Source organism: Mytilus trossulus, chromosome 3, assembly GCF_036588685.1.
Source record: "Mytilus trossulus isolate FHL-02 chromosome 3, PNRI_Mtr1.1.1.hap1, whole genome shotgun sequence".
NCBI classification, from domain to species: domain Eukaryota; kingdom Metazoa; phylum Mollusca; class Bivalvia; order Mytilida; family Mytilidae; genus Mytilus; species Mytilus trossulus.
The window spans coordinates 20157131-20229219 of NC_086375.1; the positions used below are offsets into that span (position 1 = coordinate 20157131).

At 33.3% G+C, this 72089-nt stretch overlaps 1 protein-coding gene across 1 annotated transcript; it reads right to left on the reverse strand.

The window, feature by feature from the left end:
* Window positions 1-8603: 8603 nt before the first annotated feature.
* LOC134710337 (microtubule-associated proteins 1A/1B light chain 3C-like) lies at window positions 8604-54501 on the reverse strand. The gene is made up of 4 exons (XM_063570666.1): window positions 54333-54501; window positions 32715-32770; window positions 15476-15582; window positions 8604-10870 (listed from the first exon to the last, which is right to left on the reverse strand). Exons 1-4 carry the CDS (start codon window positions 54394-54396, stop codon window positions 10705-10707), a joined length of 393 nt encoding a protein of 130 aa, XP_063426736.1. The 5' UTR covers window positions 54397-54501; the 3' UTR covers window positions 8604-10704.
* Window positions 54502-72089: the final 17588 nt, after the last annotated feature.

The following is a 72089-nucleotide window of genomic DNA, read 5'->3' on the forward strand; positions in this document are numbered from 1 at the left end:
TTTAGTATCATACCATCATAACATATTTACTTTACTATAACAACTGAACCATGAACATGAGGTCAAGGTCAGATGACACCTGCCAGTTGGACATGTACACCTTACAGTCCTTCCATACACCAAATATACTAGACCTATTGCTTATAGTATCTGAGATATGGACTTGACCACCAAAACTTAACCTTGTTCACTGATCCATGAAATGAGGTCGAGGTCAAGTGAAAACAGTCTGACGGGCATGAGGACCTTGCAAGGTATGCACATACTAAATATAGTTATCCTATTACTTACAATAAGAGAGAATTTAACATTTCAAAAAATCTTAACTTATTTTTAAAGTAGTCACTGAACCATGAAAATAAGGTCAAGGACATTGGACATGTGACTGACGGAAACTTCGTAACATGAGGCATCTATATACAAAGTATGAAGCATCCAGGTCTTCTACATTCTAAAATATATAGCTTTTAAGTAGTTAGCTAACACCGCCGCCGGATCACTATCCCTATGCCGAGCTTTCTGCAACTAAAGTCGCAGGCTCGACAAAAATGAACATATGACATGGAAACTTTGTAAAATCAAAAATTTGAAACACTAAAATTAACATAATTCTTTTAAAAACAAGAATGTGTTCATAGAACACGGATGTCCCACTTGCACTATCATTTTCATATGTTAATCTCTTTTAACCTGAAGAGGGACAGACTGGCGTACGGACGAAACAACCGAGAAACATAATGCCCCTGAGTGGGACATAAAAACGTAGAGCTGAAATCTCAATTAGCTTTATAACTTTCATTTTACCTATCTTAACATATACACTTTACAGATCATCACATACACAAATTAATATCATTTTCAGTAAAAACATGTATTTAATTTTCAGCATTGGCTAGAGGTATATGGGGAGGGTTGAGATCTCACAAACATGTTTAACCCCGCCGCATTTTTGCGCCTGTCCCAAGTCAGGAGCCTCTGGCCTTTGTTAGTCTTGTATTATTTTAATTTTGGTTTCTTGTGTACAATTTGGAAATTAGTATGGCGTTCATTATCACTGAACTAGTATATATTTGTTAAGGGGCCAGCTGAAGGACGCCTCCGGGTGCGGGAATTTCTCGCTACATTGAAGACCTGTTGGTGACCTTCTGCTGTTGTTTTTTTATTTGGTCGGGTTGTTGTCTCTTTGACACATTCCCCATTTCCATTCTCAATTTTATTTAAAATTATCTAGACTCTTATGAATGGAAATGATGTTCCTTGTATTCCCGTACGTACATATAAAATTCGAATTCTTTACATCACAAAAAGGAAAACATATGGCAAGGGATGACCGATGAGGATAAAATAAGGCATAGATCCATACTACCAGTTAACAGATATACCTTTGATATAATAATAAAACTAGAGGCTCTAAAGAGCCTCTGTCGCTCACCTTGGTCTATGTGAATATTAAACAAAGGAAGCAGATGGATTCATGACAAAATTGTGTTTTGGTGATGGTGATGAGATGTAAACAGTCTTTCTGCTTACAATTATCTCTATCTATAATGAACTTGGCCCAGTAGTTTTAGTGGAAAATGTTAATAAAAATTTACAAATTTTATGAAAATTGTTAAAAATTGACTATAAAGGACAATTACTCATAAAGGGGTCAACTAACCATTTCGGTCACATTGACTTATTTGTAAATCTTACTTTGCTGAACATTATTGCGGTTTATAGTTTATCTCTATCTATAATAATATTCAAGATTATAACCAAAAACAGCAAAATTTCCTTAAAATTACCAATTCAGGGGCAGCAACCCAACAACGGGTTGTCCGATTCAACTGAAAATTTCAGGTCGATAGATCTTAACCTGATAAACAATTTTATCCATGTCAGATTTGCTCTAAATGCCTTGGTTTTTGAGTTATAAGCCAAAAACTGCATTTTACCCCTATGTTCTATTTTTAGTTTTTACGGCCATCAAATCAAGAGTCACCGGACACATTTTTTAAATAAGATACCCCAAAGATGATTGTTGCTAAGTTTTGAATAATTTCGCCCAGTAGTTTCAGAGAAGATTTTTGTAAAAGATAACTAAGATTTACGAAAAATGGTTTAAAACTGACTATAAAGGGCAATAACTCATAAAGGGGTCAACTGACTATTTCGTTCACGTTGACTTATTTGTAAATCTTACTTTGCTGAACATTATTGCTGTTTACATTTTATCTCTACCTATAATAATATTCAAGATAATCACCAAAAACAGCAAAATTTCCTTAAAGTTACCGATTCAGGGGCAGCAACCCAACAACGGGTTGTGTGACTCATCTGAAAATTTCAGGGCAGATAGATCTTGACCTGATAAACAATTCTGATCCCGTCAGATTTGCTCACGTGGATTTGCTCTAAATGCTTTGGTTTTTGAGTTATAAGCCAAAAACTGCATTTTACCCCTATGTTCTATTTTTAGCCATGGCGGCCATCTTGGTTGGTTGGCCGGGTCACATCACACATTTTTTAAACTAGATACCCCAATGCTGATTGTGGCCAAGTTTAGTTTAATTTGACCCAGTTGTTTCAGAGGAGAAGATTTTTGTAAAAGTTAACAACGACGACGGACGCAATGTGATGGGAAAAGCTCACTTGGCCCTTCTGGCCAGGTGAGCTAAAATACGCACACTATTTATATTACAAGCATGAGTGCGTCTCTTAAAAAGTACAAAAATAAAATAGAATTCCATAACAATATTTTGTATCATACATTAAGTAAACCAATGCTAGATACATAACTATTATACATTGATTCCCTGTGTGCAGCTTTATACGACCACAGAGATCCAACCCTGAACAGTTGTGGGCAAAAATGGACACAATAACAGCACTTGATACAGGTCAGCATTTGGATTGTAAATAAATATTTGACACACAATATGTTTCTGACACAGCCATAATAACTGTGTCAAAGAACTTAAATTGGTTATGTGGTTTAAATTTATATTCACTTTTATGCTTTTGTGCCATACACTATGCTGTTGAAAATCGACCTCCCCCAGTCATTGTTTTTGCAAAAGAAAAATACAACTTTTCTTTTTAATTTTTGAAATCCTACAATTTCTAATTTACCCCCCCCCCCCCCCCCCCCCCTTTTTCCCGATTATTATTTTCACCTCCGCCTTTCCCTTTTCAAAAAAAAATTCTTTTCCTCACGATACGGTCATGATATCAATTAATGGGGTTAGCAATCATAATTACCCATTTAAAATACATTATTCTTTTAAAGGGGTTGGATTACCTCTCTCAACATTGTCTTAATCGTCCATTTACCAGGAAATGTTTTCCTCCTTTTTTGGCCCCATCTCATAAAGCCTTGATCTCCCAAAGACAGTTCTAACCATCCCTTTGTGGTATAATTTCAGAAAGATTCATACACTTAATCAAACACAAGTAATTGTCAGGAAACTACTAAAATGCTTATTTTTGTCCCTTTTTTAGCCCTTAATTCCTAAACTGCTGGGACCATAACCCCAAAAAAATCAATCCTAAACTTCCTGATATGGTTATAAAACTTGTGTGTAAATTTCATGGATTTCTATTCACTTATACTCAAGTTATTGTCCGGAAACCGACTGTCTTCAGACTAGATAGACGAGGACAACGTCATACCAATATACGATCGCAAAATTCGTTTAAAATGTGTTCATAGAAAATGGAATTCATAAATAGCATATACTGGATTTGTCCTGGACTAGATTGATTTTAAAATTTCATTTAATTTTATGTTTTATTTCTGCAGTTCCTTGTCATCTGTTTTTAACCTAAATCAATTTGCTGTTATAGGAACCTCCGGGGTTACCCCTTGCTTCCCTCTACATAGTAGCCAGCTATAGGTCATAAAGCTTTGAAATAAGCAGGTAACGCTACCGCCAGAGCTTTCTGTGACAGAAGTTGCAGACTAACAAACTAGAGGCTCTCAAGAGCCTGTATCGCTCACCTTGGTCTATGTGCAGATTAAACAATGGACACAGATACATTCATGACAAAATTGTGTTTTGGTGATTGTGATGTGTTTGAAGATCTTACTTTACTGAACATTCTTGTTGTTACAATGATCTCTTTATATAATGAACTTGGCCCAGTTATTACAGTGGAAAATATTTTCTAAAAATTACGAAAATTGTTAAATAATTACTATAAAGGGCACTAACTCTTTAAGGCCTAAACTAACAATTTTGGTCATGTTGACTCATTTGTAGATCCTACTTTGCTGATCACTATTGCTGTTTACAGTTTATCTCTATCTATAATAATATTCAAAATAATAACCAAAAACTGCAGTTTCCTTAAAATTACTTATTCTAGGGCAGCAACCCAACAACAGGTTGTCTGTTTTGTCTGAAAATTTCAGGGCAGATAGATCTTGACCTAATAATCAATTTCACCCCTGTCAGATTTGCTCTAAAAAGCTTTGGTTTCAGAGATATGACCCAAAATCTACATTTAGCCCTCATGTATTATTTTTAGCCATGGCGGCCGTCTTGGTTGGTTGGCGTTGGCAGGGTCACCGCACACTTTTTTTTAACAAAATACCTCAATGATGATTATGGCCAAGTATGGTTAAATTTGGACCAGTAGTTTTAGAGAAGATTTTGTAAAAGATTAGAAAAAAATACAAATCAAAGAGCAGAATTCTCTGAGGGATACGATTGCCATAGTTTTCATTGACACATGTATAGCAGTTCTGCCAAATTTTCATTAAACAAATGCATGAGATTTGGCCAAAATTCAAAAGATCAAAGAGGAAAGAAATAGATCCAAGAATACTGTTGCAAAAAAAGCATGAACATGCGCGAGTCTCAAGCATTTTTGGCCGGTAACCCTGGTACAGCTGGATAGTATTATTCTCTAAACTAATTCAACTGCAAATGCAAAATGTAACAATCTGAATAGTCACTCAACTTAAAGAATAGCCAATCCCCGTTACAAGTGTATGAGCCATGTACTTATTGTGTTTTATCGAATTATAGTTATCCTGTACCATTGTAAACTCGTACCATTAAAAAAAACCTTGTACCAATGCAAACTCGTACCATTGCTAACTCGTAACAACTTATTTAAATGCATTCAAATGGTGTTAAATGATGAATATACATGATATACGTTACTTTCACCCAATACCTCTTAAGTCTGTAAAATGTATATAATTTGAAAGTACAATGACCAATTTGTAGCTTATGTTCCTTGTATATTGGATAGAAAATAATGTGGCAAATGTAGATAATTAAGGTATATACAGTTTCACCCGAAGAAAATTTTTCATGAATAATTAAATCTTAGCAGTTAGTCAAAATGATTGCCAAAATTATTTTTACTGTCTATAAATAAATGTAACAATGAAATTTAACTGATTCCTGTTAAGGGGGTCCGCATTTTCCCCGCAAAAAAAGCACATGGCTTTCAACAATTGTAAACATAGCATTCAATTTGAGATCATGGATTACAGCTTTAATTAACTTAAATTGGATATATACATATTCAACATGTTCAATTTTAATAAGGTACAGTTAAAGCAATGTTTTAACTTTCCTCTGGATTAAGTTCTACAGTGGCGAATCCAGAACTTTTCCTAAGGGGGAGCCCGCTGACTGACCTAAGAGGGGGCCAGCTCCAGTCATGCTTCAATGATTCCCTTTATTATCAACCAAATTTTTTCCACAAAAAAAGGGGGGGGGGGGCTGGATCCGCCTATGTTCTATTAATGCTTTAAAACATTCTTTATTTTTGTCTAAGTTTTCATTTAACTCCTGTGTAAAATTCAAGTAATTCAACTTTATTTCTATTAAGTTTACAAACAGAAACCCATAAAACATCATATTTTTTATATATTTTTCTGAATGTTACGACTTCCCAGTAGTACAAGTTAACTTTTTTGGTTCCAATGCCGTGGTACGAGTTAACTTGCTTCCGTATCTTATCACCGTAATTCTAGGAGGAACCCTAAACTGGACCCCTATTGTGTTCACTTATCGCTACACTGACCTTCGGTGCGAAGCTATATATAGAACGGCGGACCAGTTTAGGAGGAACCCCATTTCTTACTCTTTAATTATTGAAGTTCCTTTGGGTCAGAGGGCATGACTCCTTTCCGTACACACTCCTCTGTTTACATTGAGATAGTTCTTAATATAATACGACGTTTACCGGCATTAACGAGTTAATTCTTCTTGACGAATACTTCGAAAAGGGAGACAACTCGAAACGATAACATGGAAGATTCCATTTCTGCTGAAGGGGTTTTATAGGTAATTTTTACGATGAAACATTTATTTTAATTTAAATTATGCATGTGATTTAAAATTATGCAACAACAATAGCCCTCCATATGCAGACAGACATAGAAAGAATCCCATGAGTTTCAAATTAATCAATGAAGCGGGGAATCACTCAATCTGATACCCCTTGAAATCAGGAAAACTACACGCATGTGGGGTCTCACTAATTAGCGACAAAAAGCGTCAAGAAGCGACAAAAAGAAAAACAATAAGTGACAAAAAGCAACAAGAAGCTATTTAGCGACAAGAATACATTTTGTTATCACATACATTAAAATATTTTTTAGGATTATATTGAAAGATGAAGAAATAAAAAAGATTCGATGAAGAGATTGTGTACTTTTTATTATCATATTGATAGATGTAGAAATTAAACATGTGTAAGAGCAAAGGAAATGTAAACGCTATAAAATGAAAATAAAAACAAAGATTTGTCACCTTCCTTTTGAAGGATTTAATAAAACAAAAACATGAAATATTATTTCCTTCCTAACTGTACAATTAATTTTTCCTGATAGGATCAACATAAGCTGTGGCTTCACTCTAAGGTAATACACAATTAGGAGCAACACATGAGATTAACTAGGTGCGTGTCCTTTGTTTTATTGCAACAATAACATCCATTAACACCTTCATCAATTACACGCACCAGAATATAAAATTATTGTACCGAATAGTGAACACCTGTTGAAAACTCAAGATTGTCATCAGTTTCCTTTAATCTTCAATCTATATGCATAAACATGATAAATATCGTTAAATGAGACAATACACTAAATAAAATGATGAAAAATATTCACATTTTAATTATGTTTTCCTCTTGTTTGATTTCAGTTCTTAATTTGTATTTCACAATTTGTGTATGTATTTTCTGGACAATTATGCACAAATAATGCATTTTGCAAGTTAATTATATATTGTACAAAAATGGTTTTAAAAACAAATAATAAAAAGACAAAATATACTTCCTGTGATACCTTATAAAATATCATGTAAATAAATGTAGCAATTGAATTAGATTTATAAGTTTCATTTTTCCCCCTATCAAAATTAACTTTCCTGTCGTTGAAATTGTTTTCTTTTGCATATTTTTTTAATATTTATTTCGAATAAGTAATATAAATAAAAAAAATGTTTTCTTGTCGCTAAATAGTTTCTTGTTGCTAATATTATTCTTCTTGTCGCTTCTTGACGCTTTTTGTCTCTACTGTTCTTTTTGTCTCTAATTAGTGAGACCACGCATGGACATTAATACATAAACAAACCGCGACTTGCGATTTGGAACAAGAACGTTTATTAAATGATATGATGAATGGTTCTCCATTTCTTTATGAGAGTACAGTATCAAATATCAGTTTCATAACGGTAAAATATAGAAATACTCCACTTCAGTTCTTGTGACAGAAATAGAATTATCGATCGGCTTTCAGAGAACTCTTGCAAGTTGTCAAAATTTGGGAATTCCCTCTGACGTGTTTCTAAATTTATAAAAACACTCAATATAAATACTGTTTAATTCTGATTTTCCGTATTGTTAAAAACACGCATATAAGTCAAGGAAAATATCACACATGAAGATTACGAGTAAAACATTACAGGAAAGTTGTTTATGTTCAATTGTTTTGCTTGTTTTTACCTATTAAAGCAAGACAATCATAAGAATCTGAGATGTTGCCGAATGTTTAGAATAAAACGAATGACGTGAGGGAGTGTGTCATAGGGTCAATGGTAAAAGTCTACAGATTGCTTGACAGCAATCGTATCCCAAAAATTGGTAAAACATTACTATAAAGGGCAATTACTCCTAAAGGGGTCAACTTACCATTTTAGTCATAGAAACTTATTTGTAGATCTTACTTTGCTGAACATTATTGCTGTTGACAGTTTATATATATCTATAATAATATTCAAGATAATAGCCAAAAAACGGTATAATTTCCTTAAAATTGCGAATTGCAACACAACAACCGGTTGTCAGATTCGTCTGAAAATTTCATGGCGGTCATCTTGGTTGGTTGGCCGGGTCACGCTTCACATATTTTCAACTAGATACCCTAATGATGATTGTGGCCAAGTTTGGTTCAATTTGGCCCAGTAATTTTAGAGGAGAAGGTTTTTGTAAAAGCTAATGATGCCGGACACAAAGTGATGAGAAAAGCTCACATGGCCCTTCAGGCCAGGTGAGCTAAAAATGTATAGCCCAAACCACTTTGTGCTAGGGCCATACAAAGGTTTTGTTAGTGTCTATCCTGCAAAATCAATCCATAGGAACTAAAAACAATGCAATTTTAAAAAATATTTTAATTATATATGTAAAGATGAATTATATACAACTCCACTAATAATTGCACTTTAACCATTCCCTGAATGAATGAAAGACAGAACATGTACAGTTGCTAACAGTTACAAATATATTTCTGAATAAAATCAGTCAATGATTCAAGTCTTAAATGGAGGCCCATAGAAGAGTATCACTCTCCAAATTTCGTATCTTGACAACATGGGAAGATAATTCCAATATATAAAAATTTGTAAGGGTTCCACGGAACCCAGTGTCTCGCCTACTTTTGCTGTAAATCGCAGGCTCAACAAAAATGAGGAAAAAAATCAATAAAAATATTCCTCTTGATACTATATGACTATCTTATGATTGTAAGAAGCCTCTGTCCAAGTTTGGTAAAAATCTAGGATTGTTGATGAATCTAATAAATGTTTTGAAAACTTTAACTGTAGACTGTATGTAATTATTATGTTAACTGGAAGAAAATCTAAGTCCATTTAAAAGTAAAATACAGAAAAAATGGAGTTATCTTTTAACAAAATTTATTTCTGGATACTATCTTATGATCATAAATAAGCTTCTGTCCAAGTTTGGTGCAAACCAAGGATAGTTTAAGAAAGTTATTAAAATTTTAAAAAATTTAACCACAGAGTGAATGTAATGTTTCCCCGCAGAAAAAACTAAGTCCATTTATAAGTAAAATACGGAAAAAATGGATTTATTTTTTTACCAAATTTACTTTTGGATACTATCTTATGATCATAAATAAGCTTCTGTCCAAGTTTGGTGCAAACCCAGGATAGTTTAAGAAAGTTATTCAAATTCTAAAAACTTTAACCACAGAGTGAATGTTATGTTTACCCGCAGAAAAAACTAAGTCCATTTATAAGTAAAATACGGAAAAAATGGAATTTTATTTTTACAAAATTAACTTCTGGATATTATCTTATGATCATAAACAAGCTTCTGTCCAAGTTTGGTAGAAATCCAGTATAGTTTAAGAAAGTTATTAAAATTTCAAAAACTTTAACCACAGAGTGAATATTTGTGGATGCCGCCGCCGCCGACGGAATGTAGGATCGCTTAGTCTCGCTTTTTCGACTAAAGTCGAAGGCTCGACAAAAATATTGCTAAAACATGACAGTACTCAGTTAGGTTCAGTCAACTCCTATTTTTCATTTGTCATGGAAAAGGTCATGTCAAATAGCTGTAGTTATCAAACCATTATTTAAAATGGGAGGTTGAAATTTATTCTATCCTTATAACCAGTGACTTTTTATATATTTTTTTGATATGGATAAAATGTTCTATTTTCAGCAAAGTTGATAGCTAAGTTTGATGGAGGTCAAGGATATAGATCTAAAGGGATGATACAAAATATCATTGACTAACATTCTAGTTGCACAAATGTTTTTTCTTTGTTAGTTTTAGAAGCAGTAGTAACACTGGCTGGTTGTCAAGAGGATTGGTAGAATCAATGATCTTAACCTAGTTAGGCTCCAACTTGGGAAGTGGTTTCATAGGAGAAAATGTTCATATGTACAACAGATGACTGAACTGTTGTGATGAAAAAATGTGTCACACAACCTCTTACAGCAATGTTTGTTTTCTTGTCTTCAAAATATTTATTTTAAGTATTTGAGTTGTAGATTTTCAATTCTGGTGTCTTAATTATCTGTTGATTATGATAAATATCGAAACAAGACCCTAAATATATCTATAATCAAACCTAATTGTTAGATATGCATTGTTTATGCCTTACCAAAATCAGAAAAAAAATGCCCCAGCTAATTAAACATGTACTGGTATATTATGCATTGTACTTGTAAGTTGTATTACCCTTATGTTTTATGTACTTTTTTGTTATTATTTTGTTCATTTCATGTATGCCATCTTTCCCATAAGGGAATACTATGCATTCAAATATAGATATACATAATGATAAACAGTAATACAATAAATCCATGACAATTAACATGAATTATTATTATTTCATGATGAGAAATATTCACAATATATTAAATTTCAGATCAAAATAGAATAGAACCAGGTGCATGCCACCTTTTTATCATTTAATTGAAAAAATACATTAATGTCATCATTTCAACAATTTCCAAACATTTCTTGTGATGCATAAGTCATATATAAAAATCCATCTTCATCTCTATCATCTCTGTATACTTCTGCCAAAGTCATTGACATGCTGGAAATACTCTTGTTGTTGATAATAAGATAAAATGCTTGATTGGCATTCAGTGACATTCTATTTCTGTAAAATAAAATTTCAAATATTTCAAAATGTGCTGTTAAATTATGATATATAGTGGTTATTTCCATGCACTTTAATAATAACTTCCAATTCACAACATAATATACACAAATATAATTACAATATATGCTATATAAATCTATTGATATTATCTAATCAATAAATCTTTCTCTGGAAGTTTTTTTTTAGATATACAAATATAATTAAAGACAGAGACTCATTATGACAGTCTGAACACAAGAGAGATAGAGATAGGGAAAGAGAGTGAGAGAGAGAATTGCGCGGTGAGTTTTCGTTACGACATTGAATTCTATAATCAGTATAGTAAATCCTGCATTTTCAGTATATACTTAACCTTGTTATCTATCAAATATTCCAATCTCTATGAAACTGACATTCACTTTCAGAGGATTATTTTTAACTCACCTTGCCCAAAGTTAGAGAACATCTGACATGGGGTAAAATTGTTAATCAAGTCGTGATCTATCTGCCCGTAAGTTTTCAGATGAATCTGACAACTGGTTGTTGGGTTGCTGTCCCTGAATTGGTGGCAATTGTGCCATTTTTGGTTATTATCTTGAATATCATATAGATAGAGATAAACTGTAAACAGCAATAATGTTCAGCAAAGGAAGATCTACAAATATGTCAACATGACCAAAATGGTCATCTGACATGGGGTAACATGGTCATGTGCCAAAATGGTCATGTGACCCCTTAATGAATTATTGCCCTTTAGAGTCATTTTTTACCAATTTTTCATAAATTTTGGTAATCTTATACAAAAATCTTCTCCTCTGAAACTTTGGGGCCAAATTTAACCAAACTTAGCCACGATCATTATTAGGGTATCTAGTTTAAAAGATGTGTGCGTTGACCCAGCCAACCAACTAAGATGGCCCCCATGGCTAAAAATAGAACATAGGGGGGAAATGTAGATTTTGGCTTATAACTCTTAAACCAAAGCATTAAGAGCAAATCTGTCAAGGGGTTAAATTGTTTATCAAGTCAATATGTATCTGCTGTGAAATTTTCAGATGAATTGGACAACTGGTTCTTGGGTTGCTGCCCCCAATTGGTAATTTTTTAAGAAATTTTGCCTTCAGATATTGGACTGAGTTTTGTTATGTGAGTTAACCTTGATGAGTTACAGATCGAGTTTAAGTTTCGTTCCCCTCCACTAATATTTATCGAAATTACAGGCTTTGGACTTTGATAATTTGTTGAAAATCACGGTTATACAGACTTTTTTTCTAAACACTTTCAGATATTGGGCTGAATTTTGGTATGTGAGTTACTCATGATGAGTTACAGATCAAGTTTAAGTTTCGTTCGGCTCGGCTAATTTTTGCTGTAATTTCCGGATTTGGACTTTGATAAATTTTTGAAAATCAGTTATACAGACCTTTTTTCTAAATGCTTTCAGTAATTGGGCTGATTTTTGGTATGTGAGCTAACCATGATGCGTTACAGATCAAGTTTAAGTTTCTTTCCGCTTTGCTAATTTTTGCCAAAATTAAGGGTTTACAACTTTAAAAATTGTAGAAAATGACAGTTATACAAACTTTTTTTTATATACACCTCTAGATTTTGAGCTGATTTTTGATATGTGAGACTACCATCATGTTTGTGTCCACATGTGTTATTGAAATTGCAGGTTTTTTCAAATTTTCGTGACCGGGCCATTTGTGTCGCTTTGACACATCATTTTACAAAATATTTTCCTCTGAAACTTTAAGGCCAAGTTTATTTAGATAGAGAAGTTGTAAGTAGCAAGAATGTTCAGTGAAGTAAGATCTACAAACACATCACCATCACCAAAACACAGTTTTGTCATGAATCCATCTGTGTCCTTTATTTAATACGCACAAAGACCAAGGTGAGCGACACAGGCTCTTAAGAGCCTTTGGTATCAATTGCATACAAATGTTTCATCTTCTCTTTTTCCGAGTTTATTGACAGTTTTTTAAATTTAAACATCTAGATTAAATATTCACAATTGATACAGGTCTGAATTTGGATAGTAATTAAATATTTGACACACAATAGGTTGCCGACACAGAATAACTGTAGTCAAAGAACTTAGAATTGGTAACATGATTAGAATTTATATTCATTTTTTTTGCGTTAATAAATGCATTCAGTTTCATGTTTTAATCCCATGTTTATAACCATAACAGTTTAGAGTTACCAGTTATAAGAAGTGAAACATGATTGATAGATGATATAACAAAGATAATGTTAGTATTCAAAAGGTAGATAACTCTGTATAATTATGTCCTTCATATTCACTGGTGTCAACGTGATGATCGTAACTGCAATTACAATCATCCCAATTTGGCGGACACAAATTAAGGGAAACTATAGAAGGCTGATTTCTCCACTTTAACTGCTTATTTTCAGATTTATTTTATGTCAGAAAACATCTTTATAAACATTGCCATTGAAATATTTTTTTGTTCATGGTGAAAAAGCAACAAGAAGAATGAAATTCAAGATACAAAAAATCACGACGATAACCATAACTTTTATTTATTTTTATCAACGATGATCATAACTTTTATTTATTTTTATCAACGATGATCATAACTTTTATTTAAGATGATCGTAACTGTCTGTTCCAACGAAACTTTTACTGATAAATAAAGCTGTCTGGTATGCACAAAAGTGTACATTATCAGCTAATATTGTGAAAAAAATTAGGGACGATCACTGGAGGAGAGGGTAACGTCCTATTGGTAAGTACACAGATGGTAATGATTTCGCGAGTTTTCGTTATTTTTTTTCTAGTTCATTATTAAAATGCATTTGGGTTTACCAACTTTATATTGATTACATATATTTTAATATGAAAAAGGTATTGGAGATTTCATATTAATGGCCAGTTTGGTCAAATTGGAGATTTGTTTTCCTTTTTTCCCACTACACTTTGTAGGAACAATAGTACCTTTCGAGAACCTGGTATTTTTTGGGAATTTCGAATTTTAGTTTTTATTAACAGATTTAGGATTTTTAAAGGAGAGGTTGAAAAAATATAGCATTAAGCAGTGTCGCCATATCTGTTGAATGAAAAAAAAATTAATAAAACTATCAATTAAGGGAGCTACTATTTGTCTTTAATTTTATTGGGGGAGGGGCTACAATGAAAAATTTTGTCCTGCACTTTTTCAGTTGAAATGTCATCCTGCGCTTTTATTTTTCACTCTATTCGGTTCTGTCTTTTTTTTTCATTAGTTCATCCCGATTTTTTATACCTGAATTAACGTCCTGCCGTTTTGTTTGGCCAAGTTGTTAGTTTTGCCTTTTTTAACTCAAAACTCTTGCTTGTCCTGTCTTTTTTTTACCCATGGTAAATATAGGCAAAGTAGTCCAGTGACGGATGTAGAGATTTCCATAATGGGGAAGGGGACTGGCTGCTTAAGATCTAGAGTAGGCCCGCTATAGTCTAGCTTCATTGATTCCCTATATAATCAACCAACCAGTTGTGGGAAAAATTTGGTTGATTATATAGGAAATCACTGAAGCATGACTGGAGCGAACCCCCTCCCCCCCTTATGAAAAGTTCTGGATCTGCCACTGTGCTAATTCCCTCTTATGTCATTGCTTATTGACAAATAGCGGCGATCATTAAAGCTCATTTTGACTAGTTTTAAACCATACTATTTTCAGTAATACCAATATATTTCAACTGCTAAATAGGATTCATTCTGTTCATTCAAAGAAAAAACACATCATAAATTTTCAGTTACAATCATCTTTTTATAAAAACAAGTCCACGTTATGATCATCCATAGACGAAGTTACGATCGTCATCGTGTTTTTTTGGATTTTGATTTTCGTTCTTCTGGTTGTTTGTCTATCATTTATAAAAGAAAAACATATTCAGTGGCAATTATGCTTATAAAGATTTTTCTTGATAGAAAACAAATCTTAAAATAAGCTGTTAAAGTGAAGAAATCGGCCTTCTAAAATTTCCCTAAATTTGTGTCCACCATATTGGGATGATCGTAATTGCAGTTACAATCGTCACGTTGACACCAGTGATATTGTTATCCACAAGGATAATGCATATTATTCTCAATATTCACTGTGAGCTATTGTTAATTTGAGTCCTTAGATGACCCATGTATTCAGAGACCTGTTTGATATTATGATATTCCTTTTTTTTTCTGAAAACAGTATATTTCTTAAGACAAAACATGTTGATTACAAAAAAATGTTCTTAAAAAAATATTTTCATGAAATTTCATTTAAAACTTTTATATACCGGTATATATATGTCAAGCTATAAAGGATTCCATTTTGCAGTTACATGTATACACAGTAATGCTGTTTTGAAAGCACATACAGAAACTCTGCCATAACATTACTTTAGATTCCCCAAGGGTTATTCAGAGTTATTATAGCTGATGTTAACATGTAAAAATAAATTTTGTTAAAATCTAATGAAATCTGTAGGTACAAGACTTGCAATGTCAAAGGACACCCAAAAGAATGCATGAAATGAACATCAAAATTTCCATATCTCCTCCCTTTGTTAAGCAACAAGGACAATAATTACTTTCAGCTCTCCTTGAAATTCTCAAATAGCAATACAATACTAACCTTATTATAGAAGCAAACTGTGACATGGTTAGCTCTTGTGGTACTAAGAACTTTGTTTTATCTAATAATGGTAACTGCTGCTCTTTATGATATCTTTCAACAATAACCTAAAAAAAATAATTAACAACTAAATTCTCATTTTTCTTCCTTTTCCCTATACATATACTGTATATCTTTGTTTTTTTCTGTCTATTTGTTATATTTTCATTATAAACCATCAACAGACAATTTGGACATGAAAATAAGCCCTTTTACTCTATATACTATGTTTTTTGTTGTTACAGGTCAACCACAAATTAAAATCTTCAACAAATAACATATTTTCAATAAACTTTATTTACAGCTATTGGCACTTCCACGAAATCAAATATCCAAGAATATGCAAGTTTTCAACAATCCACGAAAAATTGGTACCCACAAAAATAAATGAATCCACAGTATAATATATACTAGCTGCAATAAGTTGCTGCTAACATACAAAAACAATGTTTCCTATTAACAACATTCATTTATTAGGTCCAACAAAAAAGATATCAATTGTCTTTGAAGCTACTGAAATTATGGTTTTAAATTTACACTATCAACATGAATATACAATAATTAATTTCTTTGCTTGAACAACTACAAGTATTTTGAGAGGATTGCATGGCAATACATAATCCCATACAGGTTCAAAACTATAGTGTTGGTTAAAATTAATATCTTCAATCATGACGAAACCAGATGCTCCGCAGGTCGAACCCTGAACAATTGGGACAAGTATGGACACAACATTTAAGCTTGATACAGCTCTGAATTTGGATTGTGATTAAATAGTTGACACAACATAGGTTTCTGACACAGAATGAATGTCGTCTAAGAACTTAACCTTAAAAACTTTAAAAAATTAAATAAGACATTTACCTATTACGGTCCAATATCCAAAATCTAAATACATGGTTAGATTCAGCATATCATAGAACCCCAAGAATTCATTTTTTGATGAAATCAAATAATGTTCAATTTTAGACCCTTTAGACCGCAATGTGGACCAATTTGATAACCGGGCCCAAATATTAAACATCTAAATCCATGGTTAGATTCAGCATATTGAAAAACCCCATATATATTCAATTTTTATTGAAATCAAACAAAAAAAAAAGTTTAATTTTGGACCCTGATTTGAACCAACTTGAAAACTGGGCCCATAATCAAAAATCTAAGTACATGTTTTAGATTCAGCATATCAAAGAACCCCAAGAATTCATTTTTTGTTAAAATCAAATTAAGTTTAATTTTAGACCCTCTGGACCTTAATGTAGACCAATTTGAAAACAGGACCAAAAAGTAAGAATCTTAATACACAGTTAGATTTGGCATATCAAAGAACCCCAATAATTCATTTTTTGATGAAATCAAACAAAGTTTAATTTTGGACCCTTTTGGCCCCTAATTCCTAAACTGTTGGGACCAAAACTCCCAAAATCACGCCCAACCTTCTTTTTGTGGTCATAAACCTTGTGTTGAAATTTCATAGATTTCTATTTACTAAATACTAAAGTTATTGTGCAAAAACCAAGAAAAATGCGTATTTGGGACTTTTTTTGGCCCCTAATTCCTAAACTGTTGGAACCAAAACTCCCAAAATCAATCCCAACCTTCCTTTTGTAGTCATAAACCTTATGTTAAAATTTCATAGATTTCTATTTACTTGTACTAAAGTTATTGTGCGAAAACCAAGAAAAATGCTTATTTGGGCCCTTTTTGGCCCCTAATTCCTAAACTGTTAGGACCAAAACTCCCAAAATCAATCCCAACCTTTCTTTTATGGTCATAAACCTTGTGTTTAAATTTTATAGATTTCTATTTACTTATACTAAAGTTATAGTGTGAAAACCAAATGTCTTCGGACGACGACGTTGACTACTCCAACGTCATACCAATATGCGACCAAAAATTTTTCAATTTTTGCGGTCGCATAAAAACATGTGGAAAACTGATTATTTGAGTGAATTTTCTATGTTCAGGGACCATAACTCTGCACAAAATCAATCGACTTGGAACATATTTTGAACTTGATCTGTCACTTGTCATATAGCAGACTGACAGACAGACCAGAAAAAATAAATTGCATCATCAAGCACAGCTGGATACACAGAGGTCCAACCCTGAACAGTTGGGACAAAAATGGACACAATATTCGTGCTTGATACAGGTTGAATTCGATTTTACATTAAATATTTGACACAGAATAACTGTAGTCAAAGAACTTAAAATTGGTTATATGATTAGAATTAATATTGAATGTTATGCTTTTGTGTTTTACACTATGCCGTTGCAAACTGACCCACCCTCCCAGAAAAAAAAATACCCTTTTTTTTTGGTGCTTTTTTGCAAAACACTATGCTGTTGCAAATTTACTCCACCCCCAAATTTTGTTAACCCCCTTCCCCCCATTCATCATAAAAGTCATACACCAGATGCTCCGCAGGGCGCAGCTTTATACGACCGCAGAGGGTGAACACTGAACAGTTGGGGCAAGTATGGACAACAACATTCAAGCTGGATACAGCTCTGAATTTGGATTGTGATTAAATAGTTGACACAGCATTATTATGTTTCTGACACAGAATGAATGTGGTCAAACTTAAAATTTTTTTTTGCTTTTGAGCAATTTACTATGCTGTTCAAAGAAAAAATATTTAAAGAAATTTTCTATTTAAATTCTGAAATCTGAAATGAGAAAAAAAAAATTGACCCCCACCCCATATTTTTTTCTCACTTTCCCCTTTCCCTTATTCCAAAAATTATCTCAATTCAAATTTCTAATGGAGTTTGCAACAATAACTACTCATTTAAATACATCATAAAATATCAAAATATAAAATGTCAAACAGTCATGGTTAAAATTAATATTAATTAATAGTAACTTCTAAAAAAATAAATGGGGAATGTGTCCAAAAGGACACAGATGATGCCCCCGCTAGCATATAACGTAATAAAGGGACAAACTCAAGAACTGTAAAAGTGAAGCTGCCAAACATTGAACTTAAACTGAGTTTAGAGGTAATAAGCATTGTATACACATTTGAATTTCATTAAATTTAGTTGAGACAACCTGGGTTAAGGGAACAGAAACTAAAAAATTCTTCAATTTTTCCATTTGTAAAGAGCATAACCCTAGAATGGTAATCAAATTGCTTGCAATCACTGAATGGTAAAGATTGCTTTAATTTATCAGTTGGTAGTAAAGTGAATATTGCATTGTATATTGTATATAGAATTGATTTAAGTTGATTCAACTTCTATTCTGGACAAAGAAAGATAACTCCAATTTATTGACTTGAAACTACAAAAATGCTTGTTTTTGGCCTCTTTTTTACCCTTTATTCCTAGACTGTTTGCCCCATAACCCTTAAAATATATCTCAACCTTCTACTTATGGTATTAAACATTGTGGTACAATTTCAGAACAATTGAAATACTTATACACAACTTATTGTTCTGACACTGGATAAAGCTATTTTTGGGCCTTTGGGTCCCTAATTTCTAAACCTTTAGGACCATAACCCCCAAGCTTTCTTTTAAGGTTATAAATTGTGTTAAAATTTTATTGATTTTTGTGTACTTATACTAAAGTTATTATCCGGAAACCATTCCTCAATTTTTTTGCAGTTGTATAAAAAAATGAACGAAAAACAAATTTGTAATACAAAAAGTTAAACAAACAGCAACCACTGAATTACAGGCTCCTGACTTGGGACAGGCACATACATAAATAATGCGGCAGGGTTAAACATGTTAGCGGGATCCCAACCCTCCCCTAACCTGGGACAGTGGTATAACAGTAAAATTTGCATGTATTTCCCATCAGGTTCTATGTTACACGTACATCTACTGCTGGCAGCCATCTTGGATGACAAATCAGCTATAAAGTAACAACACTTAATTTAGTCAGCACCTCAAAAGAAACTTTCATACCAAGTTTGGTTTAAATCCATTAAGCATTTTTCTAGAAGACAATTGTATATATTTCCCATGTATAGTTTCCTTTAATATACATGTATACTAAGTATCCCTGTTTGGCAGCCTTCTTGGTAGATGGATTGGCTATGTTCAATGTAATAACAATAACACGGTGACGAGTCTGTCACAGGGCTCACACTACTTCAGAATTATAGGGAGAAGTGACTTCTCTTTTTGAAACTGATAGGGAGAAGTTGTGAGATTTGAAAGGGAAGTGCTCATTCGTGCGGTGCGCTACAATGTTTGGATTTTAATGTAGTATAAACGGTCATTTGTAAATAATGTTCTTTTTATATTGTTCAATTCATATCTGAGTATAGAATTAAAGTAACATTTTAAATTAAAAGTTGTTTAAATTTTACTAAGGTCCTTGTGAGAAACTACCAACTAAATATCTAGCACTAAAAAAAATTGTTTTTAAAAAAGGTAAAGAAATTATAATATATATCAATTACAATTTAATTCAAAACTGTCTTGTGTATGAAATTCAGTGTGTCTCATCAAAAGATATATAAAGGTAAGCTGGGTCATAACATATTGATATTAGTGTCATAGTCTAAGAGTTAAGCAACTTTACAATAGCTTACAACAATCCATATAAATTATAGGGAATTATATACACCAATTAATGATAAGTTTATTTAGATGTAACCAAAAGTCTTTTAATGGTTGTGGAATGCGTAATTTTTCCTTTTGGGATCAATTTTCTTCTGTCAGCTGTTCCATCCGCGCATTCGTGGTAATTTTTGTAAAAATACGGATTTCGGTCATAGCTGGTCCGTTTCCGATCCGTAGTTTAGAAATCGGTCAATGGCGGACGGTTGCAAGAAAATTTACAAAAATAAACGATGTTTGACAAGTTATTTGGAAAGGATCATAACGTTTTTAATGCAATAAATGGATTGAACATTTACTGGATGCAACTGTTATCAGGTTTAAATGAAGTAACAAACTTATTTTGCAGTCGAAAGTTTTGATGTACGTTTTCGAGTAACACGCACCGGAACTTTCGGAAGTGCACGAAGTGATAACAAGTTGTACTTTTATCAAATAACCTGCTTCACACTGCAAAAACAATGCTTCAACCTCTTTTCATAAGATAATGAATCGTTTATGTCTGAATTTCTTTAATTATCAATAAAAAGTTGATGTTTCATCAATTTGGTAAAAATTGAAAATGTCCGATGACGGATGCGACTGAAAGCGAGTATCATAAACAACAGGGCGACTTGTCTTCGCTTTTGGGGGTCGGGGAAAGCGAAGTGACGGTCGGGAAAGCGACTTCTTCGCCCAAGTCGCCTGGTAGCGTGAGTCATAAGGAACATTCATGCCATGTTGTTCAATGTAATAACAACAAGAAGTAATTGTAACAGGATGCTGTTAGGAAGTCTCCCAAACAAAGCTCCGATAACTCCCCATTCATATGGTCCCATGTTCATTTGATTTGATGTCCCATACAAGAATGTATATGGCTTACGAGTAGGGATCTCCACCATTTACAAGTTTTCAAACAGGGAGGGGGGTGGTGACCCCCAGGGACTTTACCTACATTTCATTTGATTTGTTTTATTGTCCCCTACAAGAATATATATGGTTTAGGGGTGGGGATCTGGACCGTTTACAAGATAATAGTACATTCTTAAATTGAACAGGGTGGGGTGACCCCCAGGACTTCCATCTAATTTCATGTGATTTGTTTTATTGTCCCATACAAGAATATATATGGTTTAGGGGTGGGGATCTGGACCGTTTTCAAGTTTTCAAACAAGAGGGGTTGGGGGGACCCCCTAGGGAGTTCCCTTTTATTTCATTTGATATGTTTTATTGTCCCCTACAAGAATATATATGGTTTAGGGGTGGGGATCTGGACCGTTTACAATTTTTCAACCAAGAGGGGGTGGGGTGACCCCCTAGGGACTTCCCTTTTATTTCATTTGATTTGTTTTATTGTCCCCTACAAGAATATATGTTAGGGGTGGGGATCTGGACCGTTTACAAGTTTTCCAACAAGAGGGGGTGGGGTGACCCCCTAGGGAGTTCCCTTTTATTTCATTTGATTTGTTTTATTGTCCCATACAAGAATATATATGGTTTAGGGGTGGGGATCTGGACCGTTTACAAGATAATAGTACATTCTTAAATTGAACAAGGTGGGGTGACCCCCAGGAACTTCCATCTAATTTCATGTGATTTGTTTTATTGTCCCATACAAGAATATATATGGTTTAGGGGTGGGGATCTGGACCGTTTTCAAGTTTTCAAACAAAAGGGGTTGGGGGGGACCCCCTAGGGAGTTCGCTTTTATTTCATTTGATTTGTTTTATTGTCCCCTACAAGAATATATATGGTTGAGGGGTGGGGATCTGGACCGTTTACAATTTTTCAACCAAGAGGGGGTGGGGTGACCCCCTAGGGACTTCCCTTTTATTTCATTTGATTTGTTTTATTGTCCCCTACAAGAATATATGTTAGGGGTGGGGATCTGGACCGTTTACAAGTTTTCCAACAAGAGGGGGTGGGGTGACCCCCTAGGGAGTTCCCTTTTATTTCATTTGATTTGTTTTATTGTCCCCTACAAGAATATATATGGTTTAGGGGTGGGGATCTGGACCGTTTACAAGATAATAGTACATTCTTAAATTGAACAGGGTGGGGTGACCCCCAGGAACTTCCCTCTAATTTCATGTGATTTGTTTTATTGTCCCATACAAGAATATATATGGTTTAGGGGTGGGGATCTGGACCGTTTTCAAGTTTTCAAACAAGAGGGGTTGGGGGGACCCCTAGGGAGTTCCCTTTTATTTCATTTGATTTGTTTTATTGTCCCCTACAAGAATATATATGGTTAAGGGGTGGGGATCTGGACAGTTTACAAGTTTTCAACCAAGAGGGGGTGGGGTGATCCCCTAGGGACTTCCCTTTTATTTCATTTGATTTGTTTTATTGTCCCCTACAAGAATATATATGGTTTAGGGGTGGGGATCTGGACCGTTTACAAGTTTTCAACCAAGAGGGGGTGGGGTGACCCCCTAGGGACTTCCCTTTTATTTCATTTGATTTGTTTTATTGTCCCCTACAAGAATATATATGGTTTAGGAGTGGGGATCTCGACCGTTTACAAGTTTTCCAACAAGAGGGGGTGGGGTGACCCCCTAGGGAGTTCCCTTTTACTTCATTTGATTTGTTTTATTGTCCCCTACAAGAATATATATGGTTAAGGGGTGGGGATCTGGACCGTTTACAAGTTTTCCAACAAGAGGGGGTGGGGTGACCCCCTATGGAGTTCCCTTATATTTCATTTGATTTGTTTTATTGTCCCCTACAAGAATATATATGGTTTAGGGGTGGGGATCTGGACTGTTTACAAGATAATAGCACATTCTCAAATTGAAGGGGGTGGGGATACATCATAAAGAGCCTGTGTCGCTCACCTTGGTCTATGTGAATATTAAACATTGTACACCGATGGATTCATGACAAAATTGTGTTTTGGTGATGGTGATGTGTTTGTAGATCTTACTTTACTAAACATTTTTGCTGTTTACAATTATCTCTATCTATAACAGTAGTTTCTGTGGAAAATGTTAGTGAAAATCTACAAATTTTGTGAAAATTATTAAAAATTCACTATGAAGGGCAATAACTCTTTAGGGGGTCAATTGACTATTTTGGTCATGTTGACTTATTTTTAGTTCTTACTTTGCTGTACATTATTGCTGTTTACAGTTTATTCCTATCTATAATAATATTCAAGATAATTACCAATTCAGGGGTAGCAACCTAACAACCCATGATCCAATTCATCTGAAAATTCAAAGGCAGATAGATCTTGACCTGATCAACAATTGTATTTCCTGTCAGATTTGCTCTAAATGCTTTGGTTTTTGAGTTATAAGCCAAAAACTGCATTTTACCCCTATGTTCTATTTTAAGACGTGGCGGCCATCTTAATTGGTTGGCCCGGTCACCAGACACAATTTTTAAACTAGATACCCCAATGATGATTGTGGTCAAGTTTCAATTAATTCAGCCCAGTAGTTTTAGAGTAGTAGATTTTTCTTAAAGATTACTAAGATTTACCAAAAATGGTTAAAAATTGACTATAAAGGGCAATAACTCCTAAAGTGGTCAACTGACCATTTTGGTCGTGTTGACTTATTTGAAGATCTTACTTTGCTGAACATTATTGCTGTTTACAGTTTATCTCTATCTAAAATAATATTCAAGATAATAACCAAAAACAACAAAATTTCCTTAAAATTACCAATTCAGGGGAAGCAACCTAACAATGGAATGTCAGATTCATCTGAAAATTTCAGGGCAGATAGATCTTGACCTGATAAACAGTTTTACTCCATGTCAGATTTGCTCTAAATGCTTTGGTTTTTGAGTTATAAGCCAAAAACTACATTTTACCCCTATGTTCTATTTTTAGCCATGGCGGCCATCTTGGTTGGTTGGCGGGGTCATCGGACACAATTTTTAAACAAGATACCCCAATGATGATTGTGGCCAAGTTTGGTTAAATTTGGCCCAGTAGTTTCAGAGGAGAAGATTTTTGTAAAAGTTAACGCCGGACGCAGGACGACGACGACGACGACGGACGCCGGACGCAAAGTGATGAGAAAAGCTCACTTGGCCCTTTGGGCCAGGTGAGCTAAAAATAATAAGAACTGATAACACCTCATAAGGAACATTCATGCCATGTTTAGTTTCATTCCATTCTGTGGTTTTCTAATAAAAGACATTTTCTAATAAAAGACAATTGTATTAAATGTACATAGGGTCCTATGTTTAACCAAGTCCCCCGCTGGTGGCCATCTTGAATGGTTGAGCAGCTACAAGGTTACAACACTTGGTCAATGCTTCATATAAAGGAACATTCATGCCATGTTTTATTTCATTCAATACAGTGGTTCTCTAAAAGAAGACATTTGCATGTATTTACCATGGGACCCCCTCTGGCAGTAGAATGTGTCCCCGTGCTTGTAGTGTATGCCCTTATATATTTCAGTTATTGGTTGTTTGCCTGTGAGAGAGCTTTCACATGTTTATTTCTTTATTGTTTACGATGTTGGGATGTATTGATACTCATCCACGCCTGCTATTTTTTTTCCTTATTGCCCCCTGCTATGGTTTTTATTAGATTTCTTACAACCACTGTTTTTGCCCTGTGTTTGTTATACATGTCAGTTTTGTTATATTTAAGTCCATACGTCGGGCCTTTTATTACAGTTTTTGTAAGAGTTCTTTACTGCACTCCTAATTATTCCCTATTCCGTAACTGTGATCCTCATTCAATGTTACAACCTCCGGTCTTTTGTATTGATCATATACCCCTATTAAATTATCATGATTTTACGGAATGGAAAAAATATTATCAACAACACAACTTCTAGGTTATCTACGTGCATAAATAAACGTATTGGTAATGCCACTACAGCCAGATTATTTAACAAAAATGCACGTGGATATCCACAAATTTTCCCGTGCAATGCCAAACTAGAGGCTCTAAAGAGCCTGTGTCGCTCACCTTGGTACATTTGTATATGTGAATATTCAACAAAGGACACAGATGGATTCGTGACAAAATTGTGTTTTGGTGATGGTGATATGTTTGTAGATCTAACTTTACTGAACATTCTTGCTGCGTACATATATCCCCATCTATAATGATTGGCCCAGTAGTTTCAGTTAAAAGTGTTAGCAAAAATTTACAAATTTTATGAAAATTGTTAAAAATTGACTATCGATTCGTCTGAAATTTTCAGGGCAGATAGATCTTGACCTGATAAACAATTTAACCCATGTCAGTTTTGCTCTTAATGCTTTTGTTTTTGAGTTATAAGCCAAAAACTGCATTTTATCCCATGTTCTATTTTTAGCCATGGCAGCCATCTTGGTAGGTTGACCAGGTCAACGGACACAATTTTTAAACTAGATACCCCAATGATGATTGTGGCCAAGTTTGGTTTAATATGGCGCAGTAGTTTCAGAGGAGAAGATTTTTGTAAAAGATAACTAAGATTTACGAAAAATGGTTAAAAATTGACTATAAAGGGCAATAACTCCTAAAGGGGTCATTTGACCATTTCGGTAATGTTGACTTATTTGTAAATCTTATTTTGCTGAACATTATTGCTGTTTACAGTTTATCTCTATCTATAATATTTTTCAAGATAATAACCAAAAACAGCAAAATTTCCTTAAAATTACCAATTTAGGGGTAGCAACCCAACAACAGGTTGTTCGATTCATCTGAAATTTTCAGGGCAGATAGATCTTGACCTGATAAACAATTTTATCCCATGTCAGAATTGCTCTAAATGCTTTGGTTTTTGAGTTATAAGCCAAAAACTGCATTTTACCCCTATGTTCTATTTTTAGCCATGGCGGCCATCTTGGTTGGTTGACCGGGTCACCGGACACAATTTTTAAACTAGATACCCCAATGATGATTGTGGCCAAGTTTGGTTTAATTTGGCCTAGTAGTTTCAGAGGAGAAGATTTTTGTAAAAGTTAACGCCGGACGCAGGACGACGACGACGACGGACGACGACGACAGACGCCGGACGCAAAGTGATGAGAAAAGCTCACTTGGCCCTTCGGGCCAGGTGAGCTAAAAATGACTAACTTGTTTTAGATTAACTTCTCAAAATACTATAAGGTCAACAGTGAACGGGAGAACCTTTTCGCTCTCCTTTTCCTGTGATATTACCTGAAAAACTCAAAACCTAATATATGTGGTAACTTGAACCCAACCTAAGTGTGGTATTCAATATGTGGGACAGACGGGACGAGAGAATTTCAGAAGAAATCAAGAACATCTGTACCGCTTTCGTAGACCCAAAAAATTCAAAAGTTTAGTATATCAGCATTTAGATAAGCATAATCATAATCTGAAATATATAAAATTCCAACCGCTCGAAACCGTTCAAAAACAACCAGGAGAATCACACAAGCAATTTGAAAAATCACGCGAAGTTCGCGAATTGTTTTGGATAAAAAGACTTCAAACAGCTTATCCTCTCGGTCTAAATGATAAAATATTAGGGCAGGGGAACATATCTAAAACTCATATCGATGTCATTAATATTGTTGATAAACGACTTAGAAATAATAGGTCTCATGGTAAACGCAAGAACCGCAATCAACGTATTAAATATCGTATAAATTATACACTTGCTGATCTGTTATCTATAATAAAGAATAATGGCAGACATCAAGTATTATGCAAACTGGGTCAGATACCTATAAGTAAATTATATGCTATTTTTCTTGAGTGTGATAAAATTTCTTTTTTTAGCCCATTTTATGAATACACCCGTATTATTACAGCCTTTTGTCATCACAGGCTTTTTCCTATTATTGATAAACCTGAAAATCGTAAACGACATTTTCTCAAATTAAAATATATAAATAGAGGTATTGATTTTATTAATTTGTCTAGCATATTCAATGACTCTTCTGTCTATAGCTTAATACCTCCATATTTTGATAATATAGAACAACCCATTATTTCGTATTCTTATAAAAAACCGAGCAGAAATTTGATTTTCAATTATACGTCAATTACAACAGACGTCAATATAGAAAATAATGTTCCTTCCACTTGAGATTGCGAAACATCTAGTTTTAAATATGTTCCCTATGGTCATGTTATCACAGGAGACCTCAACATAGTCGATGACCGTGAAGTCATAACTTTTCTAAAGAAAGGACCGAAATACCGTCCTCCATCTACAATAGATTGGAAACAGTGACGTCAGGTCATTAAAGACGCTCTGTCTGCCTATTGTAAAAATTGGTGCAAACGTGAAAAATCCGATAAAAAATCTTTAGACAGTTATTTGAATAAAATTATGAATACTGTTGATATTCGAATATCTCATTTCGAAAACAATTCTGAAATTAATAATAGGAACCATGATATTCCCATTTCTAGAATAAAAAACAAACTCAAGGTACTCGCAGAGCGGTTTGTGTTCGTACCGGCAGACAAGGCAGCAAATAATGTAGTGGTGGTGTGACGCATATACTACACGAAAGTTCTTCAAAACGAAATAATAAATTCCTCTACATTCAGGTCAGTGCGCACCACAGAGAGTCAAATCGTTAACAAGCATACCACTGCCACTGCCCAGCTTAAAGCATCTTCCGAACATTTGAAAGTCCCTACCATGTACTGGTTACCGAAATTACACAAAAAACTATTTAAATTCCGTTTCATCTCCGCTTCGAGTAAGTGTTCTACTACTAATCTATCAGTGCTTCTAACCACCTCCCTTACTACTATCAAAGAACTGGTTATTAACTTTTGTAATAAAGCTTATGAAAATAATGGTATTAATTATTTTTGGAGTGTTAAAAATTCTTTAGAGGTTTTAGATAAAATACATGCTTTCAATGGTCCTTACAATTCTGTTGACAGTTATGATTTTTCTACTCTGTACACTACACTTCCACACAATCTTATAAAGAAAAAGTTTTTGTATTTGATAAAATGGTCTTTCGAAAAATCTCATTGTAATTTTATTTGCTGTAACTCGTTTAAGGCCTTTTTCTGTAACGAAAAAGGAAAGTATGCTAGATACACTTACTGGAAATGTGAGGATATGATTGAAGCTTTAAACTTTCTGCTTGATAACATTTATGTACGTTTTGGCGATAAAGTGTATCGTCAGGTAGTAGGTATTCCTATGGGCACCAACTGTGCCCCTTTAATAGCAGATTTATTTCTATATTGCTATGAATCTCAGTTTATGACCAAACTCAGTAAAGACCCATCATTGTTACATTTGGTTGATACATTCAAAAATACCTACCGTTATCTGGATGATATTTTTTCGTTGAATAATCCAGAGTTCTCTAAATATACTTCAGAAATTTACCCAAACGAACTTACTTTAACTAAATCTAACATAAACAGCAGCAGTTGTCCTTTTCTAGATTTAGACATTTCAATTTCAAACGGGAAACTTCACACTAAAATTTACGACAAAAGAGACGATTTTTCATTTCCTATTGTTAATTTTCCTTTTTTAGACGGCGATGTGCCTTTGGCTCCATCATACGGTGTTTATATATCGCAACTCGTTCGGTTTGCCCGTGTGTGTTCTGATGTCATAGATTTTAACGAACGTAATCAATGCATCACTGGTAAATTGTTGTGTCAGGGATTTCGATACCATAAATTACTTAAAACTTTTACTAAATTCTTTCATAGATACAAAGATTTGATTAGTAAATTTGGCTATACCTGTAGAAAGCTTATTAAAAATGGTATTTCTCATCCTAAATTTTATGGTAATATTGTACTTAAAGCGAGGAAATCACTATGTGATCCTTGTAAACTCATCGAACCTTTGAACAAACTTATAAGTAAGGGTTATCGTACCAATATTGTAATTAGATCTCTGAATATAGTTCATATTGGCACTTATATTGATTTTGTAATTAGCAAATTAAAACATAACTAAATTTCATTATCTTTTGAGGCGAGATGTATAGGGGACACAGCCACGTTAACTTTTATTTCTATAGAAGTCGCTCTTCACTATACTACTACCTGTCGATACATTTATTTTTGGCATTGCACAAGTCATGTCTTCTTTGACTATTAATGACGTTAAAATACTAAATCCCTGTGATGTGTTTTAGTCGATTTTAGTCTCTGATGCATGATTTTTTACTATTAATTGGTTTTGGCTTTTAACTAGCTGTCAGTAACTGCGAGTACTCTCAAATCGTATTTTCTTGTTAATTCGACCTGTTGATACTGTTTATAATGCTTTTTTGTCATTTTTTATTTATATGGATCTTGGCTGTATACCAGCTTTGATTATTTGTAATATCTTCAATTTTTCACTTATTCTTACAACATTTGTATAAACTTCAAGATTATAAAAACCGGATTTTTTCTAAAGTGAACATTGATTGGTTAAATATTTCTCAGTGTGTTTGAATTTAATTGATAGCCTTTTGGTCATGACTGTTTGTCTCTAATATTCAATTAACTGTGCATTTGTATTCAGATATCGCAGATCAAATTTATTCGTTCTTTGTGTAATCATACGTTTTTTGATTGAGTTAAGTCTGCTAATTGATATTTTATCGTATGTTTTTATATGTTGTGATGTTATGCTATTGTTTCAGAAAAAGGGAGAAGGGCTGGGCCCATTAAAACGTTTAATCCCGCTGCAAATGTTTGCACCTGTCCTAAGTCAGGAATCTGATGTACAGTAGTTGTCGTTTGTTTATGTAATATATACGTGTTTCTCGTTTCTCGTTTTGTTTATATAGATTAGACCGTTGGTTTTCCCGTTTGAATGGTTTTACACTAGTAATTTTGGGGCCCTTTATAGCTTGTTGTTCGGTGTGAGCCAAGGCTCCGTGTTGGAGGCCGTACTTTAACCTATAATGGTTTAATTTTTTAATTGTTATTTGGATGGAGAGTTGTCTCATTGGCACTCACACCACATCTTCCTATATCTATCTTGGTCAGCACCTCACAATGAACATTCGTGCCATGTTTAGTTTCTTTCTATTCAGTAGTTCTCTAAAAGAAATCATTTGTATGTATTGTCTCCAGGGTCCTATTGTTAAACAAAGTCCCCCAATGGCACCCATCTTGGATGATGGATTAGCTAGCCTACAAATAACAACACTTGGTCAGCACCTTATAAAGAATATGCATGCATTGTTTTTTTTCTTCTATTCAATGGTTCTCTAGAAGGAGTTAAAAATGTAACCAGATGCTCCGCAGGGCGTAGCTTTATACGACCGCAGAGGTTGAACTCTGAACGGTTGGGGCAAGTATGGACAGAACATTCAAGCTGGATTCAACTGTAAATTTGGATTGTGATTAAATAGTTGACACAACATAGGTTTCTGACACAGAATGAATGTGTTCTAATGAACTTAAAATTTTTATTTTCTCTTAGAGCAATTCACTATGCTGTTGAATATTAATCCTCTCAAAAAAAATGTTTGAAGAAATTTTCTTTTTATTTATGAAATTTCAAATGAGAAAATTGAACCCATTTTTTTTAATCACATCCCCCTTTCCATTATTCCAAAACTAATCTCAATTAAAATTTCTAATGGAGTTTGCAACAATAACTACTCATTTAAATACATCATAAAATATTAAGATGTAAAAAAAAACTGCTTGTTATCACTGAATGGTAAAGATTATTTTAATTTATCAGTTGGTAGTAAAAAGTGAATATACATTGTATATTGTATATAACAAAGATTTAAGTTGATTCTGGACAAAGAAAGATAACTCCAATTACAAAAAATTCTTGCTATTGCACAATATTGTGCAATTAGATATTTCTTGCTTACTATTCTGGACAAAGAAAGGTGACTTTAATAAAAAAAAAAATTGCTATTTCACAATATTGTGCAATTAGATATTTCTTGAAATTGGGCAATACTGTGCAATTGAAAAGACTTGCTATTGCACAATACTTAAAAATAATAATTTTAGATCCTGATTTGGACCAACTTGAAAACTGGGCCCATAATCAAAAATCTAAGTACATGTTTGGATTCAGCATATCAAAGAACCCCAAGATTTCAATTTTTGTTAAAATCAAACTAAGTTTAATTTTGGACCCTTTGGACTTTAATGTAGACCAATTTGAAAACAGGACCAAAAATGAAGAATCTACATACACAGTTAGATTTGGCTTATCAAAGAACCCCATTTATTCAATTTTTGATGAAATCAAACAAAGTTTAATTTTGGACCCCGATTTTGACCAACTTGAAAACTGGGCCAATAATCAAGAATCTAAGTACATTTTTAGATTCAGCATATCAAAGAACCCAACCCATTCATTTTTTGTCAAAATCAAACTAAATTTAATTTTGGACCCTTTGGACCTTAATGTAGACCAATTTGAAAACGGGACCAAAAGTTAAGAATCTACATACATAGTTAGATTCGGCATATCAAAGAACCCCAATTATTCAATTTTGATGAAATCAAACAAAGTTTAATTTTGGACCCTTTGGGCCCCTTATTCTGTTGGGACCAAAACTCCCAAAATCAATACCAACCTTCCTTTTATGGTCATAAACCTTGTGTTTAAATTTCATAGATTTCTATTTACTTATACTAACGTTATGGTGCGAAAACCAAGAAAAATGCTTATTTGGATCCCTTTTTGGCCCCTAATTCCTAAACTGTTGGGACCTTAACTCCCAAAATCAATACCAACCTTCCTTTTGTGGTCATAAACATTGTGTTTAAATTTCATTGATTTCTATTTACTTAAACTAAAGTTATTGTGCAAAAACCAAGAATAATGCTTATTTGGGCCCTTTTTTGGCCCCTAATTCCTAAACTGATGAAACCAAAACTCCCAAAATCAATCCCAACCTTTCTTTTGTGGTCATAAACCTTGTGTCAAAATTTCATAGATTTCTATTAACTTAAACTAAAGTTATAGTGTGAAAACCAAGAAAATGCTTATTTGGGCCCTTTTTGGCCCCTAATTCCTAAAATGTTGGGACCAAAACTCCCAAAATCAATACCAACCTTCATTTTGTGGTCATAAACCTTGTGTTAAAATTTCAAAGATTTCTATTCACTTTTACTAAAGTTAGAGTGCGAAAACTAAAAGTATTCGGACGACGACGACGCCAACGTGATGGCAATATACGACGAAATTTTTTTCAAATTTTGAGGTCGTATAAAAAGTTAATAACAAGGAACACAACAGACAACGACAAACAATAATGGACGCCAAGTGATGAGAAAAGCACCCTTTGAGTCAAGTGAGCTAAGGAGTGTTATCATCCTGTAACCCCTCCCCTTAATCGGCCACTGCCTAAGTTGTTTTACATCCTCTTACTTTTTTCTATGGTGGTAAGTTGTCACTCGTACCACATGCATTCACTCATTTATATATATCATATACAACTGGAAATGAAATTAAAAGGTGTTGTTTGTGCAATATACAAAAAAGTAAAATCAAAAAAATACTGAACTCTGAGGAAAATACAAAAGGAAAGTTATTCCCTAATCAAATGGCAAAATCAAAAGTTCAGACACATCAAACAAATGGATACAAGTTACAACTGTCATATTCTTGACTTGGTACAGGCATTTTCTGATGTAGAAATTGATGGATTAAACCTGGTTTTATAGCTACATAATGTAGCTAAACCTTTCACTTGTATGACAAGTTACTTTATTACAATATTCAATAATAAAACTTACAGGAACTTTAGTTGGAAACTTTGATCTAATACCAATAACTTCTTCTTTACGAATGGCTGAAAAATAAAGATACAGCATCTGTAATGAATTTATTCTTCAAAATAAATAGGAAACATTCCACTAAAATGTCAAACTAGCTGCTTGCTGTTTAACACAGCATTATTGGAACCTTTTTTTTTCTTTTTTATTAAATGGCAATAAACTCTCAACATAGGGTCAACTCATCAGTCAAATGAAAAATCTAAGGTTTATATTCACTGTAAAAGTTATTAATTACACACACTGAAAAGTTTCACCTGGTTGATGTTAAATGTCTGTAATAATATGAGTATCACATATTCTAGATGTTGATAAAAATGAGGTCACAGTCGTAATTTCCTGTCAATATGCACATCAACATAGTATGTTATTATTATCTACAAAGTTTCATAAAATTCTGTTGTGTGTAATCAGAGGAGTTGAGATGACAAACTGTTGCAGTAGTATATTGAGGCAAATAAGTTCAAAGGGGTGTTACTCGATGCTCAGCAGGGCGCAGCTTTATACGACCGCAGAGGTCGAACCCTGAACAGTTGGGGCAAGTATGGACACAACATTCAAGCTTGATACAACTCTGAATTTGGATTGTGATTAAATAGTTGACACAGCATAGTTTTCTGACACAGAATGAATGTGGTCTAATATTAGAACTTAAAAATATTTAATTTACCTATTATGGTCCAATATCCAAAATGTAAATAAATTTTGGACCCCAATTTGGACCAACTTAAAAATTGGGCCCATAATCAAAAATCTAAATACATGTTTAGATTCAGCATATCAATGAACCCCAAGAAATCGTTTTTCGTTAAAATCAAACTAAGTTTTATTTTGGACCCTTTAGACCATAATGTAGACCAATTTTAAATGGGACCCAAAATTAAAGATCTAAATACACAGTTAGATTCGGCATATAAAAGAACCTCAATTATTCATTTTTTTATGAAATCAAACAAAGTTTAATTATGGACCCCTTGGACCTCATGTGGACCAATGCAAAAAACGGGGACCAAATTCCAACAACTTAATACACAGTTAGATTCAGCATATTCAATTAAGAACCCCAAGAATTCAAGAATAAAACCCCATTGAAATTGGTCAAGAAATAAGCAATTTATACAAAGTATTAAATAAGTATTGTTTTAGGCCCCTAATTCCTAAATAGTTTGGGCCATCACCTCTAAAATCAATCCCAACCTTCCTTTTTTGAAATGGAACCTTGAGGTACAATTTCAGAAAGATCCATACACTTACACACAAGTTATGTCTCCATACAAGAAAAATACTTATGTTGACCCCTTTTGGGCCCCTTGTTCCTAAACTGTTAGGACAAAAACCTCCAAAATCAATCCCAACCTTCCTTTAGTGGTTGTAAACCTGATGTTAAAATTTTATTGATTTTCTATTCACTTATACTAAAGTTGTTATCCAGAAACCATCAGTCTTTGGACAAAGCTGACGACCACGACGACGTGATACCAATATACGACCAAATATTTTTTCATTTTTGCAGTGGAATAACAATTGAACAAAATTTCATGTTGATATGCACATCTACATAGTATGTCCTTCTTATCTAATCAGATGCTCCGCAGGGTGCTGCTTTATATGACTGCAGAGGTCAAACTCTGAACAGTTAGGGCAAGTATGGACACAACATTCAAGCAGCATAAAGCTTGGAATTTAGATTGTGTAAATAGTTGACACAGCATAGGTTTCTAACACAGAATAAAAGTGTCTAATGAACTTTAAATTTTTTTTTTGCTTTTGAGCAATTCACTATATTGTTGAATATTAATCCCCTGAAAAACTAGAGGCTCTAAAGAGCCTGTGTCGCTCACCTTGGTATATGTGAATTAAACAAAGGAACCAGACAGTTCATGACAAAATTGTGTTTAGGTGATTGTAATGTAATGTTTGTACATCTTACTTTACTGAACATTCTTGCTGCTTACAATTATCTCTATCTATAATGAACTTGTCCGTGTAGTTTCAGTGGAAAATGTTAGTAAAAATTTACAAATTTTATGAAAATTGTTAACAATTGATTAAAAAGGACAATAACTTCTGAGGGGTTCAATTGACCATTTTGGTCATTTTGACTTATTTTTGAGTCTTAAATTGCTGTACATTATTGCTGTTTACAGTTTATTTCTATCTATAATAATATTCAAGATAATAACCCAAAACAGCAAAATTTCCTTAAAATTACCAATTTAGGGGCAGCAACCTAACAACAAGTTGTCCGATTCATCTTAAACTTTCAGGGCAGATAGATCTTGACCAGATAAACAATTTAACCCCTTGTTAGATTTGCTCTAAATGCTTTTGGTTTTTTATTTGCATTTATAAAACCTGCATTTTACCCCTATGTTCTATTTTTTGCCGAAGAGGTCATCTTGGTTGGTTAGCCCGGTCACAAAACACAATTTTCAAACTAGATAGCCTTATGATTCTGGCTATGTTTGGTAAAATTTGGCCCAGTAGTTTCAGAGGAGAAGATTTTTGTGAAAGTTAACTAAGATTTACGAAAAATGGTTAAAAGTTTACTATCAAGGGCAATAACTCCTAAAGGGGTCAACTGACCATTTTGGTCCTGTTGACTTATTTGTAAATCTTACTTTGCTGAACTTTTTTGCTGTTTACAGTTTATCTCCATCTATAATAATATTCAAGATAATAACCAAAAACAGTAAAATTTCCTTAAAATTACCAATTTAGGGGCAGCAACCCTGTTGGGTTTTCTGATTCATCTGAAAATTTCAGGACAGATAGAACTTGACCTGATAAACAATTTTACCCATATCAGATTTGCTCTAAATGCTTTGGTTTTTGAGTTATAAGCCAAAAACTGCATTTTACCCCTATGTTCTATTTTTAGCCATGGCGGCCATCTTGGTTTGTTGGCCGGGTCAAAAAAACACAAATTTTAAACTAGATACATCAATGATGATTGTGGCCAAGTTTGGTTTAATTTGGCCCAGTAGTTATAGAGGAGAAGATTTTTGTAAAAGTTAACGACGACGGACGACGACAGACGACGGACGACGGACGCCAAGTGATGAGAAAAGTTCACTTGGCCTTTTAGGAAAAATTAGAAAAATTGTACCCCTCCCCACACATTCTTATTCCCCTGACCTCCCCCCCCCCCTCCCCACACATTCTTATTCCCCTGACCTCCCCCCCCCCCCCCCCCCCCCCACACACACCAATTTTTTTTCACCTACTCCTTTCCGGTATTTCAAATATAATCTCAATTCAAATTTCTAACGGAGTTAATTAGCAACAATAACTATTTTTTAAATACATCATAAAATATTAAAATATAAAATGTCATACAGTCATGCCTCATGGTTAAAATTAATATTAATATTAATTAATAGTAACTTCTAAAAAAATTACTGCTAATCATCTCAAGACAATCATCATTTCTTAATACATAATTTTCAAGCAGTGTAAGGGAGGTAATTTATTTATGAATATTTCGGATAATAGGTATCCTTCCTTAGTAAGATTCTGATGTTAAATGAATCATATTTTAGTCTTCTTAGATTAAACTATTACTCGTAACAATCCAGCGCCCTTGTGGGGGAAAATCTTTGACTATTATTCAGATGTTTTATATATGTTTGGGCATGTATCATATTTTCCCTCCGGTTTATATGATCCGTTCATCCTATATATTGACTCTTAAAATTCAAGAGTTAATCTAAAAATGAGGGTACTTTCTCTAAAAATGAGGGTGCTTTTTATATGGCCTTCCAAATACCGTTTCGATCCCTAACATCACTGAAGAGACATTTATTGTCGAAATCCGGATATGGTGTACTAAAGAAATATTGACACCGAATGTTTGTGGCACAACATCCTGTCCACAAGTTAACAATTTTTTTTTTCTGTGACGTATTAAATTTATAATAAGATCCATTTTGTTACAACCTGTGATCAATTTTATTTGGCAATCGCCAATGGCAGTCAGCAGGGTTAAAGAACATCAGTTGTTCGACCTGTAAGTCAAATGCGTTTTGTTTAAATATACTTTTTCACTCTTTTGGTCTTTTGGAAAATGTTGTTTGTGCTGTTTTTAGACCCTTCTACAACGAAATTTGTTTGACATGCACACGTATAAAAATTGCGGTTTTTATCCAACGCAGTCATAGGTTTGAACGTAGTTTTCAATTTAGACTCGTTTATATTTTTTGTTTGGGCATGTATCATATTTTCCCTCCGGTTTATATGATCCGTTCATCCTATATATTGACTCTTAAAATTCAAGAGTTAATCTAAAAATGAGGGTACTTTCTCTAAAAATGAGGGTGCTTTTTATATGGCCTTCCAAATACCGTTTCGATCCCTAACATCACTGAAGAGACATTTATTGTCGAAATCCGGATATGGTGTACTAAAGAAATATTGACACCGAATGTTTGTGGCACAACATCCTGTCCACAAGTTAACAATTTTTTTTTTCTGTGACGTATTAAATTTATAATAAGATCCATTTTGTTACAACCTGTGATCAATTTTATTTGGCAATCGCCAATGGCAGTCAGCAGGGTTAAAGAACATCAGTTGTTCGACCTGTAAGTCAAATGCGTTTTGTTTAAATATACTTTTTCACTCTTTTGGTCTTTTGGAAAATGTTGTTTGTGCTGTTTTTAGACCCTTCTACAACGAAATTTGTTTGACATGCACACGTATAAAAATTGCGGTTTTTATCCAACGCAGTCATAGGTTTGAACGTAGTTTTCAATTTAGACTCGTTTATATATATATATATATATACTAGAACACACCCGCGAAATCGCGGGCATTCAGAGCGTATTTGAAAGGATGTAAAGTATTGTAGGAAGAATTTTGTAAAAGATTTAATGCCTTGAGAATTTCAGGAAAAGTATCAAAAGTCATAGGTACTTGGGGACAGGAAAATGTTTTTTTAACCCTCCTCCTTTATTTCCAAAATTCCCATTTCTTGTTTTCTATCAATTTCATTATGAAGATACATTTAGTGTACATGTATTATGAACATTCCAGTCAGGAGCCTGTAATTCAGTGGTTCAGTGATATTTGGTTTTCGTTAATTTTTTGTACATAAATAAGGCTGTTAGTTTCCTCATTTGAATTGTTTTACATTGTCATTTCGTGGCCTTTTATATCAGTATCGGCTTTTGATTATATTGAAGGCCGTAAGGTGACCTTTAAATGTTAATTTCGGTGTCATTTTGGTCTCTTGTGGAGAGCTGTCTCATTGGCATTTATACCACATCTTCTTTTTTTTTGTAAAACATTAAGTGACTTGAGAATTTCAGAAAAGGTATCAAAAGTCATAGGTAATTTGGGACAGGATAATTGTTTTTCTAGCCCGACTCCTCCTTTTTCCACAAGAAAATCCTTCTTTTTTGTTTGTTTGTTCTCTATTAATTTTAATGACACATGAATAATTTTAGCGCTTATCTGTATATTATGAACATTCATTAAAGGGGGGTCGGGGCAGAGACGGATTTAGGCCCCCCTTTCGGGAAAATAATTTGTTGCTTATAATAGGGAATCACTGAAGCATGACCGGAGCGGGCCCCTCTTAGGCATCCCGAAATTCGAAAAAAGAAATCCCGGATCCCGAAATGGTCAATCCTGAAATTTCGATCTTAAAAAACATCCGTTCCAGACGTCCCGAAAGAGTATTTTCTTTTTACAGTCAATTCTCAGTTTAATAATTGATCCACAGCGGTCATTGATATATACTCTCTATTAAATAAACCCTGTGACTGCCGGGGATAGTAAACTTGAAAATGATATCAGACAGAAAATACACTTTATTCGTAGTATATGTATTTGTTTCAAAGTAAAAAGAAAAACGCAAACCGGAGGTCTAATCTGACTTAAATTTCGTCACATGACGGATATAAGACAGAAAATACACTGTATTCGGAGTATTAATGTATGTTCAAAGTATACAGAAAAACGTCCAATGACGGATATAAGCGGAAATACACTGTATTCGTAGTATTAATGTATGTTCAAAGTATACAGAAAAACGCAAACCGAAAGTCTAATCTGACTTAAAATTTCGCCCAATGACGGAAACATATCCGGACGTCTTTTTTTCTCGTTTTTCACTCAAAATAACTCAATCTGAATAATCATATGAATGGATGACAAATGCGATTATGTACTGTACCAGTAGGACACAGAGGCATGATGATTAATTTATTGTGGAAAGAAAGAGAAGCGACACCCAAAATGAGGTCTTCTCGTTTAATAGTATAGATTGTTTCAAAGTAAAAAGAAAAACGCAAACCGGAGGTCTAATCTGACTTAAATTTCGTCCAATGACAGATATGAGACAGAAAATACACTGTATTCGTAGTATTAATGAATGTTCAAAGTATACAGAAAAACGTCCAATGACGGATATAAGACACTGTATTCGTAGTATTAATGTATGTTCAAAGTATACAGAAAAACGCAAACCGGAAGTCTAATCTGACTTAAAATTTTGCCCAATGACGGAAACATATCCGGACATTTTTTTTCTCGTTTTTCACCCAAAATAACTCAATCTGAATAATCATATGAATAGATGACAAATACGATTATGTACTGTACCAATAGGACACAGAGGCATGATGATTAATTTATTGTGGAAAGAAGAGAAGCGACACCCAAAATGAGGTCTTCTCGTTTAATAGTATAGATATATACTGTATCTTACATTAATTTGTAGGATCCTTTACTATAGATAATTTAGCTGATCTGTAACAATAACATCTCCATGCCTTATATATAATGTACTGTAGTAGGCCACTCGATTAAAACTGACGAAGAAAGGTAACACACCGCCAGCGAAAGCTCTATTATTTGGAGAGCCCAGGTGGTCGTGTGGTCTAGCGGGACAGCTGCAGTGCAGGCGATTTGGTGTCACGATATCACAGTAGCATGGGTAAAGCAAATTAACAGATCTAACATTGTTGGGTTGATGTTTAGACGAGTTGTATATATATAAATATAAACAAGTATAAATTGAAAACTACGTTCAAACCTATGATTGTGTTGGATAAAAACCCCAATTTTTATATGTTTGCATGTAAAACAAATTTCATTGTAGAAGGGTCTAAATACAGCACAAAAGTGAAAAAGTATATTTAAACAAAACGCATTTGACTAACAGGTCAAACAACTGATATTCTTTAACCCTGCTGACTGCCATTGGTGATTGGGAAATCAAATAAAATTGTTCACAAAAGATGCAACAAAATGGATCTTAATATAAATTTAATACTAAAGTCTAAACAGAAAACGATAAACTTGTGGCCAAGATGTTATGCCACAAACATGAGGTGTCAATATTTTTTTTGTACACCAGATCCGGATTTCGACAATGTCTCTTCAGTGATGTTAGGGATAGAAACGGTATTTGGAAGGCCATATAATTTACCGGTATATAATTTACCCTCAATTTAAGATACTCTTGAATTTTAAGAGTCAATATAGGATGAACGGATCATATAAACCCGGAAAATATGACACAAGCCCAAACGAAAAAATATAAACAAGTCTAAATTGAAAACGACATTCAAACCTATGATTGGGTTGGATAAAAACTGCAATTTTTATACATGTATATTTCTTTGTAGAATGGTCTTATGTATATAACTCGTCTTAACAACAACCCAACAATGTTAGATTTGTAAATTTGCTTTCCCAAATTTTTTGTTCTTCCCTCGCCGGGATTCGAACCCATGCTACTGAGATATAGTGACACCAAATCAACTGCACTATATACAGCGCAGACCACATCATCACCTGGGGCTTCATTCAGTTAACCCAAAACTCAATCCCAGCTTCCCCTTTGTTATATGGAACCTTGTGGTACAATGTCAGAGAGATCCATACAGTTACAAGTTACACACAAGTAATTGTCCTGAAACTAGAAAAATGCTTTTTTTTTGCCCCTTTTATGGCCCTTAATTCCTAGACTGTTTGCCCCATAACCCTTAAAATATATCCCAACTTTTCACTTATGGTATTAAACATAGTGGTACAATTTCAGAGCAATTGAAATACTTATACACCAACTTATTGTTCTGAAATTAGATAGGGGGGGGGGGGGGGGGGGGGGAATTAGAGGGGTCCTGATCCCGAAATCCTTGGCTTAAAAATACGAAATCCTGAGGTCATGAATTTAAATATATTCAAATTCGGACATCCTGAAATTCGGGGTACAATGATTTCCTGAGAAATACAAGAACAACGTACTATCCAAAAAAAAACATGTATATATCCTCTTAATGGTGTTATACTGCTTCAATTAGTGTAACAGCATACAATTATAAGGTTTAAGGCGTTCATAATTAATAGTACACACAATCTTTAGAAAAACGATTTGTATATCTTGTATACAAATTCCTTGTTGAAAACAATATTGTGGATGTTATATTTTGTATACAAGACATATAAATCAAATTCTTGAAGTAAAATGCACTTTTATTGAGTAAAAATGAGTAATATCTATAATTAATATTCTTTAATATTGTTAAAAGTAGTATAACACCATAAAAAAGTAGAATAACACCATAAAAAAATCTTGTTATTGGGATATATCAGTTTGTTTTGGGGATATTGTAAAGGTTTTTGTATTTCTCAGGAAATCGTGGTGTACCGGAATCCGGGGCCTTAAAAACACACAATCCCGGAGTCATGATAAAGGTCCAATCCCCCCTCAATAATAAGAACTTGTATAAATTCTGATATAGGACAAAGTATATCTATATGCAATTTTTCATGAAATTGTAATAACTAATCTTGCAGTTTTGTCCAATTCTTCAAATATCGCAATGAATAATGAATGCAAGCAATAATTTCTATATTTACAGAATTATCATAACAGCAGATCCAACTATAATTAAATATTGTTGACCTGTCATGTATAGTTGCAGAGGAACAGAACTCTTCTTGAAAAATAATCTTCACCATGTGCACTGGTGTGGGAAATACAAAATGTAAGATTAATAAAGGAACAATGACTGTATAAGACAAGCATATAATTATAAACATGAATTACACATTGGCATACCACCTCTGCCTTAAACAAGCTGCATTAAGTAGTGAGGTGTTCATAGTGATTTCAATGAGTAACTGCTTGTACTGAACCAACATGCTGAATCAGCAAGCTAAGAAGGTACATGTAACAAGTCTGCAGAAAGTCATTATACAGATCTATACATTACTTAAATCATGGAAAACTACTATAAGATCTAAGCTTTTTCTCTTAAAGCATTTATTAAATGCAGCTAGTTAGGCATAGAAGCTGTAAATAAATCTGTTATTACCCTTTGGTTTGACGCACAATCAAGATGTGCCAAGTTATTGAGAGTTACTATACACATCAGTTTACCAATAGTTGCCTGTTGGTTATATGTTTATGAAATTTTCTTTGCATTAATATTTCTCTAAATAACTACAAGTCATAGGTCCTTGATCATTACATGTCCATGCCTCCAAATCTTGTTATGCCAAACAGATTTACCTACTTTTAGTTTCTGTAATGTTCCTCTTCCTGTTTGGTGACTACTTAAGAGGGATTATATTGAGTGAGTAATAGCTCACAGTATATCTTGTTCCACTAGCTCTTGCTTGAAAAGGTGTATTATCACTTTATGTATATATAGAACTTAGAATAAGCATTTGAAATATATTATGATTCAAGATTCACAGCAAAGTTGAAATTTATTGTTGAAAAAATATGTATCCACCCAACATTTGCCCAACTTCCACTTTTAGTTAATTTTTGTTTCATGTATTTATTAATAAAGTTGTGCTTATATAAGTGTGGCTACATCAAATGTGTATTTGATTTGTTTTTCTTATTATATTTACAATGTACTGTTATTGTTACAAGTGTCACTCGTAACAGTAACAGTACATTGTACATGTATCTTCTTGTAATGACTTGTCCCTTATTTTCTTACAACCAATTTTTTTCTGTGAAATATATAGATTACTATATACTGAGGAACTTTGATTTCATTTGTGAGAAGCCTAGTAATTTTTATCTGCTTAGTCCACACAGGTTGAATGTGAGGCAGACTTAGTAACAACTAGAGCACACCCGTGATATCGCGGGTCCGTGACTGAATTAAAGTATATAACTATGCGCAAGCCTTATTTTAGTATTAGTATTGTCATCTGATAAGATCATGCCGATTTTAAGATACACAGTTTTCTCTGCTTTCAAATCTTTCTGTTTGAACCCGTCGAACTGGAACTTATCAATTATTTGCGATATTAATTATTTGGAAACGTGACAAAATGTCCTGGAATGGGCCGGGTATTTTTAATCAACAAATTTGTCCCATATTAGTTATGAATAAAGTTGAATGCTTTGATTCGCTGTTTAACGTCATACCCGCTGACAAATTGAAAACTTTACCTATACGCCTTATTTTTAGTCCAGATTTTTAGTTTTACGGTATTATTAACCTCTTAGAAAGTCTTACTGATTAAAATACTACAATAGGTAACAATTTGACAATTTAGTAGTGTCAACCCTGTGATTATGACCCGTGTATATAGCATATTAATCCTGAATACACCGTTTGGTGGTGCGCCTGTCAGATGCGGAACGTACAGATAAGGTTATAGGTAACAGGTGAATATACTATTGGTATCGGTATCGGACTCGACCCGGAACTTTTTAATTATTGGCAATATTGATTACGTGGAAAACAAAAGGACCTGGAATGATGTAATTTTTGATCTACACCTTTGTACTATATTAGTTGTATATAAAGTTGAATTCTTTGATTCGTCGATTTTACGTGATGACGGCTGACAAATTGGACCTCGTCTTTTTAGTATTATAGATAGATGTTTTGAGACAATGTCTGCTTGTTTTGTTTAAACTGCAACACAAGTAACTTCACCAAATATGTATTTTCTGTAGCACCTGTAACTCATAAACAAATACATGTATTTTGGGTATCAGCAACTAAGAACTTTAAGCAGATCTATGAAGTCAAACCTACAGTCCTTCATGATTTGGACAATGTTTGATCAACATCCAAAACAAGGCCTTTTTACAGTGACTGATCTATTTTTTCATGGAGTCTTTTTAATTTTATTTGACTTTATCCCATCAATGAAAGACAAAATGTGTATGTCAATGAATTCTGACTGCAAATACATAGTTGCAGTATAAAGATATATCTGTCAGAGTGAGTCACCTACATGTACAATCACTAGTTCAATAGATATAAGGTCATTGTCAAATAAAAAATTTTGTTTATTAAACTATCAGTACATGGACTGTAGGAGACATTATCTGCACTGCAATAATAACAATCTGTATATCTGATCAACCTGATACAAAGTGAGTCAATTACCTCAGAACTTTCAAACCTCACAATGTTTATTCTGACCAAAAACAATTTGTACAACTTTCTGTATAATCATGATAGTAGAAAAACAAAGAACATGGCACAACAACATTAAATGTACAGTGCAAAGATATACATCTCAAAGTAATGCCTTCTACATGGAGTAAAAGAAAAATGACAAAAGAATCTCTCACCTCAGACATAAATAAGTACGAATCTGCTTTTGGCTCATAGAGGTCTAAATCTGTAGGCTTCAAGATTTGTCTCCCTTTAATTTAAGACAAATTATTACTCCAACAAGTCGATTAATGTTGAGCAAGAATTGACACAAGTCAATAAGTTACTAAAATTGGTCATCTATAAGACCCATACATATTTATAAAATATCAGGCATCTACATGAAATTATGACAACATTGAATGACAATGCTTTATAGATATAGGAAGAATCTAGATGTGGTATGAGTGCCAATGAGAGAACTCTCCATCCAAGTAACAATTCATAAAAGTAAACCATTATACAATGTAGGTCAGGTACGGCCTTCAACACAGAGCTTTGGCTCACACTGAACAGCAAGCTATAAAGGGCCCCAAAATTACTAATAATTACCATTCAAATAGGGAAATCAACAGTTTAATCTATATAAATATGAGAACCAAGAAACATGTATGAACTATACATAAACAGAAGACAACCACTGTACATCAAATTTGTCTGATTATAGAAAAATGCATGACAGGCTAAAACAAGGTGCTCCGCAGGGCACAGCTTTATATGACTGCAGTGGTCGCACACTGAACACCTGGGGCAAATTTGGTCACAATATTCAAGCTTGATACTGTCTGAGTTTGGATTGTGATCATATTTTTGACATAATATAGGATTTGGTCACAAAATAAATGTGGTCAAAGATCTAACAAATCTATTGCACAATACTGTGCAATTGAAGATTTCTACTTAAAGCTTTTGAAAACAAGCAGTGTAAGGGAGGTTATCAAGTAATCAAACATATAAATAACAGTATTCTTTAAATTCTAATTGCATTACCTCCCTTACACTGCTTTTAAATTGTCTAAATTGTCCTTTAACCAGAAAAAACCTTTTTTTCCTCAGATTTGCTTAATGATTTGAGCCATAACCCCCTATGACCATCTCTTTGTATTATGGAATCTTGTGGTATAATTTCAGAGAGATTTGTACACTTAAACACAAGTTATTGACCTAAAACTACAAAAATGATTATTTGTGCTTTTTTTTGGCCCCTCACTTATTGAAACCTTGCTTCCTCCCTTGGAACAAGAACCCAAAATATTAATTCCAGCCTTTCCTTTGTAGTAAGAAACCTTGCAGTATAATTTCAGAGAGATCCATACAATAAACCCAAGTTATTGTCTGTAAACTAGAAAAATGCTTCTCTTTGGCCCCTTATTCCTAAATGTTCAGGGATATTCCCAAACTGAATCATAGGCTCCCCTTCATTATATAGAACCTTGTTGTACAATGTCAGAGAGATCCATACAGTTATGCACAAGTTATTGTCCCAAAACTACAAATGCATGTTTTGAACCCTTTTTTACCCTTAATTCCTAGACTGTTAGCCCAATAACCCTTAAAATAAATCCCAAATCTTCTACTTTATGGTATGAACATAGTGGTAAAATATCGGAGCAATTGAAATACTTATTCACAACTAATAATATTGTCCTGAAACTAGATAAATGCTTGTTATCGGCCCCTTTGGGCCCCTTATTCCTAAACCGTTAGGCCATAACCTAACCATTCTATTTACTTACATGTATACTAAAGTTATTATCCCACAACCATCCGTCTTCGGACGACAACTATGTTATACATGTACCAATATAGGACCAATTTTTTTATTTTTTTGCGGTCGTATAAAAACGGAGATAATGTTTATTTACTTTACAATGCAACCATCTATAACCACACAATATGAGGAAAATAATGTTATCATTGTTATGTTAGGAAAAATGTTCAATTAGATACTTAAATATAGATAGCTGAAGGTCTTTGTTAACTCTCAGACAGGTTAATGATGTCACAGGTGGAGCACTTTGGCCACCAATTAATATATATATATATGTTACAGTGAATTTGTATAATCAGTGATTATGTAGAATCCCTGAAATTTTCAGGGATTATGTAGAATCACTGGTCTCTTTAGGTATTATATATATTCACTAAAATTTTCAGGGATGATGTATAATCACCAGAAAAAGTGTCAGGGATTATACATAATAACTGCAATGGCGAAATTGTTTTATTTATGAATAAAAGTCAAATAAGTAATACTACAAACTCATATTAGAACAGCATTACATTGTCATGACTGTATAAAAATAAATTGTAAAAATGTTCAGTACAAAATATCAAAATGATAACCATTTTTTTTGGAATGTGAGGCACAATATGTTAAAATGTTAAACACAATATATATATTAAAAGAATATGCTTCACATCTGTTTTTATCACATTATCCACATTTAAGAAAACAGATTTACCTCACATATATCGAATCAGATTGTATGACCCGCCTAAATTAAAGTGTTCAGTAAAAACATCTCCAAGTACCCCCCAAAACGGGAATAAGCAACCTCGTTTTTGCTGGTTTTAGCAAGGTACAATGTTTTTTGGCCATGTGATATCCTTTTTCAGAATTTTGGTGAACTGTGGCATTGCTATAAGATTGAATATTACCCCTAATGACTGCTTCCTCTAAATTGTTCTAATTGTCAATTCTAAGGTTTTTTTTTATAAATTTAGATGCGTAAGTTCTCTCTGTTTGAATTTCTTGTTCTTTTGAACAAACAAAAAAAACAAACAAAAAAACAGATGTTCCATAATCTTTTCGCCATTTGTTTTACATGTACCACAAATACCATGCTCTGTTGATTTACAAATAGAACATGAATATCCATATGCATGTGAAGTTGGCTTTAAATAAACAAACAATACATGTATATTATGTTATATTGCTATAAAGGGAATCTCGAAACCATGTGTTGGTTATATCTTTAAAATCATCTTCTGTGTTTAAAAGCAAAATTATTTCATCTGGCAAGGAATATGAAAGTAATAAATTATAATATTTATTTTGTTTTCTTTATCAAACAAAGAACCCTTAAGTTATACATGATCCCTGAAATTATATTAGGGAATTTGTAGAATAATTATTAAAATTTTCAGTGATTATGTAGAATCACTGGTCATTTTCAGGGATTATATATAATTACTAATTATTTCAGTGATTCTACATATATTCCCTGAAAAATCAGGGATTCTACATAATCCCTGATTATACAAATTCACTGTAACATATATATATAATATAAACATAAACAAGACTGTCATTTTTTTTTTTACTTAAATGAGTCTGAAAATGAAAACACATTTTTATTTTAAATACTTTTTTTTTTACTTATTTCTATATTCAAAGTCAAAAACAAAAAATACAACTTGTAATGTTTATGTCTGAGGTCTGACGGGCACTGGCTTGAATGGAATTCTTTGCAAAATAATTCAGATAGACTTTGGCAAATAAAATTGAGAAAGGAAATGGTGAATATGTCAAAGCGACAACCACCCGACCATAGAGCAAACAACAGCCGAAGGCAACCAATGGGTCTTCAATGTAGCGAGAATTCCCGCACCCGTAGGTGTCCTTCAGATGGCCCCTAAAAATATGCATAATAGTACAGTGATAATGGACGTCATACTAAACTCCGAATTATACACAAGAAACTAAATTTTAAAATCATACAAGACTAACAAAGGCCAGAGGCTCCTGACTTGGGACAGGCGCAAAATTGCGGCGGGGTTAAACATGTTTATGAGATCTCAACCCTCCCCTATACCTCTAGCCAATGTAGAAAAGTAAAAGAATAACAATACGCACATTAAAATTCAGTTCAAGAGAAGTCCGAGTCCGATGCCAAAAGATGTAACAAAAGAAAATAAATAAAATGACAATAATACATAAATAACCAGATGTTCCGCAGGGCGTAGCTTTATACGACCGCAGAGGTTGAACCCTGAACGGTTGGGGCAAGTATGGACACAACATTCAAGCTGGATTCAACTCTAAATTTGGATTGTGATTAAATAGTTGACACAGCATAGGTTTCTGACACAGAATAAATGTGTTCTAATGAACTTAAAAATTTTGTTTTCTCTTAGAGCAATTCACTATGCTGTTGAATATTAATCCTCTCAAAAAAATGTTTGACGAAATTTTCTTTTTATTTATGAAATTTCAAATGAGAAAAATTGAACCCAATTTTTGTAATCACATCCCCCTTTCCATTATTCCAAAACTAATCTCAATTAAAATTTCTAATGGAGTTTGCAACAATAACTACTCATTTAAATGCATCATAAAATATTAAGATGTAAAAAAAATGCTTGTTATCACTGAATGGTAAAGATTATTTTAATTTATCAGTTGGTAGTAAAAAGTGAACATACATTGTATATTGTATATAACAAAGATTTAAGTTGATTCTGGACAAAGAAAGATAACTCTAATTAAAAACAAATCTTGCTATTGCACAATATTTTGCAATTAGATATTTCTTGCTTACTATTCTGGACAAAGAAAGATAACTCTAATTAAAAAAAAAATTTGCTATTTCACAATATTGTGCAATTAGATATTTCTTGCCATTGTGCAATACTTTGTAATTGAAAAGACTTGCTATTTCACAATACTTAATATAATAATTTTAGATCCCGATTTGGACCAACATGAAAACTGGGCCAAAAATCAAGAATCTAAGTACATTTTTAGATTCAGCATATCAAAGAACCCAACCAATTCATTTTTTGTCAAAATCAAACTAAGTTTAATTTTGGACCCTTTGGACCTTAATGTAGACCAATAAGAAAACGGGACCAAAAGTTAAGAATCTACATACACAGTTAGATTTGGCATATCAAAGAACCCCCTATTACTCAATTTTGATGAAATCAAACAAAGTTTAATTTTGGACACTTTGGTCCCCTTATTCCTAAACTGTTGGAACCAAAACTCCCAAAATCAATACCAACCTTCCTTTTATTGTCATAAACCTTGTGTTTAAATTTCATAGATTTCTTTTTACTTATACTAACATTATGGTGCGAAAACCAAGAAAAATGCTTATTTGGGTCCCTTTATGGCCCCTTATTCCTAAACTGTTGGGACCTAAACTCCCAAAATCAATACCAACCTTCCTTTAGTGGTCATAAATATTGTGTTTAAATTTCATTGATTTCTATTTACTTAAACTAAAGTTATTGTGCGAAAACCAAGAATAATGCTTATTTGGGCCCTTTTTTGGCCCCTAATTCCTAAACTGTTGAAACCAAAACTCCAAAAATCAATCCCAACCTTTCTTTTGTGGTCATAAACCTTGTGTCAAAATTTCATAGATTTCTATTCACATAAACTAAAGTTATAGTGCGAAAACCAAGAAAATGCTTATTTGGGCCCTTTTTGGCCCCTAATTCCTAAAATGTTGGGACCAAAACTCCCAAAATCAATACAAACCTTCCTTTTGTGGTCATAAACCTTGTGTTAAAATTTCATAGATTTCTATTTACTTTTACTAAAGTTAGAGTGCGAAAACTAAAAGTATTCGGACGCCGCCGACGACGATGCAGACGACGACGCCAACGTGATAGCAATATACGACGAAAAAATTTTCAAATTTTGCAGCGTATAACAACAGACTACTAGCAGTTTACTGACATGCCAGCTTCAAACCTCAATTAAACTGATTGAAAGATTATGCCTTCATCATATGAATATCAGGTACAATCCCTCCCGTTAGGGGTTTAGTATCATACTATCATAAAATATATGAGATGAACATAACCCATGTCATGCCAACAACTGTTTTTTAGAAATAAATGTGTTTAGTTCCGATGCAAAGACCCTATCAGTGAATCAATGTTAAAGCCAAAATATGCAATCTTTAATGACCTGACAACAGTATCGTAACTATATCCCCTTTTAATAAGTCTATTTAAAGGTTTTGTTAGTTTCTGAGGAGAATACTGACATTTTTGTGCTTTATAAAGAATATTTCCATAAAAAATTGGATGTGAAATACCTGAACGTATAAGATGTCTGCATGTTGAGTTATATTTACGAATTATTTCCTTATACCAGTGATAAAATTTAGTAAATGTTTTGACCAGTTTGTAATATCGAAAACCCTGGTGTAATAATTTTTCAGTAATACATAAATTTCTCTCGCTAAAATCTAATACGTTGTTACATACACGAGCGAATCGTACAAGTTGAGATATATAAACACCATAAGATGGTGACAAGGGAACTTCACCATCTAAAAATGGATAATTAACAATAGGAAATGAAAAATCATCTCTTTTATCATAAATTTTTGTATTAAGCTTCCCATTTGTGATATAGATATCAAGATCGAGGAAAGGGCAGTGGTCATTGTTATCATTAGCTTTATTTAAAGTAAGTTCTACAGGATAAATTTCTTTAGTATACATACTGAAGTCGTCATTATTGAGAGCCAATATATCATCCAAATATCTAAAAGTATTTTTAAATTTTTGTATCAAATGTTGTTTTGATGGGTCTTTGCTAATTTTAGTCATAAATTGTAACTCATAACAATACAAAAACAGGTCTGCAATAAGACTTGCACAGTTAGTATGCAACACCACAAAATTGGGACTACTGGTAGTCAAAAAGATCACTGGAAAATATATATAGGACATATTTAAAATAAATAGTTCCCACACATAGGTTTAAATATAAAACTATGTGAAATATATTTAGGTAATCTAGGTATCCTTATCAAATGAAAGATAAAAAGCTAGGCCTGGTGAACTTTGTAGAACCCTTTGTATACTTGATCTGCTACTGGTAGTCATTTTAACAGTAAATCTAACCTAATCATAATGAAATGTTTATGTCATGTTGTTATTAATGTTATGCTCTTCATGGGCCCTTTAATTTGGAAAATAAAATGTTGTATTGTATTGTATTGTATAATCACAAAAATACCTGATCATACCTCATTTGGTGTTTTTTGGACATGTACCTTATTGGTGTTCATAGAAAAGTGAAAAAGGAAAAGCACAAAGTTTTCAATATCAAAGTCCTTGGTCAGGTTATACACAAACACATGACAAATGTCCTTTGCCTTTAGAAGCTAGCTTTAAAAAACCCAGCAAAGATCAAATTGTCAAGTCAAGGTTTGAGCTGGCTTGGTATTAAATTTTTAATTTCCCATTGCATTTGATTGATTTGATGGTTGCAATTGATTGTTGGTGTTTCAAAGTCAATATTAGCAATCAAACCATATCATGGTTGCATGCCCATTCATGTAATTAATAGCGAAAGAGATGACACTTCCATGAGAAAAACACTTTGGCAGTAAAACTTGTAATCCTATTTAAATAATAAGATCAAAGTCTAATGCCCCTTCCATGAGCAGGTTTATAATTGGATAGCAAGTGATATTGTAGATGGACCACCCAGTCTCTGAAGCAGCATCCCAGTTAAGGTGAAAACATTATCAAATGCAGAAATACTAGTACTGTACTGACTAACAGGACTAATGAACAAAATTACAGTGTTTTTGGTTTGTGAGCTTTGGAGCAAAGACATGCTTGAATCTTTCTTGGAAATAGGTTCACTCCCTCCACTTTATTATGTAATGATCAATATGGTAAGAAAGTTATTGAACCTTTAAATATCATTCTATGGGAGGCCATAAATCCATCCTATTCTATGAACAAACCTAACCAGGAATCATGGATAGGAAACATTAATGCTTTAGAATATTCAGCTGTCAACTTTCATTCAATCTTAATTTATCTTCATTGTTATTTTATTTGATGTTTGATTGTATGTTTACCCACAAATGTTTTGTAGCTGTTTCTATTTGAAATATGTGAACATGATCAGGATTTGTGGTTGACATGTATCTTTTTTAGTTTATCCCAATCTAGAGCATTTGTCTGGAAAAATTGATAGTAAATATAAAACTAGTCCTACATCATGTACATGTATATGCAGCTGAATTCCAATAATTAAGTTCTGCACAAGTCACATTATATATTCTCTATTCTGCATACCATACAGACCCTCACCAGTCCATTTTGAGGTAATGATTTCTTTGTTTAGTACAAATTACAATTCACTAATATTCACCATTATCAGTCAGAGCTTAGACATAAATAAGTCTGAATCTGCTTTTGACTTATAGAGGTCTAAATTTGTAAGTTTTAGGATTTGTCTCTCTTTAATGCAAGAAAAAATACGACTTAAATAAGTCAAATTTTGTAAAGCAAGAAATGATTGACTAGAATCAAAAAGTTGCAAGTATTGACTCCTACAAGTCGATAAGTTACCAAAATTGGTCAACATCAAGACCCGCGCATATTTATAAAAAGGTCATGCATCTAAATCAAATAATGACAACATTGAAAGCCAATGCCTTGTCTTCTAAAGAAAAATATGAATGAGAGTCTAAAAAATCGGGGATCATGTTAATTAACCTTACAATGCAACCACCTGGATCCACACTTAATGAGGTAAAACATCTGTGTTTAGTAAGGATGTTCAATTAGATAATTAAATATAGATAGATCAAGCCCTTGTGAACTCTCAGACAGGTTTTTACTGTCATAGGTGGTGTAGTTTGGCCACCAAGTCAAGTTAAGTTTTTTCATCAACATAAATAGACCTAAACAAGTCTGTCATTTTGTGACTTAGATAAGTCTAAAATTGAAAACACATTTTTATACAGAATACATGTTTTGACTTCTTTAAGTCAAAAACAGAAATAGACTTGTTTATGTCTGAGCTCTGACTGATTATCAGAAATTCAACAAAATATTTGACAAAGCCCATGGGGGTTTCGCATGCAAGATGGCTGTCATAGTCCTAAAACCTTCAAGGAGGCCTGCAAATACATTTAAATGTTGTTTTTTGGCTTCTTCATACTTTTATAAGCCTAAGTCTGTAAAATTAATTGTTTTGTTTAAATTGTGGACAAAATTGCTCTTTTAAAAATTCAATTTGGGAGCCTCCATGTGGGAAATCCAATGCAACTAGTAACAGTTGGCAGGTATGTCATGTATGTACACAGGCACTAGACGTTCTGTCAATAGTATAAAAATATTGGCAATGGGAAGTGAATAGTGTCCATATATCTCTATATTATATATATATATGGACACTATTTTCTTCCCATTGCCAATATTTTTATACTATTGACAGAACGTCTAGTGCCAGTGGTATGTACAATATGTACTCAAAGTTAAGGAAACTTGTAAAAACTTCATATTTGACTTTAATTTAATGACCTCGAATGATTTTTAATGGCATGATTGGTAGAATTTGGGATAGTCAAATGACATTGATTTTACATTCTCAATGACATGTATCACACATGTATTTATATAATGTTCAATATATTTAACTTTTTTGCACATTTTCATTGATTTTTCAGAAGGTCCAATTTGGGTCCTTAAATACCTATACTGTTTTTACATGTATTAGGTCACAGCACAGGCACTAGACTTTCTGTCAAAACTAATAAAATATTGGCAATGGGAAGAATAGAATAGAGGGGGAGGACAGGGGTAAGGGAGACAGGGAGAAAGGGGGTAGGAGAAAGGAGAAAGGAGAGGAAGGCTGGGAGAAAGGAGAAAAAGTTGGAGCAGGGATGTATATAAGTCCTTGGTTGGAGAAAAAAATAAAATATGAAAAAATAAAATATCTCTCTTTTTTCCGGTAAATTAAAAAAAATACAATAAGGAGAAGAGGGGTAGGAGAAAGGAGAAGAGGGGTGGGAGAAGGGAGAAGAGGGTAGGAGAAATGAGAAGAGGGGTGGGAGAAGGGAGAAGGGTACCTCCCTGTCCCCCCCCCCCCTCAGAATAGATACAAGATACATAAATACATGTCTCTGAATAGACACTGTCTTATAACATGCTTGATGGTGTTAACATTCCTTGAAATGAAAATCAAGATTTATATATTTGAAAATGGCCAACTAATCGATAAGCATGTCTTCTCTTTGTTTTTGTTTTTTCTCGTACTCTAAATAGTCCTAAATGTACCTGTTATTTAAAGTACAGTCATAACAGTGGAAGACTTTGTCATTTATACTCGATTTAATAGGCATTATTATATTTTGTTGTATCATGTACTTACAAAAACTCTTTCTCTGTTTGAATGTTTTAGCCCCCTCGGCCGTATTATACTGCCTTTCAGGCATGTTACCACTAATATTGTGTGTATTAAACTGCGAACACTTTTCAATCTGTCATCAGCTGGTTATGACGTAAAACCCAAGGTTCAGAGAATAGTTGTCATTTGGTATTAGGATACGCCGATGAATCAGTGGGAAAGCCACGGATCGATTCTGCGCCTCCTTCCATATGACGTAACGGCCAGAAAATCAAGGGTGACAATCGCGATTTTTCATAGAGGGCGACACTATCGCGCCATCGCGGCAATTTGTTTACATCGTGTACGTGTGATTTTTCGAGAAATTTATCATTAAAGACAATTAAACTTGTGTCATTTCATCATCAATAAGTTATATAGGTAAGTTTTACAGGTGACCATGCTATTTTTTCTTCTTAGAAGATTTTATTTTACAAGAAACGAACATCTAAAAATGGCAAGTGACGTTGTTAATTTGGGGATAAAAATATGGCGGGTGTTTTCCCCTTCTGAAAATAACTGACACATTTGCATCCTATTGGCTATTTAAATATAAAATGACCAAAAATAGTATCTATGATGATAGGAGTCCCTAAATATTTGCATAAATACCCATCACTCCGTGTCAAATTGTAACTGAGGCTGCGAAAAGGAAGCACACAAATCGACGCCATTTTTCAACAGATTAAGGTTTCTGAGCTCACGAAATCCTAGTATCATTACTTTTAATGGTTAGTAGAAAGATATTAATACTATCCATAACATGATTTATTGATCTGATCGGGTTATGGCTACATGTTTGCCTCTTTTCGATTCTTAAATCCAGTAAATTTCCGTAGACCACATGTAAATAAACGCCCCTTTTCCAGCGTAAGACTTCAATTTGAATAAAACTTCAATTTTGGCAGGTCAATGTAAAGCATTTAAATTTTAATTAAAGTTTTACAGTTGTGTAATGCATATGTGCTGATTTGTTTGGTTGTCTCGAATAGTAAAAAGGTTAATATTTTTATATTTGAACCCCGAAAGTGTGACAAAAAACACAAAAAACAAACAAAATAAAAATATAGGAAACAAATAACTATCCCCAGGATAAAGGGGTTTCCAACTATATGTCCCCATTCAAATGCATTGATCGTCCCCAAAAAAGGGAGATTCCAATCCCTGGAACCCTACCCCTGGATCTGCCACTGGGAACTATGACTATCATGACTATTAAAACGTTTAAAGAATTAGAGAATTGTTACTAAAGGAACAAGAATAGAGAGAATTTACCATAAAATAAGTTAAAAAAAAGAGCAAATGACATGCTAGCTGCGGAACCGTCGCTCTTAGGTCCTTATGTTATTTTTTGACTATTTGCGGACCATATACAACTTTTTTTCTGGGACACCTTCCTATGCATCCCAGAAAAATTCAAAATATTCCTAGCAGCAAGCCAGAGGTCTGGTCATAATCATTTAGAACTTTTGATGTGCAAATTTATATATTGAGGAAAGAAAAATTATGGACAAAAAGTATAAAAAAAATAGAGACCAATGAACTAAAAGATTAAATGATAAAGAAATGCAGAAGACCCCATCCAGACCCTTGTCTATGTGAACAACAGTACTATTATTTTTGCTCAATATTGCATATGGGCAAGTAAAATCTATAATACTAAAATTACGAGGTCCAATTTGTCAGCCGTATCACGTAAAAACAACGAATCAAATAATTCAACTTTATATTTAACTAATATAGTACAAAAGTATAGATTAAAAATTACACCACCCCAGGCCCTTTTGTTTTTGAAGTAATTAATATTGCCAATAATTAAGAAGTTCCGGTTCGAGTCCTATACAGATACCAATAGTATATTCACCTGTTACCTATTACCTTATCTGTATGTTCCGCATCTGACAGGCTCACCACCAAACGGTGTATTAGGATTAATATGCTATATACACGGTCATAATCACAGGGTTGACACTTCTAAATTGTCAAATTGTTACCTATTGTAGTATTTTAATCAGTAAGACTTTCAAAGATAACAAATCTGGACTAAAAATAAGGCGTATAGGTACAGTTTTCAATTTGTTTGTGGGCATGCATGACATAAAACAGCGAATCAAAGAATTCAACTTCATTCAGATGACAAAGTTAATACTAATACTAAAATAAGACTTGCGCATAGTTATATACTTTAATTCATTCACAGACCCGCGATATCACGGGTGTTTTCTAGTATCTTTTAAAGATTTCAGGTATATGAAATATTCACCAGTAGGAAAGTATAAATTCTGTCCCTCCTTCATGCTAAAAAAAAATATGTGATTTATTGTTGAATTTTATTGCCACCTTCAGTATTGGCTAGGTGTTGTGGCCAGGTTTTATTGGCATTGGATACATTTATTATCAATTACTGGTATAAAGAATTAAAGATATGAATGATTGAATGAAAAGTTATCTTTTAAATAACAGATACCTTTAAGATAATTTAATGTTGCATATTATGTTATACTTTATTTAAACATTATTTATATCTATTAAAGAGGTTGATATGTTATTATGGTGATGAATTTTAAATACTAAAGTAAATGAATTTATAAGTAGAAAATTTTTCCAAACATCTGTTGGTGTGTATAAGTATTACCTTTTCTAGAGGACCTTTTTCGGGACGTCTGGATTGGGTATTTTTAGCTGAGGATTTCAGAATTGATCCTTCGGATTCCAGTATTTCCTTTCAACATTTTTACCTCAGAAGAGCATGTTTTTGTCAGTAGACAATTAAAATATATTATAATTTACCGATCATATAGCAACTCTAGAGAAGTTTGAAATTATATTAATTTGATAATATCATCTGCATAAATTATATATTTTCAGATAACAATAGGAATAAGAAGAGCAGGATTTCTATATTGAGGATTTACATGTATGGGACAGAGGACTATTTGGCTTGATTTTACTTTAAAAAACTTTTTAATTTTAACAATAGCGCTCCTTTATTGTTTAAAATACTTTTTACATATTTTTCATTTTAACATTATTTTTATGACTTTGTATTTATTCATCACTTAATAAACTTTTATTTCTAAACATTTTTATATTTTCAAATATACATACAATGTGAAACACTCCACCATTTTATATTGATAACGTGGGGTAAATGTACATGAGACACTAAACTGTTGCAATACAATATAACTTAATGTCATTGAAAAACCTGAGATTCATTGATGCAAAGCTAGCATATTCATAGGGCCCCCTTTCATAGGAAAAAAATTGGTTGATTAAATAGGGAATCACTGGAGCGGGCCCCTCCCAAGTTAGTCAGCAGCAGCAACCCCCCCCTAGTATTTGAGACATAGGAAAAATAAAAGATATAAAAGTCAAAATGATGGTCTTTTATTCTTTATAAGGTTTGAATGACTTAAATGGAAAGTTTCTAGAATTGTTCACTTCTCCTAGACATAGTGAGGTCTCTCAAGTAGCCTATCATGACATGACTTTTCACTGTTTTGCTTCCAATGGCATGTAGATTTCAAAGTGTGGTAACCCCTGCACATAAATAAATCATTTTCAGTAGATACATATTTTTTTTCCAGACTTTTTGATGAAAAGTTTAAACTAATATACAAATTAGAAAAAAGAAAACTGATCAACTTGAACCCACAACATATAATTGAGCACAGGTGCTCTGGAAGAGTAGGCAGATCCTGCTCCTTGTGTAGTATTATGAATGAGATGTCTATGTACCTTTTCCTGGATATGTTAACACATGATTTTGCAAATTATTGCAATTGTGTGCTTTTAGAATGGAGTAAAATGTGTGAAAAGGTATTCTATTGCAGAAAAATCAGCACACAGATATAAGAATAGTATGATTCTTAATAAACTATAGATCCTGTGTCCAAGATTTGTTTTCTTGTAAACTGGTGTAAAATAAAAATGTGGGTCAAGCAGTTATATCAATGCAACAAAACAGGATCACCAAAATCAGACTGAGACATTCATATACCATTTTTAAAGTAGACCTTGGAAGTGACATAGCATTTTGTTAATGCTTTAAATGGTCATATAGCTCTAACATGTATTAAGAATTTGATGTACTAGGCATTGGGCATTCATATTGAATTTTAATCTCCAAGTTCTCAAGAGTTAAATATGCCCCAGGGCCCAGAAACACACAAACATGAATAGTTGGTCAGTGTACATCAGGTTGCTTGATAAGCATGATAAGGACAGACATTTATTAACATGTGTGAGTTTTTAGGCAGGCAATATTTGTTGATTGGTACATGTACTTTTTAAAATTGACAAGTTGAAACATTTCAGATTTATAATAATTTACAGAATCAAAGAATGACTGTAACAATTACCCTAAAAATTGGCTCAAAACAAAGACTAGCTGAGTGCTTACACTTTGCATTTTTGCATGCTTATTCAGACAACAACTTTTGACTAACTGAATTTTTTTTGTTGAAAAAAGGGGGGTAGGTCTACTTCCAGACAGTGGAAGTTATTTATATGGACAAATTCGTTCATAGATTAAACCAGTTTCAATGTACTACATAAATCTCGCCCATAAATCTGTTATACACCAGCAGCATAATTAAATAACTACAGAAAATGTGATACGAGGAGTTTGAGCAACTTGTAAACATCAACAAATGACGTTGTAAAGCCTTCAACCACTCAACATTTTAAGTAAAATATATTTAAAATCCTGAAAACATCATCACCCTTCGTTGTCTCAATCAATTTTGTGCTTAAAATCTATAAAATTTGACATAATTTGCTTGATTTTGCACCGAAATAACTCCCAAGACGTCTGAAAAATGTTGAATTTTGACCTCCGGTTGAAGTATTTATTATGTAAACAAGACTCAGAGTGACGGGGAATCCTGTACATAGTCATGTGCCCATATGTTTCTAGGTCACATTTATTTATATCTCGACCAATGAAAAGCTTTAGGATGCATTTGTGTCAGTTGTTTGTAGTCGTGGGGATTACCCGCGGTTTTTTGGAAATCAACGGAGGTAGTCTTATGATTTATCATATTTCAGTAACGGAGCACTTATTTGAATACCGAATTTGGCAGTCGTCTGACAAAATCTATTCTAATGAAAAATTAAACTCAAATACTGATGGATGATTAGTTGTTTTAATAGATTTATTGTCTGAAGCACAGGCTACGTTTTTGTTTACACGCTGGTTACAGCGCCACCTCAAAATTTTTAGATTATGTCCCCTTTCCCGCGGGACTACCGGAAGTAGCTCTTCAATGTCGCTGGCTTTCCCACTGAATAACTCGGCCTAAAGCTAACTCGGACTAGAACAAACTCGGCCAACTCGGGGGTGCTCATTTTCGCCACATCTTTCCATGTTTTTGACGGTTTATGTTCAGGTCTAAATAATAATATGACGCCCGACAAGCAAAAACGACCCTTATGGCAAAAATTATGAATTATCAGATTTTTAATTAATTTAACAGAAAATACTTATGCCAACACAATGTAAAAAATTTGAAGACGATCGGTGAAAAATTAGTTTAGAAATTTCAATTTTGGTAACACATTTCAACACATGAAATGTGTTCTAACGTAAAATTCAACGTAACGTTGAAATCATACACTTTGACGTCGATTTCAGTTTGCTGCTATTAACTACTTTACTCTTCTCCTGGTGCTTGACAAAATGTAACCTGATATCCCTTCCTAGCATAAGGACGATTTTTTAATACATGTAGAGATGTTCCTACCTAACACGTGCAGTTCTGGCTGCACGAATATCTACAGGACGAGCCAACTTATCGAACTAATATCAAGAACGATGCAGAGTATCGATTTCTTTTTATTTTGTGCATTTTTTTTTGGCAAAATTAAATTCTGATTTATCATGAGCAACGATGAAATAAAGGTACTTTCTGATACCATAGAATAGGTTTAATCTAAACAGATAAAATTGGTTTCTAATCTATCCATTTTTAAGTAGTTTCATCGTTCTCTTGCCTACAATGTTAACCGACTTAACTTATTGATGATGATTTTTGGAATAATTTTGTTACATGCGATACAGTATCACAGTTTGATCGTCAATATTTTTTTAGCTTGACAAAATCTACCAAACGTTTAGTATGACCAAAGGCTTATTTTTCTAATATTGTCCAGTTACATGTAGCACACACAAAGCAAGACAGTCAGCCATAAACCATTTTTTTTCTCCTACAATAACAGAACAATAAAGACTTTCATTTGTTGGATTTTAAATATAAAAGAAGTGTAAACTCCTGATTCTTACAGCGCACTATCTGTTTTTCATGGGGTTCGTGTTGCTCAAACTTTAAATTTCTGTGTTATTTTTTGCATCACTCGTTTGATTTTAAGACATGGTCATCTGAGTTTTCTGTTTATGATTTATAATTTCACGCGTGGTGTCTGTTTGTATTTATTTGATATTAAATAAGGATCAATTTGACTCATTTTTACTCTTATTCGATCTTTCTCAGGTTCAGATTGAAACAATTCATATTGCCAGTTAAAACAATTTGGCCATTCAAATTCAAATTGACAATAAAATTAGAAATGAAATATAGATTAAAGGAGCACAATGTGGGAATTTGTCGTGGAAGGTCAGTGTTTTGAACATTTAATCTAAAGGAGTGGAATGTATTTTGCCAATATAGGGCGTTTAATACTGGTATTAATTTACAGCCGATTCTATTAAGTGTGAAGGCAAAGGTAATATATTTGGTTAGCTTGATTCGCGACTAGCTAAACCGTGAAGTCATTTTTAGTTCAGGTAAACTACACTCCTTTAAATGTAAATTCATCCGTCAGATAACCAATCTATCTGTCTGTTATAAGACCAGGCTACTCCGAAAGGATGGGCGTATACCTTAGCTAACCAAAGTTATTACCCTTGCCTTCACACTCAATGGAACCGGCTGTAATTAATTTAATTATTTCATATTTTTCATATCGGGGTCTTTAATAGCCGACGATACTGTATGTTTTATCTCAATGTTGAAGGCATATACGTACGACATGTGACTATTATACTAGTATAAGAGTCCCAACCACGACATCAGAATATATAGATGCAAATATTATGTGCGGACAGCAAGGCGACCAGCCATTTGTCATTCTGTTCAGTGGACATATCTAGTCTATAAATTGTCAGTGTTAAAGACCGTACTTTGACCTATAAGGGTTTACCTTTTTAAATTATAACATGGATGGTGAGTTGTTTCATTGACACTCATACTCATCTTCTAATATCTACATCCAGTGCCATTTGTCTGAAATGCTGGTACATATGTGTCAAAACCCGACTGTTTTGATTCACAAGAAGATATAACAATCTGAGTTTCAGAGTCATGTCTGTTATCAGGTACTGTTTGTGGTAAACCATGCAGACTAGCTTAATTTTTCAAATATTGTACCATATTTGAAAATTCCCTCAAAACAGTCTATAAAATTTTGATATTTTCTGGGTATTTCTATTACTGTTGATGTGTTTAGTGAACGGGACTCTCAAATACTATAGGTAATAGAAATACATCTCGACAAACTTATCTGTCGCCAAAGGTTTAATGTAAAATTTTGTTTGCTTTCGCTCTCCGATTCTAGAACGGGATTTATCTACGCCTTTTATTTTAATTTACCCAATAAATACGTATCTTTGCCTTCTTTGGATAGTTCATTTCTACATGTATTATCTTCAATGTTATCGTTAAATGAGAAGTGCAGCTGCGTGTGCAATTTCGTCTGTTTCAGATATATTTCTTGCAATAAATATAAACGCATGTAAATGTTTACAAAACAAACCAAATCGCACGTTAAACTAAAAGTGATTTAAACGAAGAACAACATTTATATAAAAACTTTATATATTAAAGATATATCTCGAGTGCGAAATTTTCAATCTGTCCGTCTTCGTAATAAATATTCATTATTTTTATGTATTACTATAATTATAATAAGTTTCGCTGGATATCCCTTATCAGAGAAATTCGATTCGAAGTGAACTTGAAAATTTCAATATTATGCAAAAGTAAAATAGATTGTTTTTTAACATCTAAAGTATGACATTTCAAGATTGAAAAAAATATGAAGAACAACAAGATTATTTGTTGTGATCTAATTATATGTTTTTTTTTCAGCTTGTGCTGCCTCAATTAGTCCTTGCCTCATGTTTACAGATCATTGTTATATATCCAGCATCATCTTTTTTGAAAATTAACGCAATATTGCAAACTTGCATTTGTTTTTGTTTCTGATTTTTACATGGCGTTTAAAAATTCCATTGAAAGTTTTTTATCGGAGTGTTAACCTTATCTACCCGTGAATTCACGGAGATTTACACGACGGGTGATACAGTCAATGACTTCTGATCATTAAGTCAAAAACATCAATTTAAAAATTGTATTTTCGTCGTTGTATAACCTTTCGTACTGGAGTTGCATATTTATTTCAAGAAAGTTAACAACTCAATTTAAGTCAAACAATATCCCGCATCTCGTTTTATTCACAATCAAAGAAAATTAAGACAAATGAAATTAAATTGCGACCATTAAATAGTATACATTTATTTGACAACATTGTAACAATGATTAACCAGCTTAAGCAATCTCGTGTATGCATCCAAAATTGTTAATCATTTTTTGAATTAGCTCAAGCCTCTAGCATCTTTTATTTTCTAATGATTACTGTTGTTTTTTCTAACTTTCCTTGTTGTTTTGTTTCTTCATGGCCTACCACACAGACCATTTCAGAATATAAGATTCAAAGAATTTTGTTTCGAATGGAAGCAGAACACCTATATTTTGTTCACTTTTAGAAAATGTAAAACCATGACTACGATAAAACTTGTCCTGAATAAAATTGAGGAATGAAAATTAATGCAGAATCTGCCAAAAAGACAACATCCTAGCCAAAGAATCGTATTGTAGGTTTATTATAGTTTTTGTGCCATATGAGCCGAGTTAATTCAATCCCCTTTCCACTTAGAAGATGAGTGGCCGGGACCTCTAAAGCCGATTTTGGCGATTCTAGTAGGAGATTTAAGTAAACTTTAAAGCATGTAAAACAAGTGAAACTTTTGAGTTACTGCTTACTGAAGATACCCCCATCGAAATATTTCGGTAAACAGGAAGTTGTTGGGAGATGAATCTGAAAACGCATCGCACGACATAACTGATTTATATAAACCCTGAAACAAAATTTCAGAAATCCTTTTAATGCGAAGAAAATATTCATGGGACGAACGGTCGGACTGAAGGATGAATTGACTAAAGGACAGACAGAGGAAAAAAATATACCCCCACTTTTTTTAAAAGTGAGTGATATAATTATAAACTGATATGTGTTTCGTATTTACAGTTTTAAACGCATTGCAAATTTGTATGCCCCACCTACGATAGCAGAGGGTCATTATGTTTTCTGGTCTGTGAATCCGCCGTTCTTTTGTTCGTTCTTTCGTCCCAGTTCAGGTAAAAGTTTTTGGTCAAGGTAGTTTTTGATGAAGTTGAAGTCCGATCAACCTGAAACTTAGTGTTATATTAAGGTATATAGGAGGGGGAAAAATCTGAGACTAGTGCCTTTGTAAAATACTCATAGCATGTTTTCATTTGAACAAACTGGTTTATTGTTTTATGTACAGTAGTAAATATTGCGGATTAAAGCGTGGCAAAATAAAAGACGAAATATTTCAGACAGACTTTCTTCTCTTAATTTCTTGAAAGCAAACTCTCTCGTGTGATTAACCATGCAAGATTTTCTGCATTTGGCATACATAATGATGTGCCAAATATTAAATTATTTTCTTGGGTTCTTCATACAATAACTTACCGTATTAAAAGTATAAAAGAAATCTAGCTGCGGAAAAAAAACTTTTAGTGTTTTTTAGAAAATATTTAAGTGGTTTTTTTCACACAACATTGGTATTATCTATGTATTGTATATGGTTAATACGTAAATCATCACATATCGTGGATGTATGTCATAATGAGACTTGCTGATGTGTGGGATTTTATTATATTGTTTATAAATCATTTCTCTCAAACAAAATACATGCATACAGTTAACATTGATACATTAAATTACAATATATATTAAATCTACTAGTATATATATGTTCCGGTCCATATGAGTATTTGGACCATACGCGTATGGTCATGACCGTATGCGTATACTCATATGGTCCCGTATGGTCGGACCATATGAGTATAATACTCGTTTGGTTATTAACGGGCCGGACCATATGAGTATTTGGACCATATAGGTATATATATGTTTTCAAGTCAAATTACATTATAAACGTTTCAATAATACAAAAACTTTATTTAAAAAAACAGTGATGGTTTAAAACATGACAAATTTTTTTAATTTTATAATCCAAAAAACTACGTAAAAAAAGACCAGTCTCAAGCTGGCAGCCACTTTTATCGGCCAATCAAGTTAGCAGCCACTTTTTTCCAGCAGCCAATTTTGACGATATGTCTAAAAACCAAAAAACTGCATGAGACTCAAACGTTCCAAAAATCGCTAAATTTTAGTTAACTATAGTTTAACAGCGGAATTCGACAATTTCGCGGCTTGTACTGATTTTAAAAGCATTTCATTACGTTTTAAATATGTATGTGAAGTTAGCTGCCGGTTTGTTATTTGATATTCGATATTCAATATACAACCGGTTGCTAGCAGTCGGTTCAATATAAGAATTTAGTTGAAAATCATTAAAAAGTATGATTTCATAGTTAACAGGAGTGAAAAATTACGCCGCAAATAGATTTATGACTCCATCAAGCTGTCGTAAATTCAGATATAGACCCTTATATAAGTTGCATATTTGTCTTTATGTAATAAAACATCAAAGATTCAACAAAGATTTAATTTAATATATAATATATAAAACGCTAAAACTAAAGCCGTCCACACTAAAAACATTCCAAAATATAAAAAGAAATATCTATGGAAAGCCAAAAAAAGAATAAATATATTGTGAAAACCTACGGGAGACCGCTCAGATGGCAGTTAGACCCCAGGTGTTTAATACCCCAAATGCAACGATATTATCGACTCTGTATTATATAAAATTGGATGTAGAGATTAACGTGACTATACACTGGTAAAAATGCCACACATGTGAACATGCGTGATACATGCGTTTCACATGTGTGTCGCACGCATGTGAAAGAGACGTTTCATGCCACGCATGTGACACATGTGTGAAAAAAGCATGTGACACGCATGATATACACATGTGATCATGTGTTTCACATGTGAATTACATGCGTATAAGGAAATACACCTGTGATAAATGCGTGATTTCTGCATACAAAAGGCATGTAGGCCGGTGACCAAAGTCGGATTTATAAAATTTAATCGTCAAAAATGGTACACGGCTATTTCATATATCATTGAATTCGGAAATATGTGTACTTTGAGATTCTTCTGGTCGTCAAATGAAAATATGGTGCAGTTTTTCAGAAATCTTGATCAAAGGTCATATGTCGTTTTCAAGGAAAATTAAAATTGAATATCTAACTCCAATTTAAATACCCTTTTTACAGTAGAATGATTGAAAACTTAAATCTATTTTCTTCCTTATTCAATTTTTCACCCAAAAAGTGGAAATCCATCATTATATGAGATTTCCGAACACACGTATGCGACTGTACAAAAAGGGGGGTAGTTTTCAGTTTAACATGATGTATTTTTTTCAAATAATAAGAACAACGTCTGTCAAAAATTAACAAAATTTATAGAAAATTATGAACAAAGATATATTTATTCATATAACCATCTAGTTTACATCAATGAAAGTGAAAACTTAAGTTTTTGCCATATACGTTGAACTCGGTTCATGCAAAATAGACAACACAAATTATTTCAAAACATACTTATAGCGGAGTTTTGACAATGTCATGACGATTTCTATGGAATAAATTTGTATCAATTAGAAAATAAATCATTTTAAGAATAACTTACAACTTTAAAAGGTATATTTTATGAAAGAATAGCCTTTTATTCGTTTGAAAATGAAGAAAGTTTCGGTTATTCAATCCCAAACTAAGTGACGCAAGATCATATTTTTTTTATGCGGGATATATTGACATAGCACTAAATATACCTAACTTTAATCAGTAATTCAGACCTTAAATGACTTTTGTAATGTTGGGACGTTATTAAGACGTTCTGACCTTTGGCCGGAATACGTATGTTCGCAAGTGGAAGTTTTAGAAAATCTCGAATGTCAGTGTGTAAAGAACACGACAAAATTCTTAAGCCACGAATCCTATAATGATATTGCGAATATCAATGTTAAACTTCGGACATTTAACGTGTTGTGCCTTGCAATAGAGTGGTGGTCAAATGTTTGTGTACCACATATATAGCGAGCTTTTATCCATCACCATTGCACATCATCGTCATTGCTAAATACACTTTTGCCATGTCAATCTATGTTATGGGGGACATAAAACAACTGAAACATCAATGCACCTCTAGGACAAATGCCAAAAGACCCCTGTATTGAAAGAAAAGTCTAGTCCTGCTGCATGAAACCCAAAATATCTCTCAACAAAAGCCAAGAAAAGAATGTGATCCGCATCGACACTATACACTAGACATGATCACATGACTGTAGTCTGTGCAATGTTTCCGATTGTCGTGGCCGTTATGCCCTACTTTCTGGTCTGTATAAGTGATTTCATATCTGAACTAGGGATAGCATTTATATCACACTGCTGATGATAAAAAACTTTCTACTGTGAATGATCTTGTAATTTAGAATACAACAGTTTGACTCCAAGTAAAGGTTCATACTGGCTATATTACAAAGAAGCATTAAACAGCCTTTACTTAAATGTTCTGTTTTAGAGAATGAAATTCCTCGTCTTGGTTGTAGTTGTAGTTTTCTTTACAAAAAGTAAAATCACAAAAATACTGAACCCAGAGGAAAATCAGTACGGAAAGTCCATAATCACATGGCAAAATCAAATAACAAAACGCATCAAAAACGAATAGACAAGAACTGTCATATTCCTGACTTGGTACAGGCATTTTCAAATGTAGAAAATGGTGGATTAAAATCACAAGATACCAAAGGGACATTTAAAATCATAAGTCGAAATAAGCTGACAACGTCATGGCTAAAAATGAAAAAAAACAAACTAGACAAACAATAGTACACATAGCACAACCTTTGATAGCCGTGACTACGGTTTCTTGACTTGAACCAGCTGCCATTTTGTCTTTATGTCTTAAAGGAACACAGACAAAAGTACGTAAGTTACCGATGGTTATGTTTAAAACAAAGCTAGGGGAATTCCAGGAAAAACAAAAAATAGTTCAGTTTGGTCGTGTCAACAAGATGTTAGCCGTGTCATGCGAATCAAAACTATCATTATATTACAAACAGGAATGGAACCACGAATTAATTGCAAATTTTCAGATTTCATCTGACACTTAGTATCTAAAAATTGTAAACCGCAAAAAGACTTGCTAGTGAGTTGGGCCACGACAGAGCTTTTAAAGAGGATGTCCATGGAACAACCAGGCAGTGGATGGCACATGACATATTTTGTTTATAAAAATTTTTCATCTATTTCATATCATAAATTCATTCTTTCTCAAAGTTGAATTTTGTTTTACTATTAACTGCTACAAATAAAGAGAAAAAAAATACATAGAAAGCACTGAAAATTCATTGAAAATGGGAGATAACTCTTCATTTGTACAAAATTTTGTTGCATTGTTAGTGAACTTTAAAATCATTTTCTGAGCCATCCATAGTTGATTCAGAAATATCTTTGACATATATAGCCTTTGTATGATATAAACATTGCATTGGAACCAAAAATTCAGTGGGAAAAAAATAATGATGTGCCACCCATATCATAGGATTTGCCTGATATTTACTTGGGCAGCCTCTTAAATGTATCATTATTCGTCATACGGTAATATAAAAACCTATTCTGTGTCTATTTCAGTCGCAAGTTCTTCATAATTAAGTATATGACACCAACATTAAAGCAGTAGGTCCGGTAAGACCTCTTTTTGGCCCCAAAATATAGCGGTTTTACAAATTTGTTAAAATGTAAACTTTTATTTAGTTATTGGATAGTAGAATGGTTTTGCTACATAAATATGGGCTGTTTTTTACAATACAATGCACATATATTGGGTACTAGCACCATGAAGTCGTGCTAAATTACTGAAATCTTCACAATTCCAGCATTTTAGTTAAATTTTAGACGGTTTCCGGGTGAAACGAAAGTGGCCGCATTCGTGTTCATCCAAAATATTGAAATGGAAGTTGTATTTGATGGAAATACATAACATATGTAAAGATTGAGGATGAACACGGATGCGGCCACTTTCGTTTTTGACAAAAACCATCTGAAAAGTGACATTTTTTCGGATATTTTGTAGATTTGTCATATTTGAGCTTGAATCGGATCGTTTTTAATGACTTAATAAGTTAAAATCTTGCACATAAATTAATTGAATCATATGAAATAATAACTTAAGTATTTAAAAAGTGGTCAAAATCTTTCGTCAGATGAAACAGAAATTTGAGGCCAAAATCGGTCCTTACCGGACCTACTCCTTTCCACGTTCGACACTCGGGTGTTACAATTGAAACAGAATCTTCTAAACTTTCCGGGGGCACACGAGATAACCTTGTTTTCAGTATGTTTCGTGTAAATCTTAGGTGGTATATGTAGAGTTTTGCAGAATTTTGTTAGTCATTTACATCGTTCTCCTAATTTTACCATGCCGTTTTTATATTATCGTCGTTATTATGTTTGAATATCCCTTAAAATTCTGCGGCCTGTTTTAAGTAGTCAGGGGTACAATCCTATCCAAGAAGATTGTATTGACTCAACAAGCACCAGCATAGGGTATCATTTGAGATATGTGCTCATTATACGATGGCACAGAGGAGTGTAGTACATTGAGACCTATCTGGGTAATTGACGTTTGGAAAATTAAAATCGCCCTCCAAAGTTTGTCATAGATTTTTGTTTGTAGTCTTTTATTCGTCTCAATATCAAAGAAAAAGGCCAAGATATGTAGTATCCTTTATTACAAGCTAACTGGGATATGTAAGTTCTGACTGACTAAAATGTAGGTAAAAAGGAGAAAGGTAATCTTCAATATATCTGAATTTTGAAATCAAAGAACTAAGCAAAAAGGTTTAATACTTTAGGTCTTTAAAAGGTTCCGCATTTCAAATTGCAGTGCGAACTGTAGATATCACTATGTCATGTAGACTTATGCATCATTCGTATCCATTTTTATTATAAACAATTTTCAAGCGAATAGAATGAACCCGATGATAAATGTACATCTATGAATTAAAGTCACAATTATATGCGCAATCTTGTGTATATTTCATCATTACATCAATCAACTGTGTCAAAATACCTCAATTTACAGTATGTTTGTAAAAATAAATCCATTTTTCTACTTCTCAATTTAATAAAAATAACACTATTTAAGGTATTAAAATGAATGTTTGCTTCTTTGAAATGATAACGCAAAGTTTCAACGGACTTTCTAGTTTTGTTTTCTTTTTGGGATTTTGTCGGATTCCTATTTCTTAAATAAACCATTGAAAAACTTATTTTGCCCTTTACATAAATAAAATCAAAATAACACAACCTTAAAAAAGAAATTACGGACACCAAAATAATTCAACGAAACAATAAAACATCAACAAAAACAAGTAATATCAAGTCCAAATATTACAGAAAAACTATGTCCGAGCCCAATCATGGACGGGACACAACTATCCGGAATATTTTTAAGTTAATGATTGATGAGAAGAGATTTTTGAAATTGAAAAAAAATATCGTTTTAAACAATATGACCTCATAAAAACATGTGTACATGAAAAGAAAAATTGTAGCTTTATTACTTTGTAGTAGATACGATATAATCCATTCATCAGCGCTTTGTTGTAGGATGTTGGAATCGGGTAAAACACAAAATTTCCCCGTTAACAGTAGGTTTTACCTTCATAATTTGTCATCAAAAGGCTTTGGTGATTACCCTTTTTGCCTAACGCATAGAACATTATGTTTCACGTTTAAATAAAACAGAAAAGAAAGATATGCTATGGCAGCTTTTGAATAAAAAGCCAAACTGTATGCCACGTATGATCTGCATTTGATGTCAAATTTGCTGACTAAAAGCTGAAATAAAAAAAAAATGTAACATACGACTTTTTGACGACCAATCTTAAATTCAAGTAAAATCATTTTTCTAGGACTGTGCCAATTTTTAGCCGTGTACCATGAAGTGAAATTAAACTCCTTTAATAATCGACTTTTTCCTATTCTGTCACTGCACTATACATTGCGTTATTGTTACATAAGTTCACTTCAATGTACCCGGAGACTAGTAATACGGTATGTAATAAAATAAAACTTGAAAACTCTTTTATTTGAATTTTACATAATTACATACAATTTTTTTTAAAATATTCGCAATTTTACAGTTTCTACAAATCCAATATGTAGACGTTTTTTGGGAGCACGTTTTAGTCCGACGAATCCTGGTCAAACAAAGCAGTCATCACAAACGAGCGCTGCAGCAATATGCACGTCTGTACTATATTCTGTACTAAACTACTATATACTTTTTTGACGTTAAAGAAAGTTTCAATATTCTTTTTATTTGTATATAATAATCCTTGTTACGATGTTTATATTTTCGTTATTTTTGTTGTTGTTGGAAGCATATACATATATATATATAAGTACGTCTGAGTCAGTGACAACTCTACAACAGATGTATCCATCGGATCGCACTAAATGATGGTGATACATGGCTGTGTACATAATGTATATACAACTCGTCTAAACATCAACCCAACAATGTTAGATCATTCTTCCCTCGCCGGGATTCGAACCCATGCTACTGTGATATAGATGAGTTGTATATATATATATATATATATATATATAAACGAGTCTAAATTGAAAACTACGTTCAAACCTATGACTGCGTTGGATAAAAACCGCAATTTTTATACGTGTGCATGTCAAACAAATTTCGTTGTAGAAGGGTCTAAAAACAGCACAAACAACATTTTCCAAAAGACCAAAAGAGTGAAAAAGTATATTTAAACAATACATATATATAGATTAAAACTGACGAGGAAAGATAACATACAGCCAGCGAAAGCTCTATTATTGTAGAGCCCAGGTGGTCGTGTGGTCTAGCGGGACGGCTGCAGTGCGGGCGATTTGGTGTCACAATATCACAGTAGCATGGGTTCGAATCCCGGCGAGGATGATGTTTAGACGAGTTGTATATACATAATGTTCACAGCCATGTATCACCATCATTGATGGCGATCCGATGGATAAATCTGTTGTAGAGTTGTCACTGACTCAGACGTACTTATAAATATAATTATTTTCTGTGACTGTATCTTACATTAATTTGAAGGATCCTTTACTATAGATAATTTAGCTGATCTGTAATAATAACATCGCCATGCCTTATATATCATGTACTGTAGTACGCCGCTAGATTAAAACTGACGAGGAAAGGTAATACACGGCCACTGAAAGCTTTATTTTCGTAGAGCCCAGGTGGTCGTGTGGTCTAGCGGGACGGCTGCAGTGCAGGCGATTTGATGTCACGATATCACAGTAGCATGGGTTCGAATCCCGGCGAGGGAAGAACAAAAAAAATTGCGAAAGCAAATTTACAGATCTAACATTGTTGGGTTGA

Excerpts from the sequence above, each read along its gene's own strand:
- LOC134710337 (XM_063570666.1), bottom strand. The coding sequence starts at position 54,396 with ATGCCTGAAAGGCAGTATAATACGGCCGAGGGGGCTAAAACATTCAAA. Across the intron at positions 15,583-32,714 it reads AGTTTCCAACTAAAGTTCCT|GTTATTGTTGAAAGATATCA; the intron begins GTAAGTTTTATT and ends TATTTTTTTTAG. Across the intron at positions 10,871-15,475 it reads CAGTTTGCTTCTATAATAAG|AAATAGAATGTCACTGAATG; the intron begins GTTAGTATTGTA and ends TTTATTTTACAG.